Source organism: Telopea speciosissima, chromosome 8 (genome assembly GCF_018873765.1).
Source record: "Telopea speciosissima isolate NSW1024214 ecotype Mountain lineage chromosome 8, Tspe_v1, whole genome shotgun sequence".
In the NCBI taxonomy this organism is placed as follows: Eukaryota; Viridiplantae; Streptophyta; class Magnoliopsida; order Proteales; family Proteaceae; genus Telopea; species Telopea speciosissima.
The window spans coordinates 39,350,053-39,422,141 of NC_057923.1; the positions used below are offsets into that span (position 1 = coordinate 39,350,053).

Genomic DNA, 72,089 nt, shown 5'->3' on the forward strand with positions numbered 1-72,089 from the left:
TGCAGGTCCTATCGTCCCGAGAGGTATTCTGAGTGCATCAACATGCCATTCCATCTAGTACTCGGGTACCAGCATGACACGGCACATACAGATCAGGATGACATACAATAGTTTTCATAATTTAAATAAAGTGGGGTTCCGATACCGGCACACCCGGCACCGTAGCCCAATACAATGGTGAGCATGCTATCACATTCATAACAAATTGCATCTAAGATAATAAATGCAATGCGCTCCATGCTTATAAATATACATTGCATGCTTATTATTAACGATTATATAATATTCAAACTCAACAAATCACCCAGAACCCACTCACCTAACACAGGTGTCGCCGTGTGTGGTTGACATGAATCTCACCTGGGCATCACGCTCTCCATTGAGTTGGGTAGCCTAGGAATACAAAAACAATCATTAAATTATGTATAGAAGGGTCCCACACTGGGCCCATAAGGTTAAAATCAGATTTCAACCAAGACAACACGAGCAGACTCATGGGCGGTCTCAGCAGAGGTGAATCCGCCCCTGATTCCATTCAGGCCAAAAGGTAAAAGCAGAGCGAGCGGACCCACGAGCGGAACTTCTTACTTGAGTCCGGTGGTTGATCCGTTCGACACCTGAGACAGTCATAAAAGGGAGCGGATCCACGGGCGGAGGTGCTTCTTGGGTCCACCCCTGCATCTGTTTGATTCCTGAGACAGGACCCGAGAGCAACAGGCTTCGAACGGAGGTAAACAAAGTGAATCTGTGCCTTCGTCCGCTCAGGCCAACACACAGGATTTATACTGGGCGGACTGACGGGCGGTACCACGATAGATGGATCCAGTGGTTCATCCATCGACAGTCTCTTCCGAGATTGTAGAGGACTTCAGCTCCAGCTTGGAGCTTGGAGCTCCTTAGCACCTCAGGGTCAGGGGAGAGGTGTCTAAGCCTTCCTAGGGTCACTAGGTCCTAAGCTCACCTCAAGGATCCATGAGTCTACAAGGGTTTGATCACACATTGGTCCAAAGGGTTGGGATTCAAGGTTCAACCAAGGGTTCATTGGCAATGGCTGCAATTGCAACACTTAGAGGCCTAGGTCACCATCCATCAGAGCTCCCAACTAGGGCCGAGCTTCACCTTGAGTCCCAAATGGAACCCTAGGTTAGCCCTAGCTCAAGAAACCAACAAAATAAAAGGGAAATGAGGGAGAGCTAGGTTGAGGGAGCTTACCTTGGTGAGCTTCCTTCTTCCAGCCACTCTCTCCATCTCTTCTCCTCCTCTTTCTCTTCTCCCTTGGATCCAGCCAGCTGGGGAGGAGGTGTGGAGCTGCCAGCCACTTTGGCATGGCTTCCATCTTCTTCCCTTCCCCTCCTATTCCTTTTCTACTTCTCCTTCCTCTTCCTTCCTCTTCCTCCTTCTCTTTTCTCTTGTCTCTTCTCCTCCATGGTTTATGGGGGAGGGGGAGAGATAAGTGAATGAGAGGGGTTTAGGTTACCCTTTAAGGGGTTAGATGGGCCTTAGGGTGTGTTTGGTTTAGGGGCCTTAGAACGTAGTTGGCCCATAGGTCTTTAAATGGGTTTTAGATTAGGTCTTAGGGCTTGTTTGTTCTTGGTCCCAACCATTAGGTCTATTAAGTCTTGTTTGGGGTGCACCATAAGTCCATAGGACTCAATTGTCCACTAGGGTCTGTTTGGCTTAGGTTAGGGTGTTAAAACTCATTAATTACCTAAGTTAACCTTGTGGGCCCACTTTCATGGCCCACTCAACCAATCAATGGTGAGGGTAGGGGTCCATACGGTCCAATGGTTCAATTAAGGTGTCTGGGGCACAAGTATGTAGGTCCCATAGGAAAATAATCCAAAAAGGCTGATGATAGCACGAGTGGATCCTCGAGCAGATTCATCAAGAGTGAGTCTGTTCGTAACTCCGGTGCTGCTGTCATGGCCTAAACTTCAAGAAAAATTATGGGGCTTTGGCCCACACTTCTAGGGCTTCGAGGGGTTTCTTTCTATGGTATTTTTAGTTCAAGATCATCAGGGTTGACCAGTGCCACCATGGCATTGCCTCTAAGGTAAAGGTCCAAGCTGCCCCGGGTATAAGGGAATATCTGGGGTACGGGTGTAACACATGTAATATGGATTGGGGTTTGGCAGTACATATGTACATGCCCTAGATTCCATAATGATGGTGTTGATTAGTGGGGGGTTGTATATGATAAATTGTTATCATATAGAGAGTTATTTGGAATTTTCTATTTTAATTGGTTCTTTATTTAATTAATGGATATGGTGTTGTTTGTAATTATCCATAGATATTAAATAAAGTAATTAATTAATACTTTCCCTATTAGATTCTGCTTCTTCACCAAGCTAAGGACTTTGAGATAAACAGATAGAGCCTTTCTGAGATAAACAGATAGAGTAAATTAGGAGAGAGAGTGTTAGACTCTCACAGGGATTCTTCCCATCTGGGTTTTGGAAACCCATCTATAAATAGAACCCAAAACGCATGAGGGAGGTAGGCTTCCACGTTTTTCACAGCCACCCCCTCCCACGTTTTGGCTCTCCTGCTCTCTCTCTTTTGATTTGTTCTTCTTGCTCTCTAGTTTTGAGAGCTAGGGGTTTAGAAACCCAGATCTGGTTGGAGAAATATTCGGATTGGCTTGGAGAACCTTGGTAGCACAATTGGAGGATCAGATCTGTCTGCTTGGAGTGCTTCTTAGAGGAAGAACCACTGTCTATTGGAGGAGCAACACTTGAGGCTCACCAGGTTAGCAGTTTTTTATTAATTTCTTTTATTTTAATTATTTAATATTTATGGGATGCGAAAGAAACTCGAATCGATTTATTTCTGCTGTGCATTCGAGTATGGGATGGATCCCTCTTGTCATGTGATGACTAGAGATGTATTTTCTCTGTCTCTAATGTGTTCTATAATTGCGTGGGACACATGAGGGAAGGAGAAACCCTATTAGGGATGCGCCCATGGAAATCCCTAAAATTCAAATGGGGCACCCATGGGATACCATGGGATAACCCAGGGTGTGCAATATCCTAATTGGTTTATAATTGGTTTCCCTAGGGAATCATGGTTTGATCCCTGGACCATAGTTTTGCCTACAGTGTGGTATCAGAGCCACCTTTCCCACCCATGAATATTGAATAATTAATGGTTAATATGATATCATGAGAGGGATGCAAGTTGGTACATGAGAGGTTAAATTATGGTTGTTGTAACAACCTTCCCATGTGTACATGGGTAGTTACAAGGTTGTTAGTGTAACAACCTACCCATGTGATGATGGATTTGATTATTATTTTGTTATTTTCAATTATTGAAACATGTATCCATGTAAGATGTGATTAATTATTTTTTTTTAAATTAATTTTTAATTATGATTGTATGTGGGGGAGGGGCGCACGCTGCCAAGCCACTGCTCAACCCTTCCCCCCTTACCCTGCCTATGTGCGCATCCCCATTGCGGGCTGCTGCCTGCGGGCTGCAAGCTTGTGGGCTGCGGGCCTACAGGCTACTGTCTGTGGGCTGTAGCCTATGGCCTGCAGCCATGGGCTACTGCCCGTGGACCCTATGCCTATGGGCTGCGCAGGGAGTGTCTGTAGCCTGCGCATGTGGGCTGCATGCACCCCCCCTTGAATCCCCTCCAGTTTGAATAAAAGAAAGAAAAAAAAAAGGAATTTTTCAAAACAGAATTTTTTTCTATTTATTTTGTTTTGTTTTTGGAGGATGATAATGGGTAAAGGGATTCTCCTCTTCACCCACTTGTAATTAAAATGCGATTTTAATTTTATAGGCTTTGATACATGTTATCACATGTGATGTGGTGGTTCAATAATTGAAGGAATCCATGTTAATTTTTTTTGGTTTACTTACTTTAATGCCCATGCATGCAATTATATTATGAAGTGATTATGGGAATGACATTCTAATAAAATGGATGGATTGTTTGTGTATGTGATACATGGGGTTATAGGTGGTTGTGATGCTTCTCTCTCTTTCTCTCTCGCCCCCTATCTTTTTTATAAACAAATGTACTCCACCCCATGGGCAGTCCAAATGGTGGGTTGGTTTCTCCATGCGGGGTTTCTTTATTATTATGGAAAGGAAAGTGTATAAAATTTTTCCTAGGTTTCCATTATAAATTTAGAGGAGCTAGGACTCCCAGGGCATGTTGATGGTGATCCGCATGTGGTGCTCAAAGCTTATGGAGATGCAAATCACTTACTTTAAAGACGTGATCGGGCGAAGGAGATGATCGAGGCGTGGCATCCATGGCATGGTTGATGCACCCAAGTTATTAGTTTATTTTTATTAGGAGGGTTATTTAATTGCTTCTAATAAAAATGCCGCCACCCCATAATCACCTTTAATTAATGTTGATTAGTTATGAATGTTTAAATCTGTCCATGATATGTGAGAGTTGATTAGTCCCTCTTTATTCATAATACATGTATGATATGGACTAGTTTTAATCAGTAGACATGTCCATGGCCTCCTATTGAAGATAAATGTAGAAAGTGTGTGACATGACCCCGCATAAGCCGACAGGACATTGCCAGGACCTCTGTCACACATTTATCTATATTTACCTCTATCTAGATACGTTAGGGTATGGATAGTGAGAGGGCACTGCGACAGTGGGCCATCTTTCATGATTCCATGATTCTAACTAATGCAATAGATAAGTACATGACTTGGGTGTATGTCAACCGATAGGATCTGGACATGACACCCAGGTGGCCAAAAATATTAGAAACCCATGAGACGGACAGCTTAGTCCACACTACCACGGTGTGTATAATGACTCCCGACAGGGTAAGTTATGCATGCAAGGGTAGTAGGTATCCAATTCATCTTTTGATTTATGAGAAAAACCCAAATCATGAAAGACCATTGATGTGTGTGTGCTCAATTATTTTTCAATGGTTGTTAATTAACATGTGGTTTTTACTTGTACATGTGTAGATTATTATACGATGGTTGCCGTTAATTCCAATCTATTAACACTCATTAGAGAATACAAACTTAACGGTACAAATTATGTTGATTGGTACCGGAGCATTAAGTTGCTCCTGACTGCTGAAGGACTGTATACAGTTCTAGATGAACAAGTTCCTCCTCAACCTGACCCGAACAATTTTGAGGCAAATTTAGAGATGCAGGATTTCCTCATGAGGGATTCCAAGGCATCGTTTTATATCCTAGGATCGTTGGAAAAGTTAGTTCCGGACTCGGTCAAGGATATACGCACTGCTGGGGGTATAGTGGATAAGCTTGCTGAATTGTTCAACAGGCAATTGACACACGCCCATTCTGATGTGGTGAGTCAAATCCACAACACCAAGATGTCCCAAGGGACTCCAGTGATGGATCATACAATGAAGTTGATCAATCTGTTTAAAAAATTGGAATCCATGGGGACTGATTTCAGCCTGCGATACAAGATCGATGTGATCTTAGCGTCACTCACCCCTGCCTATGCAACCTTTAGGATGTCCTACAAGATGTCTGACAAGGAGATGGAGCTCACCAAGCTTGCCAATGCATTGGTAGAGGCTGAAGCGTCCTTGAAAAAGGACAAGGCTGAGGTCAATGTAACTGAGGCAAAGCTTTCTTCAAGTGGGAAGAAGAAGAAAAAGGGAAGTAAGGGTAAGACCCTGAAAACCAAGGGTGGGAAGTCTGGCAATAAAGGCAAAGGCAAGTGTTTCTATTGCAAGAAGGAGGGTCACTGGAAAAGAAATTATCGTGTTTACCTGACGACTTTGAAAGACAAGAAGCCGGATGAAACAGATGTTGCTAAAGAAGGTCCATGTGATGTTCACGTTCTTTATGAGTCTAATTTATCTTTTGAACTGATCAATTCTTGGTTGGTGGATAGTGGTTCCGCTATTCACATTTGCAATGATTTGCAGGGGTTCAAGGAGACAAGGAACCTGAAAAGAAATGAGGTGCATCTTCGGATGGGCACAGGAGCTGAGACCATGGCAATGGCTGTGGGAACTTTTATTTTCAATTTTAGTTCTGCTTGTTTAGTTTTAAAGGATTGCTATTATGTACCCTCTTTTAAGAAGAAAATTATTTCAGTTTCAAAACTTGTTTTGGATGGGTATAACTTTTCCTTTAATACTAAGTTAATTATTCGTTTTAATAATTCCTTTGTGGCATCTGGTTATATGCAAAGTGGTTTGTATTTTCTCGATTGCCCTATTAGAATGAATGTTGTTTCAAATGTTGATTTGAAACGGAAAGCAGCTCTAGTGAACTCAACATACCTGTGGCATCTAAGATTAGGTCACATTAATTTGGACCAAATCCGTAGATTGGTGAGGGATGGGCCCTTAGAGAGTCTGAGGGTGGAACCATTCCCCACCTGTGAGTCATGCCTTCAGGGCAAAATGACCAAGAAACCCTTTAGCAATAAAGGTGCTAGAGCCGCAGATCTGTTGGAGTTGATACACACTGACGTGTGTGGACCCATAAACATACAAGCAAGGTATGGGTATGAGTACTTTATCACATTCACCGATGATTACTCTAGATATGGTTACATATACTTAATGCGTAGGAAATCGAAAGCCTTTGATAAATTCAAAGAATTCTAAGCCGAGGTCGAAAGACAGTTCGATAAACGTGTCAAGTCCTTACGATCAGATCGTGGAGGGGAGTATCTATCGGATGAATTTAAAGAATATCTCATATCACAAGGGATAGTTAGTCAACTAACTAATCCAGGCACACCACAACAAAATGGTGTATCCGAACGACGTAATCGAACCCTATTGGATATGGTCCAAACGATGCTCACTTATCATGAGCTACCTCTTTCTTTTTAGGGGTATGCCTTAGAGACAGTGATTTATATCTTGAATACGGTCCCATCTAAGTCTGTAGCCAAGACACCCTTTGAGTTGTGGAAAGGGCGAAAGCCTAGTATTCAACACCTTAGAGTATGAGGTTGCATAGCACATGTGCGAAAGCAACAAACAAACAAGTTGGAATCTAGGACCTCAAGATGCTATTTCTTGGGCTACCCCAAAGGCACGATAGGCTATTATTTTCTATGACCCGGTTGACCAAAAGGTCATTGTAAGTAAACATGTCACATTTTTGGAGGAAGAAATGATGACCCAGAGGTCCGAACCAGTAGTCATTACAGAGTTATCAGATAGTTTAGAAACGTCACTTCCAGAAGTGAGATCAATTAACATCCCCGCTGAAATACCAACACCTGGAGAACCTCGACACAGTGGGAGGACTATCAGACCACCCACCAGGCTTACTCTTCTAACCGAAGAAGAAATAGTGGAAGAGTTTCACATGGTATCGATTGAATCGGATGATGATCCGATGACATACTCTGAGGCTCTAAAGGATGTTGATGCCACTAGGTGGCTGGAGGCAATGCGCTCTAAAATCGATTCGATGCATTCCAACAAGGTCTGGACTCTAGTCGATCCACTACTTGGCGTTAAGCCGATTGGATGTAAATGGATCTTTAAAAGGAAGAAGGCGCAGATGAAAAGGTCAAAAGATTCAAAGCGAGACTGGTGGCAAAGGGCTATACCCAGAAAGAGGGTATAGACTATGAGGAAACCTTTTCACCAGTAGTGATGATGAAATCCATCAGGATTTTATTGGCTATCGCTGCACACTTAGATTATGAGATCTGGCAGATGGATGTGCAGACTGCATTTTTGAATGGGTTCCTGCAAGAGGAAATCTATATGGAACAGCTAGAGGGGTTCTCTTCCTTGGAGGAAGAAAGAAAGGTGTACAAATTACAGAGGTCTATTTATGGACTGAAGCAGGCTTCCAGGAGCTGGAACATCAGGTTTGATCAATCAATCAAATCGTTTGGTTTTGATCAAAATATGGATGAACCATGCGTTTACAAGAAGATTAGTGGGAGGGCAGTATGTTTTCTTGTTCGATACGTAGATGACATATTGTTGATTGGTAACGATGTAGGTTTTCTTTCATCAGTAAAACAGTGGTTATCTACAATGTTTTCGATGAAAGACCTTGGTGAAGCTAGCTATATCATTGAGATCAAACTCGTAAGAGATCGCCAGAAAAGGATGCTAGGCTTGTCACAGGCTACCTATATAGACAAAGTCCTGGCCAGATTTAGCATGGAGAACTCCAAGAGGGGAAGTGTTTCCTTCCGACATGGAGTCAGTCTTTTCAGATCTCAATGTCCTCAGTCTCAGACGAACATTGAAGAGATGAAGAGGATTCCCTATGCCTCAGCAGTAGGGAGTCTTATGTACTCTATGTTGTGTACGAGACCAGACATTTGCTATGCAGTAGGTATGGTAAGTCGTTATCAATCTAACCCTGGACGCGAGCATTGGAGTGCTGTCAAGAATATCCTTAAGTACCTGAGAAGGACTAAGGAATATTTCTTGATTTTTGGATCTGATCAGTTGTCAGTATTGGGATACACAGATTCAGATTTCCAAACTGACAAGGATGACAGAAAATCCACGTCCATGATGGTATATCTAATGGGTGGAGGTGTCATTGTGTGGCGGAGTGCGAAACAAAACTCTACAGCCGATTCTACTACCGAAGCAGAATACCTTGCAGCTTGTGATGCAGTAAAAGAAGGTGTTTGGCTGAGGAAATTCCCATCAGATTTGGAGGTAGTCCCTGACCTTGTCAAGGGCCCCATTCCCCTGTTATGTGACAACAGAGGGGCCATTGCACAAGCTAAGGAACCTAGGGCTCATCAGAGGAACAAGCACGTGCAGTGGAAGTATCACCTCATCAAAGAGATTATCCAGCAGGGTGACGTGAGTTTCTCCAAAGTGGACACAACTGAAAATGTGTCTAATGCCATGACAAAGGGTTTGTCTCCAGGAGTGTTTGAGATACACATGGAGGGAATGGGTTTAAAATGTATGGGGAATTGGCTTTGATGTACAAGTGGGAGATTGTTGGACAAGTGTGTGTCCATTAAACCTGGTTCGGTCCGGTTCAACCCGATTCACCTTTGTATTGAACATTTATACATTTTAGTTTAATATTTTCACATGCGATATAAACTTTTTGAGCATTATGTGTCCGTAAGTTTTACTTAAAATGGTAGTCACGACTAGGGTTTGGGTTGGGCACCCTTATCATATGGTTGTCGAGTTGGGTATGCCTAGACATGTGATGTCAGGGTACGAATGCGAGTGGTCACATATTTGATGTGTGCATTGGTGAAGAATCTACTTTGTCGATTCCCTCATGTATTACCGCCAGATGCAAGAAGGGATAAACATGTGTCACAGACACTCTATGCCTAAAGGAACCCTGTAGCTGCAAAGTGTGACCGCATTCTTTTGTTCATCAATGATTGAGACTCAAGCGAGTCAAAGCCGGTGTTTTGGGAATGCGTGAATACTTTATGAGTGAAGGAGTTATCCAACATGGTCACCACTGTCCGATTGGGGAACACCAAGATTGAGACTGTTTGTGTATGGTCGGATCAGAATCTGGATCCAGTGCCGTTTTGAAAATGATTTTGCAAATATCTATTTTACATAAAATGATAGATTATTTATAATTATTTGAACAAAGTATTTTGTCGAGTATTTGCGGGAGCCGATCAGATGCACAGACACTCGTATATGGACATGTACTATGGATTGGGGTTTGGTAGTACATGTGCACATACCCTAGATTCTATAATGATGGTGTTGATTAGTGGGGGGGTTGTATATGATAAATTGTTATCATATAGGGAGTTATTTGGAATTTGCTATTTTAATTGGTTCTTTATTTAATTAATGGATATGGTGCTATTTGTAATTATCCATATATATATTAAATAAAGTAATTAATTAATACTTTCCCTATTAGATTCTGCTTCTTCACCAAGCTAAGGACTCTGAGATAAACTGATAAAGCCTATCTGAGATAAACAGATAGAGTAAATCAGGAGAGAGAGTGTCAGACCCTCACAGGGATTCTTCCCATCTGGGTTTTGGAAACCCATCTATAAATATAACCCAAAACGCAGGAGGGAGGCAGGCTTCCACGTTTTTCACAGCCACCCCCTCCCACGTTTTGGCTCTCCTTTTCTCTCTCTTTTGATTTCTTCTTCTTACTCTCTAGTTTTGGGAGCTAGGGCGTTAGAAACCCATATCTGGTTGGAGAAATATTCGGATTGGCTTGGAGAACATTGGTAGCACCATTGGAGGTTCAGATCTGTCTGCTTGGAGTGCTTCTTGGAGGAAGAACCACTGTCTATTGGAGGAGCAACACTTGAGGCTCACCAGGTTATCAGTTCTTAATTAATTCTTTTTGTTTTAATTATTTAATATTTATGGCATGCGAAAGAAACTCGAATCAATTTATTTCCGCTGCGCATTCGAGTATGGGATGGATCCCTCTTGCCATGTGATGACTAGAGATGTATTTTCTTTGTCCCTAATGTGTTCTATAATTGCGTGGGACACATGAGGGAAGGAGAAACCCTATTAGGGATGCACCAGGGTTCCCATGGGCAACCATGGGAAACCCTAAAATTCAAATGGGGCACCCCATGGGATAACCCAGGGCGTGCAATACCCTAATTGGTTTATAATTGGTTTCCCTAGGGAACCATAGTTTGATCCCTGGACCGTAGTTTTGATTACATTTGATTGGGGAAAACAAACAACTTCAAACTCTAGTGCCTACAGCTGCTTATAACATAACTACTGGCTTGGAGATGTCTGCTTTAGCACAATAGTAAAGGTTGATATTAGCGTTTTCTCAATATTGACTTGTAAAATTTAACATTTTTATTTCCCCACTGAAAGATTAAGGAACATTGTGACCTTTCTCCATATCTGGCTCTTTTTGAATTTCTCAGTTGATCAATCAAAGTGCTTTTTGTATCTGGTAATTATTCCCCCACCAAGAAAATCTCAAATCCAAATTTCTGGCTGCACCACTTACTTCTCAGATAATATCAATGTTATATATACCAAAGTAGAAATCAAGTGAAACAAAACTTCTTCCAATTTATCCTAGTTCCCAAGCTATTTTCATTTAGACTTCCAAGACCCAACATCAGCGGAAACTCATAAGGATGAAGTGCGCTGGGAAGAAAAAAAAAAACCAACTATGATTCCAGGAAAAGAGGAAAAAAACAGCAAATTTCTTCACTTCTCCAACCCCAACAAAACTATTTAAAATACTCTAGATGCCTTTCAAATGCTCAAGACATGCCATACACTATAGAGCTTCCTTCATTGTCTTATCCTATTCTTGGCAGTTTAGGTAGAATGGGTTCACCATTGATGTCATGCATTGTCAATTCTCTATCTTTGCTACATAAGATTTCAGGAGTTCTGTGAACCATAGAATGCACCCATTCATTATAATGAAAAATGTAGCTCCTTACTCTTTCAAGTCAAAGAGGCATTAGGACTAACAACAAAAAATACATGCCCATAACACTCTACAGACCAAATCACCACCAAATGGGAAATCATGCTGCACCTACATCGTGGTAAATTGATATCTTCTCATAATCCTATAAGAACGACACAGATTTGACAGCAAGGAACAAAGGGAAAGAAATATAATGTAATCTTAGAAAATAGGAAGCCATTCTAGTGAAATATGAGTAGCATGTAACTAGAAAATGTGCATTAAGAGATCTTAAACCATCTAGTTGTGAAGCTATAATAATGCAGCCCTTCAAAGCTCGTTCATGAGAGCTATGTACAAAATGGCTGAAAAAAAGAGAGTGAAATAACAAAATGTATAGACAGGCAACACAATTTTACAAGAATTCTTCGTTCATTATATTAAATTTTACATGCACTTTATTCAGCACAAAACATTAAAGCCTAAAGCAGTGGAATGGTGGGAAGGGCAATAAAAATTTTAACCCTAAAGCACAATTCAACTGGAAATTATTCACTCACTGTCTTGTATTTTCAATAATATACACGATAGAAAACAGAAAGCACAATTGAGAAATATAGAAGGACATGATCATGGCACCACAAATTTCTTCTTCCATTGAGAACTGTTTACATAGCTATAATTTGGTAAAGAGCAGGAAAAAAAAAAGTTGTGGGAAGAAACTATTATTGTCACTTGAATCTTTCATCATCACCTAAAACATCAGGATTCACAGACATATTCATTCTAGTATACGTCTGTTTAGCCCATCCACTAATTTTATAGATTCCCTAGCAACCATCTCTTTCTCCAATGCCTTCTTCAGCTTCTTTGGTTGGTCTTTCAATGAAAACATACTCGAATCCAACAAAACGTTAAAGTTCATTCCAGAATGAGAGAGAGAGAGAGAGAGAGAGAGGGTAAATGCAGAGTTTACCGCAAGAAATGGAGATGGATCCTTCCAATGTCTCCAATCTCACTAGCAATGGCATGATTCAGGAATTCTAAAACCCTAACCCCTGCCTTTCTTTTTTTGAAATAGTAACTACCCAAAGAAATACTTTTCTTCATAAGCATTCTTCAGCCATCGATGGCCACTTCAAGTAGAGCTTGAGCCCTACCGGAAACGAGAGAGAGAGAATTTGGTAGGAGACGGGAAAGATAGGTAGGTAAGAGAATCCTCGCAGTTACAACCATATGCATTGACAGAAATGCCACTTTACATTATTCATCATGGGATTCTATTAAAAATAAACAAGATGTGTATATTGCCCCCATTGGATAGATGTTTCAATGTCCTACTCTTCACATATTGGTCTTTTCACCGTTTTGTTACTTTTCCAAATGTAACCCACCCTTGTTACATGAATAACAACCCTAGATTATATATGATTATTTGAACAAAGTGTTTTATCGAGTTTTGCAGGACCCGATCAGATGCACAGACACTCTTATATGGACATGTACTATGGAATGGGGTTTGGCAGTACAAGTGTACATGCCTTAGATTCCATAATGATGGTGTTGATTAGTGGTGGGGGGTTGTACATGATAATTTATTATCATGTAGGGAGTTATTTGGAATTTACTATATTAATTGATTTTTTATTTAATTAATGGATATGGTGCTAATTGTAATTATCCATAAATTTAAATAAAGTAACTAATTAAATCATTCCCTATTAGATTATGCTTTTCACCTTTTAGAAGCACTTTGAGTTTAAACAGAACTGTCAAACAAAGAGAGAGAGAGAGAGTCAGATTCTCACAGGGATTTATTTAAATCCATCTAGGGATTAATTAAATCCCATTATTATAAATAGGACCAAAACGCAGAGGGGGAGCAGGCTTCCATGTTTTCTGGCTCCCCTGCTCTCGGAGTGTTTTGGTCCATCTCTCCCTCTTGTGATCTCTTCTTCTTCTTCTTGTTTCTCTCTTCTATGATTGAGAGTTAGGGTTTTAGAAACCCAAATCTGTGCTTGAAGAATTGAAGAGCATCTGGGATTGGCTTGAAGAACCTTGGCTGCACCATTGGAGGTTCAGATCTGTTTACTTGGAGTGCTCTTTGGAGGAAGAACCACTGTCTATTGGAGGAGCAACACTTGAGGCTCATCAGGTTAGTAGTTCTTTATGGATTCCTCTTGTTTTTAATTATTGATTATTCATGGGATGCGAAAGAAACCCGAATCGATTTATTTCCACTGTGCATTTGGGTGTGGGATGGATCCCTCTTTCCATGTGATGGATTAGAGATGAATTTTCTCCATCTATTTTGGGTTCCATAATTGCATGGGACACAAAAGAGAAGGATAGGGCATTGGTTTATCAGACCAAACCCTAATTGGGATGCACCAGGGTTCCCATGGGCGACCATGGGAAACCCTAAAATTTAAATAGGGCGCCCATGGGCGACCATGGGCTAACCCAGGACGTGCAATACCCTAGTTGCTTTATTATTGGTTTCCCATGGCAACCATGACTTGATCCTAGGACCGTAGTTTGACCTACATCATTGGGGGCAAAGATTCCAAGGCCAAACACCGTTGGAAGGGGTTGAAAAACTTGGAAAGCATTATGATTGTTGCATCAAATTTCCTAGAGATTTAGATTCCATAATCGAGCTTGAGCATCCCTCCAAAATTCCAGCCTCCAGTGGGTCTCTTTATTTCAAAAGTCCTGCAGCTACCAAAACAAAATTTCCTTCTAACAAAATGCAATAAGCACATGCTGAGGTGTTTAGGGCTGGGTTAGCAATTCCTACGCAAATTAAAATAAGATGATTACGATAACAAATGGGTTCACGGAGAGTAATAGGAGAATCAGTAGTAAGATGCTACGAAGATACATCATAATAGGTGGAGGTCGAGGGTCGAATATTAAGATCGCTAATCCATCTTGATACAAAAATAAGAACCAAATTCGGCTCAGGCTTAACTAACCCCTTAAGTACTTTGCTCTGAACATGCCAAATGAAAAACAACTTATGACAGACACTGGCAAGAACTATGAAAGAGATTGTTTGTCAAGAGATCTATCAGAGAGGAATGAGGCACATAGATTTGCCAATGAGGAGTGTGAGATACACTCATGTTGGATATGTATGTCCATCAAACCGGTTTGTTCCGGTTCATTCTGGTTTTATTGTCTATTGAACAGTTTATACATTTTGGTTTAATATTATCACATGCAATATAAACTTTTGAGCAATAATTGTCCATAAGTTTACACTTAAAATGGTAGTCACAACTGAGATTTGGGTTGGACACCTTTATCATATGGTCATCGCATTGGGTATGCCTAGACATGTTGATGTCAGGGTACGAATGCGAGTACACAATTTGATGTGTATTGATGAAAAATCTACTTGTGTCGATTCCCTTATGTATTACTGTCAGATGTAGGTTTGGGATAGACATGTGTCACCGAGACCCAGTACGTGAGAGGGCCTTGTCACTGTAAAAGGTGAACGCATTCTTTGGTCCATCAATGACTAAGGTTCAAGATAACCGAAGCCGGTGTTCTGGGAATGTGCGAATATTTTGTGAGTGAAAGAGTCACTCAACATGGTCTTCACTGTCCGATTGGGGAACATCAAAGATAGATTATTTGTGGATGGTTGGATGAGAATTAGGATCCTGTACCGTTTTAGAAATGGTTTTGCAAAACGTATTTTCACCTAAAATGATATATAATATGTATGTTATTGATTAAAGTATTTAATCATGTTTTGCGGATTCCGATCACGTACACAGACACTTTGATATGGATATGTACTATGAAATGGGGTTTGGCAGTATTGAGATACATGCCCTAGATTCCATAACAATGATCTTGATTAGTAGAGGGTTGGCGCGTAATAAGTTGTTATTATGCAAGGGTAATTCTTGGATTTACTAATTAATAATTGATTTATTTAATAGATGTGATGCAATTATTTAATTTTTCATTAATAATTAAATTAATTATTTATTTATATTCCCTTTTAGATTTTGCTTTTTCACCAATTAAAAGCCCATCAGGAAAGCCCAAGTTTTATTTCAAGTCAAATTTGAGGAGAGAGAGAGTCAGAGTCTCACAAGGACTGATTAAGAGCCCCACCTATTTATACTTAGGGGAGAGGAGTCGACCAGGCATGCTTGACCGAATCTCACTCTCTCTTCCCTCTACCTGAATTCTCTCTCCTCTCTCTTCCCTCTTCTCTCTTGCTCTCTTTGAGTGGTGAGGTCTTTTAGGGTTTTGGAAAACCTTGGTTTTCAAAAAAGATTGCATCTTTTTGGTGGAGAAGCTGGTGGTTTGGCTGCGGGATCTTCGGCTGCATCAAGAAGATTCATGAAAGGGCTTTCTTGAAGTGCTCATTGGGAGAAGAACCATTATCTGGAGGAGGAGCAACACGTGAGGCTCTCCAGGTTAGCAAATCTAGATGTTTTTATTATACATTAAGTTTTTTTTATGGGTCATTTACACATACCACCCTTGAGGTTTAATGAAAGTATAATTTTACCCCCCAGTTTTGGATAATTCTGTGTACCCCCCTGAGGTTTACAAACGTTAACAGATACACCCATTCCGTCAGTTCATGACTAACAATGTTCAAAATGTGATGTGAACTGACAGAATTACCCTTATAAGAAGGGGGGAAAAAAACAAACAAACCTGCAACTCATCTTCCCCAATCGATTTTGGGGAAGATGAGTTGCAGGTATGGGAACACGATGGAAACCGAGACAGTGAATTTCTAACTGATACAGAGAGATAATATACTGAGCGTGTCATATCACACCACATACACATTCCATAAGTTCTTAATGTTAACAAGTGCTCCAAACACCAAAATTAGCAGTTGGAATAACATCAATGGAGTTTGTTTTAGACCCCAATTTGCAGCTGCGTTAATGTTGCCTCCTCGCATTGATCAACAGCAGAAACTAGTTAGTATGCACAAGTCCCAGTGCTGCATCTTGTTCAATTTCATTTTCATGGCAGATTACTTAAAATATAAGTTTTTTCTCTCCTAAAAAAGATAATGAAAAGTGGGAAGGAACTATATGAGTTAAAATAATACCGCAAGCGTACGGGTCAATCACAGCTACAGGTCGAACATAAGGAGATATATGCCACTCTATTTAACTAACTTAAAAGTAATGCAAAGTGAACCAAATTAACTTGTTAAATTAAACTAATTAAACTAATGAAAATTAACGCATCCTAACTCACAAGCATCTAAGGGGTTAAATTGGCGTCCTAACACATGAGCATCTAACCTATCAAACTAACGCAAATTAGAAGGAATAAAAAAAAAAAAATGAAGCCACACTTCACAACCACATAAAAAAAATAAAAGAAAGAGAGGGAGAAGAAGAAGAAGAGAGAATGAGATAGAAGAGAGGGAGAATAAGTTTAAGAGTTAGAGAGTAAACCTGGATATGCTTGCATTAATGTAATTGAAGAGCTTGAATACTTGAACAAACTTTGCATGGCTTCCCCTTCTAAATCTTCAAGTCTTGTCATCAACTTCAGAACTTAGACTAGGAAGCTTAAAACCTAAACTAGAATTATTACAACCCTATTGAAGACATGAATTGAAATTAAAGCATAAATTAAACTTATTACAACCATTAAATAAAAATCATAAAAGCAAATTAGAACTTAGAAAAGCTAAAAATCATAAATTAGAAGGAGAAGAGGAGAACAAGAGAAGAAATTTCACTAAGTGAGTGAGCCAACTTTACAAGAGAAGTAGGGGGTATTTATAGGGGGAAGAGAGGAGAAGAGAGAAGAGGGAAGTGGTAGGAGAAATATTCCCTAAGAAAAGAGAATATTCTCTTCTCCTTCCTTTACAATAAAACTTGAACCCTAAGAAAAAAGAAAAAAAATAGAAAGAGGGAGAGAAAAGAATCCTAAATACATAAACCTTCTATTTATTAAAAAGTAACTTTCTAATTATAACTTGTGCTTCATTTTCTTTGTAGGTGTCTTCTCCAAGCAATGAGATCAAGGCATCTTTGACTTTTCAACCTTCCATAGATGAGAAAGTATCTTTCAAAAGAAATCTATCCCAAGTAGAATTCCAAAAGAGCCCTTGAAAAGTTGAGAGAGAGAGCAAAGGTGATGACTAAGATTCCACTCACAATTAATGAAATGTCAAATCTGTCCTTCAAAAAATGTGGAGCATGGGATGCTTATATGGGCCTCACTATTGTATTTCTTACGAAAAATCACCCAAAATAGACCCAAATTTCGTCCAATTTGGAGTTCGGGAGCCCAAGATATCTCAAGTTGAAGTTGGACTGCTCCAGAGCCTTCCAAATGGAATCTTTCGGTTGACAGAAAGATAACTTCTGATAATTGCGTTAAGGCCTCTGGAATCCGAACTTCTGCTTTACTTTGTCCCGGCCAACTATCAATAATTAAAAATAAACCCCTATCCACGAAAACAGCCGTAACTTCTTCGTTTCAACTCGGAATCAAGTGCCGTTTGAACCGTTCCGAAGCTGACTCGACGGGCTACGCATCCATACTATTAACACCTCAAAATTATGCTAAGGGGCCCACTGTAATCACATTCAAATTTGATTGATTGGCGTGATTCTTTCAGTGCTCAATCCAAACTTGAATTTCTCGACTCTTCCGACTATTCTTAGCATCTTTTGCTCTATTTTCACAAGAATTCACCTAAAACCAGAAAAACACAAGAAAGTACCGAAGTAACTCTGTCCAATGTGGTAAAATGTATGCTTTATGCCCTAAGATTTCACACATAAATGTGCTCATCAGGAACCTACCAAAGTTACCGCAATCTCTAGTAGCGTTTGAAGAGGTAGAGCATATGCAAAGCATCCCTTCCGTCTCTGTATCGAAGTCACAGGTGCCACCGGCGTGCTGGCACCGATCGCAGCCGACGTTGGGGATGGTGTAGGTGAGTGCCATCCCATAAGACCAGTCCAACGGCCCTACACCCTTGAGATTATCCGTGTCGTACACAGTCATATAATGCGTGCAGTCCAGAATGTTCATGCTCATAAGCTTCACTGTATTATAACCTGTGAAGCAACAGGGAGGAGGAGAAGAGAGGGAGATAGAAGGAGGAGGAGGAGGAGACGATGCGTTAGAGTAGAAAGGGTTGGGGGTGATAATAACAGGGTAAGGAGGGCTAAGTGAGTGAAACTGTTGGAAGATTTGGAAAGAAGGGCAGGCACTGTAGAGCTCATCGTAGGAATGGCCTGAGAAGTTAAAACAGAGTAAGCAATATTGGTTGAGAACAGGGGAGTCAATAGAGCAATTAAGGAGAGCAGAAACAGTATCGGACAAGGGTGGCATTACTACCAATTGGATCTTCGACATGACAAAGTCATGGTGGTGCTAAAGCATCATGCAGCCCCATACTTGCAACTCATCTTCCCCAAAATCGATTGAGGAAGATGAGTTGCAGGTTTTTTTTTTCTTTCCTTCTTGTAAGGGTAATTCTATCAGTTCACAACATATTTTTAACGTTGTTAGTTATGAACTGACGAAATGGGTGTATCTGTTAACATTTGTAAACCTCAGGGGGGTATGCAGAATTATCCAATACTAAGGGGTAATATTATACATTCATTAAACCTCAGGGATGGTATGTGTAAATTACCCAAATAATATTTGATATTCATGGGATGCGAAAGAACACCCGATCTTTACTACGCATTTGGGTATGGGATGGTTTCCTTTTCCCATGGGATGGAAAGAGATGTTCTTTCTCTTTTTGTTTTTACCTTAATTCTCATGGGACAAGAAAGAGATGAGTTTGATAAAATTTGTATACCAAACCATTAATGCTTTTTATTGGTTTCCCATGGGCAACCATGGAGATGATCCATAATTACCTAACAATGTGATATTAGAGCCACCTTTCCCGCCCATGGATATCAAATAATTTTTTGCCACTGGTTATAATTATGTGTGGCTATACCATTCTTTTCTCTATTTTCAAGATTTAGATTCTTTTGGAAAAGAATGGTTTTTTGGTTCTTGATATATTTTGGGGAGAGACCCCAAGAATTTTATGGATTCTTTCCCAAGGAATAGTATTAATTTTTATGAGACACTTTCCCATGTATTATAGAGATTAGATCACTGCAACTGTAATACCCTGATTTTGGACTAGGGGTACTTTGTTCTTTTTACCTAATACAGGATTAGGGCAAGCTGAAATGTAGGAACTTGGACTAGCTGGAAATGCACGCATGTATGCATGGTAAGTAGTGTGCCCTAGTGTAACATCCTCATTTTGAGTTTATTCCTTGCCTAAGTGTAGAATTAAGATTTTATTTAAAAGATATATAATTTGATTTGGAGAATACTTCAAAGTTAGTAACCTAGCCTGCTTAGACATTTATTTTAATTTGTTAGAGGTCTAAGGTTATATTCTTTAGAGGCGCAATTAAATATTTTATTTTTAAAATTTTATAGGGAAAAGGGGCTTCCACGATTTTAACTTGGGAGGTCTTAGATTTTAGCTAGGGAAGTATTATGGATTGATAAGGAAAGGTGAGGTGGCAATCTCCAATTGATTGAAAACTCAATCTTGGAGAAAGAATGTCTTCATAAAATAAAATCTCAACAAAAAAGGAATTTAGCTAAAATTAAACTTTCTATTCTAAAATTTGTAATTAAAAATCTTAAGGAATAAATTCTAATAACCAAATCCCAAACCCCATTCCCTTTATCATAAATTTGAGAGAGAGAGAGAGAGGGAGAAAGGAAAATTCGTGGACTATAGAGAAGAAGAGAAGAATGAGATTCAGACTATGCAGAACCAGCCACTTAATGTCCAATTTTGACCATTTTTTGAGTCGAATTTGAGAAAATCTTATTTCACGATAAAACGTAGCCCCATCTCTTATCTTCACAACCCAATTGAATCAGCCCAAACGAAGATTTGAGCAGAGAGATATCACTGATTTACTAAAGGTAGGTCTTTCTGTAAAAAATATTTGTTTCCCAAATCCGAGTTAAAGCAATACCTTGAAGTTGATTTCAACATTATCTTAATCATAGGCCTCCATTAAAGTGATTTTGAACTAGGAAGAGGTAGATCAATATCATTCAAGCATTGATTTGAGTTCACCTAAAGAAACCCTAGTCGCTTCACACAAGGTGAGTAGATCTTCAACCATTATACTAGATATTTTTCTTACATATAAAATTTATTTTGAAATATTGTTTAAAATCTAGAATTTAATTTTAGATTGAAATTTACCATGCCAAAAACACATTTTATTCATGCTTTTTACTCAATTAAATTGTTCACACATGATTGCTTGCAAGGAAAGATGAATTTTCTTATGATTTAATTCACATATGTGTGTGCAGAATTTTTTAATAATGTCATGTTTATAGACTAATGAATCCAATGCTTGATTGTTGATAATATAAGGAAGGTCTATGAATGATTCTTCATGATTATAAATTAATGCATGATATTTTTGGATGATGCATTTAAATCTGATTTTTATTTGATTTATCAATTTATATTCTATTGGAATTTAAGATGCTTGTTGACAATTTTGTGAGAAGATTTTGCCAAATCTTCTCGATTTATGTATTGCATTCTATGCCATGATATGTTGATGAAACTCAACTTATTTTTAAGTTTTTTTTTTCTTTTACAACTCTTGATTAAACGTTTTAGTATTTGGAATATAGGGAGTTGCAAACCCTAAGTTTTGACTTGTTATATACTTTATGTATAAGCATCTTTTCTGTTACCTTACCGACATGGGTTAAAGTATTGGGATAAGGATAAGTCGGCGGATTTTTGAGCTACGGACTTACCCTTATTGGAGCTATATGGACTACTAGAAAGAGGGAGATGATAAAAAAACTCTCCATGAGGGCATTGCTGGTAAAACTTTCGGGGGCTTTGACTAGGTCTGGTGCAAGTCTAGTCACTAGTTTCTTCATTAGTTTCTTGATGTTGAGAGGGGACAGTGGTGTTGTAGTTTATCATAGCTGGAGTTCATACGCCGCTATTATGAGGGCCTTGACCAGTGTATGGTAACTAGTTCACACTAGTCCATTAGGAGTGATGTGTTTATTTTTTTACATTCTTTCGATATATCTTTTGTTGATTGTTGTCATATATACTTTTCATTATGGTAGTGGTGATAAGCAAATATGGTTATGAATATTTTGTTTTATTTTTATTTTTTTAGATCTATATATACATATTATTGTATGTCTTTACATTTTGTATTACTTGTGCATGTTTTCACACCTGTATAATTATTGTGGATTTACTTGCTAAGCTTTTCCCGAAGCTTACGCTCACCACTTTTCAAATGAATAACTCTATGAATGCAAACCTAGATGTGAGGATGTACTAGAGGAGGAGGTCCAAGGGGACGAAGCGTTTGGATTAGAAGAGGACAGCTACTATTAGAAACTTTACACTTTCTTTAAGTTTTAGAAGAACTCATAGTTTGTTTGAGTTTAATTTAATTTTTAGAGATTGTAACATTTATTTAAGAATTCTAAGTTTAATTTGGAAGTTGTAATAGCTTAGTTTGACTACCCTACTTTAGTTGAAGTCTTAATCTATATGTTTTAGACTTATATTTGTGTTTTGGTTCTATTGCGGTTCATATCTCCTTGACATTAACGATCTTGTAGACTGTCAATGTCCCTAAACCGCTAGGGCGGTTTTGGGGGCGTTACAACAACTATTTTCCATAGAGATAGGTTAGATTTGCAACCATGGGTTCCAACCTCTGGACACCCCAAACATTGTCAAAAAAAAACCTTCCCCTTGACGTTAAGCAGTTAAGCACAATTAGCGCCCAAAGTTGAAATGTCCAGTTTAACTCCATATTAGTTATGTCACACTCAAACCACCCCCTGGGAGGATTAGGTAAGTGACCCGAATTGCACTGTAGCAATCCGCCAAACCCCAAAGATCTAGAAGCAGTTAATCCATTCACAGACACACACATCCACCATAATACATAATGTAAAAATCAGAGTGTTGCGGAAAGCTATATTTACATTAAACATTTAAAAAAAAAAGTAAAACAAGGAAAGAAAATATATACAACACAGAGTTTGTTCATTCTCGCTCTCACTCCCAAAGTAATAGTGGCGCCTAACTCTACCAGATACAGCTTTATTCAAAAGAATATAAACAGGGCAAGGTAACCCAAGCCCCAAAAACAAAGCTGTAAAACGAAAAGGGAAACTCCAACAAAAACAAAAGGAGTCCCAAGATTAAAATAGACTCAGCAGCACCCTTCATGGGTCATCCTCAACTACCACTGAAAATACTCGCACCAGCGGTATGACCTCCGTCCGAATCCATACCAATATCGTCATAACCACCATAGCTCGCCTCCGGGAGATAAGCCTCCCCGCCATAGTAACATCCACCTATAAGATCATCTAACAAAATATATATAATAGAGTGTGAGCTCCACCGATCCCGTGAATGAAACATCACCATGCATGCACATGCAATCACAATCATATGAGTCCTACATGAGGTGCAGTTCATTTTATTTATTAGCCACCTAACATCACAACTATGGTAGGTTAGTGCTACTACAATCCCCAATACATGTATCCCTGGTGCGGGCTTTTAACCCCTTCCTGTGATACACCCATTAAGTTGTTGGAGAGGACCGATCAGCTCCTGCATCAGTCACCAAGGTCAGCCTGACTAGCTCTCTAGGATTAACTTGTGAGGTATCCATCCTTTCTTTCACATATCACATTTCTTTTCTCTCGCTTATAGCCCATATCATTTCTCTTTTCTTTTCTCTTTCATATGGTCACTCTCACAGGCATCCGACACCTTAACTCCTGTTGGCAAGGGTGCGTAGCACGGGTGATGATACTCTAGCCCAATGCATTTATATGACATCGTATGAGTCGGGTGGTGTCAACCGTATCCCATTTTATGGGCTACCATAGGCCTCATTTTCAAGCCGGCTACGACATCTAGTCTAGCAATTCACATACAACATTCAATGTCCATTCACAGCATTCACCAGTCAATTATTTCATTATTCAATAGAATTCTCAGTAATTAAATTAAATGAACAATATATTAGTATTGATATAAATTGTGTTGATATATTAGCCTTGTCACATTTACATGCACGGTGTAATTTCACTCACCTTGTTCTGGTCCTACTGGTTTAGCTGTTGGTTTTGTTCTGGCTGGTGTCTGGCTGTGCACCGCGAGCACGTGATCAATTCCTAATTTATCGGATCATAAATGTGTGTCAATTAATATTCAAAGATGTATTAATATCCTAGTGTTGGTCTAGGCTTACTGGTCTGACTCTATGTTTATACTGATGTTACTTGGAATTCTCTGGGTCTTGCACTGGGCTTTCGGGTCTATCTCTCGGTGCATCATCCAGAGATGTGGAATTCAATCTGACTTGGTACCTAACAGTATGGTCAGCCAACACATGGTCCAGACAGTCATACAACCTAGTACCCAGGTCAGCAGTTCAGCTGAATCCATTCCTGGGCATGGCTACTTGGCCCCGTGGGGCCCACTTGGGTACCCAAGGCATGGAGGTCAGCAAACATTAGTGGTGAGGGGTATTTTGGTCATTTACCACCTCATCACACAGCCCTAATGTCACTGGTGAAGGTTCAAAAAGACAGGACATCAAATCAGTCCAAAATATATCTTTGGGCGTTTCATCGGGTGATTGGGCTAATCGCCCAGTGCATCGCCCAGAGCCTGTTTGAAACGAGTTTTGGGCAATTTTTTTGGATTTTGCAGCAGAGGCTACCATGGCATCGACCATGGATGCATGTGGGATGGTCATGGACCATATTTGGAGTATAATCCAATGGTTCCAATGGTTTTGGGTTTAGTTTACCCATTTGGAAGCCAGGAGCTATTCTGACAGCACAGAGAACAGCTGTCCAGGCTAAACTCAAGCTCAAGGATTCGGTTTGAGCTGCATACAAGGCCTCTTTTACATATAATATCATGTTAGGACACTAATCCTACACTAAACTAAGCAACAATCAGCTTGCATGCAAAGATCCATGCCCAGGCTGCCTATTCTGGGTGCAACAGGGCTGTGCAGTCAGGCACAGAGTCTCTGCAGTAAAACATCAGTAAAAACATATATGTTATGATCAGATCTTACATGCAATGGCTTTGCATGTTAGATCTGATGCATCCCAAGGCAACCCCAAGGTGTTCTGAGTATTACTAGCTAGATACACCACCGACAGAGCAGAGATCAAGCTACAAGCATAGAGAACAACAACATATAGAGGTCGAAATAATTACCTGGAGATGATAGGCAGCTAATTCAGTGTGCAGGTAAGCAGCAAAGATCCTTCTTCTCCTTCCCTCGTCCTTTCCTTCTCTTCCTCTCTTTCAGCTACAACAACCAAAATGAAATGAGGGGCTGCCCTCCTCCTATTTATAGATTTGGCCCCACTAAGGTCAATTTGGCCTTAGACTCCACTCTCCCAGAATGCATTTTTAACTAAATTCTAGGCCATTCTAGCTGCACAGGTGGGGTCCACATGGTTCCAGGGGTGGGTAATGGTTCCTAAAATTCCCATCTACCCCTAGAGGGTGTTTATGGTCTGTATGGGTGGTCCCCACATGTTTGGAGTCCAAAAAAACACATTTCAACCACTCTAGGCGATTCTCTGGGCCTTTGGGCCAATTGCCCAAAGAATACAGCATTGTTGTATAGGCCCTGGGCTTGGCCCAGGGCTTGGGCTTTGCACCAACACCTCATCTAGGGTTTGGCACACATCTGAACAGGTGTGGGCCCCACATTTATGGATAGGAGAGAGAGTACCTGGGGTTGATGCTGTACATCATGTTGTGATCAGTGCAATCCATCTTCTGATAGGTATATAGGAGAACATCCTCGGGAGTTCTCCACTAAATTCAACCACTGGAGTGATGCTCCACAGTGTGTTTGGGTGACTGGTCAGAGGTCCCTATCCTTCATCCAAAATTCCAGTCAGTCAGGGATGGGCTTGACAAGTTAACCTCTCATTCCATCTTCTTCCCTCTTCTTCCTTATTCTTCCCCCTGACATTAAGCACAGTAGGAACATCTTGCCTATAAATCATTCTCTAACCATGTTTTTTACGTTCTCTCCCAATCCCCCAACCCTTGTGTCTTACGATTTGAGTAGTGACTTTCAAATCCACAACTCCTGCTCCCCATCTCCCACCTCTCACCTCTCATCCCTTGTTCATGCTCCATCTCCCACCTCTCATCTTCCTTCAACACCGTTAGAGGAGAAACTTACCTAGTCATGACTACTATCTATAGGATATGGGAAGAAGTCTGGCATAGGAATGTTGGGTGGGGCCTGGAGATTGGAGATGCAGATTGGTTCTTTATAGTCAAGAATGTAGCCCTCCTTGTCCTTACTTTCCCTAGCCACATCTTATTCAACCGTTTTGTGTGGAGCTTCACTAAGCAGACTGATGCAACACTATTGCTTACAATGCCCCTTAACCTACCATCTGTGATAATGACAGATGTACTCAAGGTTAAGATATTGAGGATACTAGGGATGCTGTATTCCTTCGTACAGTATCTAATCTCAAGACAACACCATATTACGAGATTGAAGTATATTTAGTTGAGTTATATACTCTGTAAAATATTTTCAGAGCAAATTTTAACGTTAAGAGATGTAAGAGTTCAAAGTTTAAAAAAAAAAAAAAAAAGGCCATTAGAAAGAATAAATTTGATTTGAAGAATTGATTTCACTATCAGTTTAGTCTCATCCAAACCGATATACTGGGGACAGATAATATTCGTCATACTTCATTATTATGATAGACAAGTCTGCAACTTTATTCCATGTTCTCAATGTTTGAAAATCTGACATTACAGATCAGAGGAAGCACAAACATTCTTGTACATTGGAGATGGATGCGGGACAGGGGAGTAATGGAGATGAGAGGTGGGAGTTGGAGCGTGAACAAGGGATGAGAGGTGAGAGGTGAGAGGTGAGAGAGGGGAGCGGGAACAGAGGATGAGAGAGGTGGGAGATGGGGGCAGGAGTTGTGGATTCGAGGAAGATGAGAGGTGGGAGACGGATTGGATAAATGGGGATTGTGTGAGAGGTTAATAGGGAAGATAGGTAAATAAAATGGTGTTTGTATTTGGGATTTTACCTTAAGGGTATTATGGGGAGTTTATACTGTGGTAAAGGTAATTTTGCCATTTAAAAAGAGTTAATAGTCACTTAACTACACAGACCTAACGGAGTGGCTTAAGTTGAATTAAAGTCATAAAATAGGGGGTGTCTGTGATATTTTGATAATGTTTGAGGTGTCTGTAATATTTGATATACTTACAAGGGGTGTGTGAAATTTTTTATTATGGGTCTTTCACTAAAATTTTGCCACGTAGCACAAATGTGGCAAAATAGTCGGCGGTGGAAGACATTCCTCACTACACAGTAAGACGCGTACATTTCCGCTCTTTCCGCTCTGACGAAGGCTTTATAAACAAGCAACCTTGGTGCTACCAATTGGAGAAATATCCGATTGCTGCCGTCTCTGTCGACCCAAATTCCTTCGGCGATTGTTTAGATCGCTTGATAGAGGGTGTGAAGGTTAGTCGATTTACAATCGATTATCTGTCTGTTCCATCTTTTTATTGTTCATAATAACCTGAGTTACTTCAGTACTTTGGTCGACTTCGATTGACCGAGATCTTTTAGCTCTGTTTTTGCTGCAAATTTGTAGGTGTGTGGTGCAGTTGATTTTTCTTCTGCTGGACAAAATGTATTTTTCAGTGAAAATTGAGGGTGGGTTCGGATTTCTCAGTTTTTCTAGGGTTCTCTGACCTCATATATGCACGCTTAAGTTAAAGTTCAGGGTTTATTCACCCCCCCCCGCCCCCCAAAAAAAAAGTCAGGGCTTTTCTTTTGTGGTGCTTTTTCTTTTATCTTCCTCTAGGCTTTTACTTTGTTTTGCTGCTTACTAGTTCATGGTATACTCGATTTCCCTTCCGTGCAAGAATTTTAAGCTTATTTTGCTCTGCCCCCTCGGTTTTCTTCTAGTGTTGGTTTGCCGGATTGAACGTTCTTTTGTTTAATAATGGAACAGGGTGATCAGGAGAGAACAGCGTTGTAATCTTCCAAGCTTTGGCTTTGATTGGAGAATCTTATTTCGGCAAGGATAGTATGGGTTCAGAAGGAACCCAAAAGGATATGGTAGTTACCCAGGTTAGTTTTGGTGGGTTCGACAGAAGTATAAGTGCCAAAGGGCTCACAGACTTTCTGGAAAATGAGATTGGGTTGATTTGGAGGTGTAGATTGAAGGCCTCATGGACTCCACCGGAGTCCCACCCCAACTTCGAAATCACCAACATGGAGGATATCCAGATTACTCTTGATTATGATAAGGTTGAACCTCATGCGTTTGTACATTTTGCATCTCCTGACTCAGCAACTGCAGCGTTGAATGCTGTGGGACGCAGTGATCTCATGTTAAACAAGAAGTCTTTGAGGGTGAACTTGGGCCCAGAGAGCCCATTCCGCATTAACCAGAGGAGAAGGACGACAAACCCCTTTAAATTCTCTGATGTCCGTGTTGATGTAGGAACACTGGTCAGTCGGGATGAGTTTTTTGTTGGTTGGAAAGGACCTATTTATGGTGTGGACCTTCTGGTCGATCCCTTTGATGGGACCTGCAAGGTCTGTTTTACAAAGGAGACAGCTTTCTCATTCAAAGGGACAACAAATCATGCGGTGATAAAATGTGACTTTAAGGTGGAATTCATGGTGAGGGAGATCACCCACATCAAACAGTATGCAGATACATCATCTTTAATAATTCTGTTGCAGTTGATATCATCTCCGTGTGTTTATTACAGAACTGCAGATGATAACATTTATGAGTCAGTTCCATTTGATATGCTGGATGATGAGGATCCTTGGATTAGGACTACAGATTTTACACCTAGCGGGGTAATCGGTAGGTGCAATTCCTACAGATTCTCAATCTCACCTCGTTTTGGGCGGAAACTGAATGAGGCCGTTGATTATCTAAAAGGACAGAGGATACCATATGAGCATCCTAGACAGAGCTTAAGGATAAAAAAAGAACCTAATTTTGGAGTGCCCATGTCTGACTCTTTCTTCTGTATTCATCACAAAGACGGAGTAAGCTTTGAAACCATGTTCTTGGTGAATGCTATCATGCACAAAGGTGTTATGAACCAGCACCAGTTGTCGAATGAGTTCTTTGATTTGCTGAGAATGCAGACAAGAGAGGTGAATGTGACAGCATTGAAACATATCTGTTCCTATAAGCATCCTGTGTTTGATGCATATAAGAGTCTGAAACTAGTCCAAGCATGGCTGCTGAAGGACCCTAAACTACTACTACTAAAGAGTTTCAAGGGTTCAAATGATAATGCTGAAGTGAGGAGATTGGTGATAACCCCAACAAAATCCTATTGCCTTCCACCAGAGGTAGAACTTTCAAATAGGGTGCTAAGGAAGTACAAAGAAGTTGCGGATCGGTTTTTAAGGGTCACGTTTATGGATGAAGGGTTTCAGCAGCTAAATTCTAATGTTTTATCTTACTATGTTGCTCCTATTGTAAGGGATATCACCTCAAATTCTTTTCTTCAAAGAACGACTGTATTCAAAAGAGTGAAGGCCATTCTGACTGATGGTTTTAATCTGTGTGGTAGGAAGTATTCCTTTCTTGCATTTTCATCCAATCAATTAAGAGACCGATCAGCATGGTTCTTTGCTGAAGATAAAAGTATCCGTGTGGATGATATTAAGAGTTGGATGGGGAAGTTCACAAATAAGAATGTGGCAAAATGTGCAGCAAGGATGGGACTGTGTTTCTCATCCACATATGCCACGGTTGAGGTTCCAATAAAGCATGTCAACCCCGACCTTCCAGATATTGAAAGGAACGGGTATGTGTTTTCTGACGGGATTGGAATGTTAACGCCTGACCTTGCCATGGAAGTTGCGGAGAAATTGCAATTGACAGCATACCCTCCTTGTGCCTATCAGATAAGGTATGCTGGTTGCAAAGGGGTTATAGCTTGTTGGCCCGAAAAAGAGGACGGGATACGCCTCTCCGTGAGACCGAGCATGAACAAGTTTGAATCTACACATACAATACTTGAAGTTGTGTCATGGACTCGCTTCCAGCCAGGGTACTTGAACAGGCAATTTGTGACTTTGCTTTCGGCCTTGGGCGTTCCAGATAATGTATTCTCTAGGATGCAAGATTCAATGGTTTATAAGCTGAACCAGATGCTTGAGAACACTGATGTGGCTTTTGATGTTCTTACCTCATCATGTGCTGAGCAAGGAAATACTGCAGCAATGATGCTGAGTGCAGGTTTCAAGCCTCAAACAGAACCTCATCTAAAAGGGATGCTCTCTTGCATACGAGCTGCCCAGCTGGGGGACCTTCTTGCAAAAGCAAGGATATTTGTTCCTTCAGGAAGATGGTTGATGGGTTGCTTGGATGAAATAGGGGTTCTTGAACAAGGTCAATGCTTTATCCAAGTTTCAACCCCTTCATTGGAAAACTGTTTCTTGAAACATGGTTCTAGATTTTCTGAGACAAAGAGGAATTTGGAAGTAATCAAGGGAACTGTTGCAATAGCTAAGAATCCCTGCCTACACCCTGGAGATGTTCGAATTCTGGAAGCTGTAGATGTGCCTGTCTTGCATCATCTTTTTGATTGTCTGGTCTTTCCTCAAAAGGGAGACAGACCTCATACAAATGAAGCATCTGGAAGTGACCTTGATGGGGATTTATACTTCGTGACTTGGGATGAAAATCTTCTACCTCCAAGCAAGACAAGTTGGCTTCCAATGGATTATTTCCCAGTTGAGACAAAAAAATTGCCACGCGCAGTCAATCATACGGTACTCACCTTCCCTATTTGAATATTTTCTTCTAATGTCTGTTATATTAATATGCATTCCACGATGTATAATATTCTAATAATAATTTGTTTATGCTCTATAGATAGCTCTTTCTTGGTCTTAGTTGACAGTTCATGCAACCACAGTTATTATTACTTTCTTTAATAAAAGGGCGTACCCAGTGCACAAGGCTCCCGCCACTGCGGGGTCTGTGGAGAGTTATAATGTACGCAGCCTTACCTCTTTTTTCGCGGAGAGGCTGTTTCCAGAATCGAACCCCTGACCACTTGGTCACAATGGAGCAACCTTACCGTTGCTCCAAGGTCCGCCCTCATTATTACTTTCTTTAATGAAAGCCTTATTTTTGTTCCTGATATTGAATAAAACATTTGATTGGCACTGTTAATTTTAATTTTCATTGGCCTGGTTGTTCTAGTTTAAGAAGTTGTAACATATGTGATTCAATACTTCTTTTCTTGCTTTTAAGTTGCTTGGTCATTATATCATTTCTAGCAACTGAATTAGTTTTTGCATTCTTTGTTTTTAAGTTTTTTTTGGTAATACAATAATTTATTGATGAAAGCCTCTCGGCAAGGAGGTGTTACAAGTGTCAAAATAAAGCCAATCAGAAATCAAACTTGGAAAAGAGTCGACCCACACAAAATCCGTTTGAACTGATGCACCAAAACCTGCAAGAGAGTTTGCCACAAAATTAATTCCCGAAGGATGTGATGGAAGGAAAGTCGAGCAAATCTTGTTGCAAAGATGAAGCAGTCCCTAATGATAGGTTTGATCCTCCAAGGTATCGATTGACCTCGTCCCGAAAGGATGTTGATGACCATTAGTTTGTTGTTCTCAATGCTTAAGTTTTGGAAGCCATAGGATAAAGCTAACTGCAAAGCCTTAAGAATTGCTATTGCTTCAGCAACACTTGCGTGTTTAGAACCAATACCTTTAGAAAAGCAATGTATTGGTCAGCTAGAGTGCCTACATATTCCACCAATGCCTGCCAGTCCTGGGTTACCTTGCTCCATCTACGTTAAATTTGATGCATCCTACGGGAGGACTCCAGGATATAGATTTGTTAGCACGAGATTCCTTGGCACCAATGTATGTAGGATCGGATAAACTCATCAGTGAAGCAAACAGCCTTGCGAATTAAGCAATTGGGAGCCTCAGTCTTCTAGCGAAAAGTCAAATCTAAGTAAGAGGACCATAAATTGCAGAAGAGACTTAGCATGAACATGCCCATTTGAGAACCTGTAATAGTAGGACAGAGTTGCTTCGTCATTTGGATTGCAGCCTCCTTGATATCCACTGAGTTGGAGATATATGATAGCCCTGTATAGGTCCATACTTCTTGCGCTAAAGGGCAGAAGGTGATTTATATCCGCTAAGGAGGGGGGGGGGGAGCATCTTAAACAAACAGGCGATCAATTAACCCCTTTCCGGACGAGCAGGACTGGTGTGGGAATATGTCCATGTAATAATTTCCATGTGAATATCTGCACCTTAGGAGCCATTGGAGCGTGCTAGAGTTTGTGCCAATATGATTGTGTGGAAGAACAGTCTTCTTGAATAGCCAACCGGAAAGCCGAAGCTACCCTAAGTCTACCATTTGATGTTGGTAGCTAGACATATCTGTCAGCTTGTGGGTGGAAGGGCAATGGGATCACCGGTATAGGTTTAAACAGCAGAAAAATAGACGAGGAAGAAGAAGAAGAAGAAGAATGAGAGGAAAGCTGTGCTCTCTTACATTGGAGAGGTCAGCTATATTCATAAATATAAAGGAGACTTTACAGGGGTAAAATAGGAAATGAAAAAGCATAAAACAAACCTAAACAAACCTAGCGTTATATAGGCTGATGCTATTACCGAGACCCAGCATTCCCATTTTACCCTCTATAATTCTAACACTCCCCCTCAAGCTGGAGCTAATATATCAATTATGCTCAGCTTGTTACAAATGTAATCACCCCTCCCACTAACTAGAGACTTAGTAAAAATATCAGCAAGTTTTTCTCCAGTCTTCACATACTTTGTAGAGATGACACCTTGTTGGAGTTTCTCTCTTATAAATTGACAATCCACCTCAATGTGTTTGGTTCTCTTATGGAATTCGGGGTTTGAGGCAATATGTATAGTCGCCTTGTTGTCACACCACAATTGCATTGGTGTAGAGCTCTCAAACCCTAGTTCAGTCAACATCTTCAGCCAAACCATCTCACAAGTAGCATGTGTCATGGCTCGATACTCGGATTCTGCACTCGATCTAACCAGAACACTCTGTTTCTTACTTTTCCTCCAACAAATATACAATAGCCTGTAGTTGACCTCCGATCAATTGGAGATCCAGCCCAATCTACATCAGAAAATCCCTCGACTCGAGTATGACCATGATCAGTGTACACTAACCCTTGTCCAGGAGCCTTCTTGAGATATCTTAAAATCCGAATGACAGCATCCTAATGAGGTGTCCTAGGAGATGACATGAATTGACTTACAACACTCACCGGAAATGAAATATCAGGTCGAGTGAATGTCAAGTAATTCAGCTTTCCATCCAACTTTTTGTATCTTTTTGGATCATCAAGGGGATCCCCTTCATTTGCAACAAGTTTTATATTGGAATCCATTGGGTTCTCAAGAGGTTTACACCCTAGCATCCCACTCTCCATAAGCAAGACAAGGGTATACTTCCGCTGTGAGAGAGATATGCCCTTCTTGGATTGAGCCACTTCGACTCCTAAGAAATAATTTAGCTTTCCCAAATCTTTAGTTTGAAATCTCTGTTGAAGATGAGCTTTCAAACTATCGATTCCTGTAGAGTCATCACTAGTAATCACAATGTCATCAATATATACAATCAGAAAGATACTTCCAGCACTTGTCCGACAGTAGAAGAAAGAGTAGTCACTATTGCATCGTGACAAACCAAACTCAAGAACCACCTCTGTAAATCGGCCAAACCAGGCCCATGGAGACTATTTCAGTCCATACAGAGATTCCTTCAATCTACAAAGTAAGCCACACTCCCCCTGAGCAACAAACCTCGGAGGTTGCTCCATATATACTTCCTCTTGGAGATCTCCATAGAGGAAGACATTTTTGACATCGAGCTGATGCAAGGGCCACCCATGGGAGGCGGCAAGAGAGATCAAAACTCGAACAGAGGAGAGCTTGGTAACTGGAGAAAAGGTATCCAAGTAATCGACACCATACACCTGTGCATAGCCGTTGGCTACCAATCGGGCTTTCAGGCGAGTAAGAGAACCATCAGTATGAACCTTGACCACATAAACCCACCGACAACTAAGGGCAGACTTCCCAGGTGGCAGTGGAACAAGATCCCAAGTGTGGTTATGTGCCAAAGCCTGAAGCTCTTCCTCCATAGCTGTCCCCTAGCCAGGAACAGATAATGCCTCTTTAATGTTCTTAGGAATAGGATGAGATGCAACAGTGGAAAGACAGGTTTGATTGTTTGAAAGCTAGATGACAAACCAGAATAGGAAACATGAAAAGAAATGGGGTGTGTAACACACCGATGGGTACTTTCCGATGAGCAATGGGCTGATCCAAATCAGAAAAGGGAGGATCAAGGGTAGGATCCACAGACGGCAAAGACGTGGCAGCAGGCAGAGCATCAATAGGGGCAGCAACATCTTCTCTCCGATGAGGTTCATGGTGATACACACGAATGATGGGAGGCCGAACAAGGGGCTGCATAGGAGATGGGGCAACAAGAAGCTGAATAACACAAAGAGGAAGATCCTCATCCAAGGAAGGATCCTCAACAGGCTCAGGCACATAAGATTGAGATTCAAAGAAAGAAACATCAGCAGGAACAAAATACTTGCGAAGTACAGGAGAATAACAACGATACCCTTTCTGAACACAAGAATAACCCGCAAAAATACATTTGATGGCTCTGGGGTCTAACTTCGATAACCCAGGAGTATGGTCACGAATAAAGCAGACACACCCAAAGACATGTGGGAGCAATGGGAATAAAGACTCAGAAGGAAAGAGTAAAGCATGAGGAATGCCCCCACCTAGAATAGAGGGGGCTTTCGATTGATAGATAACAAGCAGTCAATACTGTATCAGCCCAGAAAGTTTTGTCCACCTTCATTTCAAAGAGAAGGGATCGAGTCACTTCCATGAAGTAATGGTTCTTCCGTTCAACCGCACCATTTTGTTGGGGTGTGTTGGAACATGAAGACTGATGGATGATCCCACGAGTGGTCATAAAGTCTAAAAAAGGAGCAGAAAAGTACTCACATGCATTATCACTGCGCAACACCTTAATATAAAATCCAAATTGATTCTTAATTTCAGCAACAAAGGAGGAAAAGACAGAAAACAACTCAGAACGAGTTTTCATTAAGTATAACCATGTCACACGAGAGTAGTCATCAACAAAAGTAATAAAATATGCAAAACCCAACTTAGAAGACACACGACAAGGACCCCATACATTTGAGTGAACTAAAGAAAAAGGTTGTAAAGCCCGTTTATTGACACGAGGGGGATAACTCACACGGTGGAGTTTCCCAAACTGACACGATTCACAATCTAAAACCGAAAGAGAATGCAAACTAGGAAATAGTTTTTGTAAACTCTGTAATGACGGATGACCAAGGCGACAATGAAGCTGATCTGGGGTGGCTGTGCTTGAACAAGCAATAGAAGATGTGTCCTCAAGAAGATAGAGCCCCCCCGAGACCCTGCCTCTACTAATCGTCCTCTTCGTCTGCAAATCCTGAAAGACACAAGAATCAAGAAAGAATGTTATGAAACAGTTGTAGGCATTGGTAAGTTGATGAACAGACAAGAGATTAAAATGAAATTTAGGTCAATATAAAACAGAGGATAGGGACAAGGAAGAAGTGGGCCTAACAGTACCAGTGCCTCTGACGGTTGCATAGGAACCATTAGCCAAAGTGACACTCGAATGAGAAGGTTGTAAAGAGGAAAAGATACTTGAGATGCCAGACATATGATCTGAGGCCCTTGAATCAATGATCCAAGGCCTAGAAGTGGACAGACACGCAGTGGCATTACCTTTTTGGACAGAAGTAGTAGTGGAGGAAATGTCCTGAGCAGCCTTGCCTTGGCTGTAGCGAGCATACTCCTCCTCTGTCATAGTCAAGGTCACATGGCGCTTTTCAACCGGTACAAATGGGGTTGCAGGATCGACACTGGCCGTGTTAGCCAACTTGGCTGCAGGCTTGCCATGTAACTTCCAACAATAATGCTGAATGTGACTAGATCTGCCACAATGATGACAAGTCCTTGAAGGACCAGATCTCTCAGACTTCTCAGACAAGTCATGGGTACTAGCAGAAGGTGCAGCTGGGGGAGTCTTGGTGTATTGACGACCCCCACTGTGGCCACTACTCACAAGAGCTGAACTTTCACCAGAAGAGACTCGAGTAGTGTCACGAGGTACATGAAGAACTCGAGAAAAAGTGTCTGCAAAAGATGGAACTGTAATACCCCCAAGGATCTGAGATCGGACTGAGTCAAAGTTAGGGGGCCTAGATTGCCCAAGAAGCTCATAACTGCTAGTTGCTCACGTTGTTGCTGCATTTGAGTAACATCAGAGGTAATGGGCAGCAAAGCATTCAACTCCTCATACATCCTCTTGAAATCAGCAAAGTGTTGAGTCAATGGTTGATCCTTTCTATGAACTCAATAAAACTCTTGAGAGAGTTCATAAATCCTGGAGAGGTTGTTGTGTCCAGAGTACAATACGGCCAGATACTCCCATGGATCCTTAATAGTGTCAATATGGGTCACATGATCTACAATATTGCTATCCATAGAGTTGAGCATCTGACCCAAGATGCGAGCATCAACAACCTCCCAAGCATTAGCAGTCATAGTGGCAGGTTTCGTGCCAGTTAGATGATACTTCTCACCCCTTCTTGTGAGAACTACAGTCACAATCTTGTGCCATTGTTGATAATTCTGACTACCCTCTAGCTTTTTAGAGGTCAAAAAATTAGGTGAAGAGGATACAACCTCAGTCACAGCCTTGGTGTCCGTCGATGTCACATTCTCTCCCATAATGACCACAAAGAAGAACACCAGCAAGTAATAACAGGTCTGAACTCAAACCAACAACAGTGGCAGCACAAATGACCCACAATCTTTACCAAAGAAGCATTCAAAAATGCATTCCAGAATAGGCAGCAAACAATAGCTAGCAACAGCAGCTCAATGAACAAGTATAATCACCAAAGAACACAGACAAAAGGCTCACAGCAAGCAAACCAGTAGCTGAACAGCATTAGAATAACCAAAATACAGCCCCATAAACCTTGATTCAAACATCGAGTCCCAGCCTAAGGCCACTCTAACAGCAAACTAATCCAAAAGAAGGATTGCAACAATGAAAAGATAAGAAGTATATACCATAAATGCATCCCACAACACTCTTAAACCATTGTAAGAATCACCGAACCTGATTGGAGTAAGAGATGATGCCTTCAAACCATTGCTGCAATCTATCAAACTACCCCCTACGGCAGAGAGGATCCCTAAGAGGTCTGCAAAATCTGATAGGGTTTTATTCCACCCTCTTCTTTGAGTTGGAGAAGTAAGAAAAAGGATGATGAGGGAGATGGAAGCTTTCCCTGATCAGACCTGCTCTGATACCATGTAAACAGCAGGAAAATAGAAGAGGAAGAAGAAGAAGAATGAGAGGAAAGCTGTGCTCTCTTACGTTGGAGAGGCCAGCTATATTCATAAATATAAAGGAGACTTTACAGGGGTAAAATAGGAAATGAAAAAGCATAAAACAAACCTAAACAAACCTAGCGCCATATAGGCTGATGCTATTACCGAGACCCGTCATTCCCATTTTACCCGCTATAGTTCTAACATGCCTTATCAGGTGGCAGTGAAAGACCAACTTCATGTTCCGAGTTTGTAAATGCGAATCGATAAAATGTGCCAAACTTCGGGGAGCATTTCTGGGGAGCTGAAAAGGAGCAGTAGAGGGAGGGAAGTTGGGGATCCAATTGTCCACCCAAGGATTTATCAACATACCATCTCCGACCTGAAGGAATATACCTGTGCGGAGGAGTGGAATAGCACCCACAATTAATTTCCATCCCCAGGATGCCTTTGGAGAAGAAGAAGAAGCATGTAAAATATCTGTCCTTGGGAAGTGTTTCTGCTCAATCACCCCACAAGGATGTATCTGGAAATAAGAGCTCCCATGCTTTTTTTTGCCAATAAAGCCTGATTCATAGGATCAGATCTCTTGAGGTTTAGGCCACCACATCGTTTAGGTTGCTTAGCCATTATATCACTTCTGGCAACTGAATACCAGTGTCTTGTTTATCAATCAATTGGTACTCATGGGAATATTATGCATCTTGAGGTACCAATCGATTTGGCATTTTGTTATTGGGTAGAGGTTCCACTGAAATCCCAAGAAATTTAAAATACAAGAAATAAAAAAGGAAGACTTTTCTTCAGGATCAATTAGTAATGTAGTCCTAGGTTTGAAAAGTCAAAACTAGGAGCCAATTAACCATGATCTGATCTGAATAGGTGGTTCTGTTAGGTCAAAATAGAGTTTTTGACCAAACTAGGGTTAGGGTTTGATTTGTGGGTTATGTCAAGTTGGTGTAGGGAAGTCTATCAGTGAAGGTCCTGAGATGTTTTGAATTTTTGATGGAGGGAAGTGTGTAAACTTGACAGGGCAGCAATTTAGGTTTAGGGTTTTGGGTTTTTTAAAAAGTGGAAATTGAGGGGAACTAGGGTTTAGGGTGAGGGGATTGGAACCAAGTTTGGATCGAGTGTTCCCTAGGGGGAATAGAGCACTCAGCCAGCTTTTGGTGAAATTCTGATGGTTAGGTTGGACTGTGGGGGATTTAGGTTAGGGGAAAATTGAAAACAAAAGGGGGAAAGCTAGGATTGGGATGGGAAAGGATTAGAAGAAGAGTAATGGGGTTGGGGATCATTTCCAACTTACTGTTGTTGCAGAAATTCTCTGGCAGCTTGTTGGAAGTTGAAACTTGAATAAAAATCAGATCTTGGATAGAAAACTTAAATGGAGCTTCAATAGAACCACCTGGGCTTCACACCACAAGGTGTCGATTGGATCAAACACCAATCCCACCAGCCTTGATCAGACACAAAGCAGTTCTTCAAAGAAAAAACAAAGTTGTAGAGCAGCTTGAGCATAAATTTTATTTTATTTTTTTAATGTTGAATGTTCTGTGCTCTCTCTCTCTCTCTCTAATGGTCATTTTTGCTCGGAAAGAAGTCAGGCGAGATCAGGGCTTCCGGTGGGTTCCTCGCTCACTTTGATGGCCCACAACACTACTGTTCACCTTCGATTATCCCACCAGCAGGTTCTAGCCAGGTCTACGAAGCCTGGGTTTATGCTGAAAACCTTCTACGAAGGTCCTACCCAGGTCTAGGAAACTGCCAGACCAGCTTTCGTGAACCTCCCCTGCCTACTCACGGCTCTGGAGAACACGCAGAAAAACAGAGATCGAAGGTGCTGAATCCTTCGATTATATTGTTATCCTTCGAAAGTGCAGAAAAAAACAGGGGGGGGGGTTACCAAACTCATTGAAGCACAAACGGTAACAGGAGAGCGGCTGCAACCCCTTGTCGTCTTCATGGAAGATCTCAGGTACGCATCCCCGAGCACCCGATCCCCACTTCCCAGGCTCTCCCACCCCAAAATCAGACCTGTATCCCTAACACCTATCCTCAATTACTGTAGCCACGAATCAGCCTTTCCCTCTCAAGCCTGTCTCTCCAAACCCTACCCTCTACGTTCTTCTACCTGAACTAAACCCTCTCACCAGGACCAAACCCTCTAGCCCCAGAACCAAACCCTCTCACCTCCCCGACAACCAACACGACTAGCCAACACCAATCCACCACCTACCTTCTAAGTCACCTACACCTCCAGCCCCAAGTTACCACTACTCTCCTGCAAGAGTGGCTGTGGTCTGACTTGTACAGCTCAACGGTAAATTACTCAAACATACTAGTCAGCTCCACCTTGCCACTCCGGTAAATCACACTTGACTTGAACTCTGGTAACTGCTGGCCCTGTTACAGCTGTGAAGGGTCCCTGTTTTGCTGCCGTGTATTGCTCTATTATACTGTTTTGCTGTTTTTTGTTCTAATATACTGTGTATTCTATTACCCTGCTGCCTTGCCCCTTCCCTCCTTGCTTGCTGCCTATGGTTCTATCACCCTATTTTACTGCATATTGTTCTATACTTCTATTACACTGCTGCACCCTTGTACTACCTCATCACTGCTTACCTTATATTACTTATTGTTAGAGCATTATTATCGACTTATTATGCATTGCTCTATTATCACTGCTTGACCCGTATATTGCCTCATCATTGCTTGCTTTTATTGTGTTTGGCTGCCATACATTGCTCTAATATCACTGCCTGGCCCTGTTTTATTGCGTATTGTTAGTGCATTATATTACTTTTTTAGTATTAGCGCAGTACTGCTTTCATTTGATTCATTTTGTTGTGCTTGACCTACTGTAGGTCTGATTGCATTATATATTTCATCTGTTTTATTTCTTGCATCCATTTGTTTCATTTGTCATTTTTCTGGGCTGTTCCATTAGCTGCTTTCTGAGTTACTTGCCTGGAAGTTTTGATATATCCTTCGGTTTTTGTACTATGTGCGTGGCTTCCATTATCTGATGCCTAAGTGATTCTCTGTCTTGGTTTTAGTCTTATCCCTTTATTTAATGCTGGGAAACTCATTGTTTATACTTTTCTGTTAAATAACCTATTTTCCTATAGTGGTGTGTCAGATCGGCAGCCGACACTGTAGTATATCCGGCCAACGACGTTTGTATGGATCCTTTTGTTTTTTGATCTTTTTCTTGATCTCATGTCTTGCCGGCCTCTTTCTTCTATGGCGTCCCCCATACGCGACGCGTCGCATCTTCGCCCAGATGCGTGATAAGTAGGCAAGAGCAAGTGAGAGGAACTTTGCCAGCCCAGAATCGTAGGATTATTTTAGCTTCCTGAAACATTGGATCCTTAACGGGTAAGAGCCTGAAGTTGATAGATGTTATAAGGAGACGAAGGATTAATATAGCTTGTATCCAAGAGACAAGATGGAAGGGTAACAAAGCTAAAGTGTCAGACGACTTCATATTTTGGTATGCGGGAGACCAAAGTAATAGAAACAGAGTGGGGATTGTTGAAAACTAGGGGTATTTTAGTCGTATATTTTGGGTTTTTGGGGTTTTTTGTTATTTTACATCAGTTCTGTCCTTAGTTTGTAAGGTTGTAATAAGTAAGGGGTTAGGGGTAATTTCATATATCCCTAACTACCTTACTTTCTATTTTGTCTAAATTTATTATATATTGAGAGGCAGCCTGCGTGAAGGTATTCTAATTTACCTATCGCAGGCTGCTCTCCTCTCTTGCGGCAACTTCTTCTCCCTCTCTTTCTTCTTCTTCTTTCATCTTTCTTCCTTCACCCCTGATGTAATTAGTTTAATTCTGATTTGCAACATGGTATCAGAGCTATACTAATCAATCAAGGGTTCTTCAATCCCTTTCTTCTGGTTTTCTCCTTCGGTTTCCCATTTTTTTTTTTTTGGTGTGCAGCCACTGATTGCTGCTCTGGTTTGCTATGGATTAAAGCCTCCTTATTAATGAATGGAGGGCTGTTTTTGATCTCTCTCGATGGAGTTTGGTTACTGATGGGAAGACAACCTTGAAGAATCGATCAGAAATTGTTCTTGCTGAATGTTTTTTTGTCTCTCTCGATGGTGATGGTTCCTACTATCACTGGGTGCTAATGGAAAATTAAAATTCTGAAATTCTAGGGTTAGGGTTTCGGGTTTTAGAATCTACATTGAAATTAGGGTTTAGAGTGGTATTTTTGGGCTGGACTTGGGACTGAGTTTCCCAAACAGTGAGGGGAAGGCTCGACTGAAGTTTGAAGGGGAATGGATGGCTGGAAGTATGGTTTCTGAATTTTAGGGTTTTTTGAGTTTTATGTGAGTGAGGGGATTAGGGTTTTTGATGGACAGTTGAGGCTGCCGGTTAGCTTGAGTGGAAGGAGGGCAGTAAGGGATCTGTGGTTAAATTTTCGATGAAGACTGATGAAGGATGAAGGCTGGACAGGTTCTAGATGAGTTAGGGTTTAAGGGATTTCAAATAAAATTAAAAAAAGGAATGATGGGATGAGCTGTAGGGGGCTAGGAGAAGAAGGGAATGACTGTAATGAATAATTAACTTACTAGATTGAGCAGGTCTTCAATGGAGGCAGCAGCTATGTGATAGAAGGATAGAACCACCTTCCAGCTGAAGAAGATCCTCCCAGCCGTCACGGCGTAAGGAGTCAATTGGTTTCCACCAATCCCTTTCCACCTTGAGATCCACAAGGATGCACACTCACAAAGGAGCAAGGAGCAGCAACAATGGCAGCCAGCAAGCAAAGCTCGATTTTTTTTTAAATCAAATAAACTGTGAGGAGCCTCCCACATTTTCTAATTTTATAATAGAGGGCCAATAGCTAAATCCTAGTACAAAATAACGCCTCCCTTGATAAATTGTGGAAGAGAAGGAATTAAAATTAAAGCTAATAACTTAAAGCAGTAAAATATGTACCCCTAATAACTTAAATTTAAAGACACTTAGCTAAATAACTTAAATTGACCCAATTGAACAACCGGTTCAATTTAACTAGCAGAAAATAAACCAAGTATGGAATGGAAATACTAGAATGTAAACCTAAGCTATGCTTCCCTAACTAAGCTCTCTGTCAGGACTTCTTCTTCTTCTTCCTACTTGGTGCTGCATCAAGGAGTTGGGGTTACGACGACAGAAAACATGAAGAGAAGTAGAGGCGGTAGGGAGGGGAAGCCGGGTAGAATTAATGGTTGAGTGACAGGAGGGGACTGGCCCATTAGGACCAGATGGGCTAGTGAAAGTGGAACAAGGGGTGGGCTGGGTCGGAGAGGAAAATGATAAAGGAGAGGTGGCTGGCCCATTAGAACCAGATGGGCTAGCCAAAGGGGGACTAGAGTTGGGCTGGGCTACAGAGGGAATCAATAGAGTGGGGACTGCAACAGTGGAAGGGAGAGTCGAGGAGAGAGAAGGCGAAAGGGGGGAAAATCATTTAGAAGTCGATTTGAGAAAAGAAGAAATCCCAAGGTGAAGGGGAAGCGACTTTGGGGAAGTTTGCAAAGGGGTGACTGGGTCAAGGTCATCAGGCTTCGCAGATCCGACAGGAGTAGGGACAAAGGAGAAAGGCTCAGGGAGAAGACCAGAGGCCAGCTCATCGAGGCTTGGGAAAGCTACATCATTGTAGAGGCAGGCGCCTGGAGAGAGAAATGGTTGAACTTGCCATGGCAGGGGGACCATTTGCTCAGAGGGGGTAGGGCGACGGGGAGAGGTCGAAGCCAAGAAATCTTTTCGGCAATTTTTCCAATGGCGGCTTCTTCTCCGGCCACGACTAGGGGTGCGCTGCTCAGAGGTTGCCGGAAGAGAGGTAGAGGCAGAGGCTTCAACTGAGATGCATTGCTCAGAGGCCGCTAGAAGAGAGACTAGGGATGCGCCTCTGACTCCACGACTAGGGATGCACTGCTCAGAGGCTGCCGGAAGAGAGGTAGAGGCTTCGACTGGGTTGCGATTCTCAGAAGCTGCTGGAAGAGAAGCAATGTCTTCAGCTGGAGGATTTCTTAGCTCTAAGGTGGGGTTCGGTCCTTTGAAAGAAAAAGGCAGAGCAGGAGAAGCTTCAGCGATGGTTTCACTTCCAGCATTAGGGTATTTTCTCATCGAATGACCAAAAACCAGTCATAGTGGACAGCCTGGTTGAAGGAGAACCCTTCGTCATCAACAAGGATGGAGGCTGGCAAGGAAGAGTTCGACGGAACTTCCACACAGATTCTGGCGAAGGCGAGGCGATCCTGGAGTTTAGTTCTGCCATTTGAGTAGAGAGGATTTCCAAGGACCAAGGTAATTACTCTAAGACACTTCTCACACTAGAAATGCAAAGGGAGCCCAGGGAGAGAGATCCAGAGCGGAAGAGAACTGAGATTGAGATGATGTAGCTGAAGATAGTGGTTCCATTGCCGGAGAAAGAGGGGTTTTCTTCCAACGTTCCAGGGACCTCCAGCCATAACTCTGCTTTTGACTTCTACTTTAGCAAACTTGAAGATGAAACCATTATCGAGCAGGCATGTATCAAAATGACCCTTTGTGGGATCAAACCATTAGAAGTAACTATCTGTCCATATAAGGACCATTTGGTTTAGTTATTTGTTTGGTATGTACAATACAATTAATTTTTTTAAGGTATTCTTGTCACTTGTGTTACTAAATCCATGTGTGACCTCAACGTAGACTCGCCTCTTAGGCTGTGACATAGAAGTGAGTGGGTTCCTATGGGCCTCATCTGATGAGGATTTATTTAGGTTACCGGGGATGAAATTGGATGTGGCTGAGTTTCCTTTGGAATTGTCACCATACCTTTTTCTGAAAGCCTTAAAGAATGTGATATATCTGGCAGATAAGATCATTGGGGTGTCTACTCATGGCCTAGGTGAGATCTATGTAAATCTTATGTTAACCGTCTGTCACTATAGGCAAGGTTCAAAAACTCGGGTCTCGGAGCCATCTCGGCCCAGCCCAAAACCGAGTCGAGTCGAGATCTCGGCGAGTTTTTGTAATTTTTTTTCCCGACTCGGAAGCCCATCTCGGTGGGTTTTAGACCTCTTTTGGGTCTGGAAGTTGGTATTCAGCCTATTTTAGGCTATTTAAACACAATAGCATTATCAGATTTTGCAAAAACAAAGTCCAAATAGGAGTTTCAGTTAGTGGGAAAGCAGGACAGACACTTACTAAATGCTTTTGTATTTGTATTTCATTTACTTAAGATATTATTCATAAATAAGCAAATACCCCCTAGTTGAATCCAATAAAAATAGTTAAAAAATCAAATTCCAAAAGGAAAAAAAGTCAACCCCCCAGTTCAAGAACAAAAACTGGATTTTCGGCGGTAGGTGCAATTTTCAACTTTCTAATGCTGGGGCTTTTCTCAAATAAAAGAATTCCATAAATCTTAATATGGTAAAACATTGCTAAAAATCATAAGTGCGGTAAAATATTCATTTGTTTTGATGTCCAAAAATATGTTTTCATTCAGAGCGATTTTGACAGCATTCGCACACACCGAATTAAGTTTGACCGGTACATAACTCCTTCAATATAAATCAGATTTAAGCAATCTTGGACTTGTTGGAAAGCTTTCAGATTTATGGAATTTTTAGATTTGGGAAAAACCCCAGCATTAGAAAGTTGAAAATTGCACTTATCGCCGAAAATCCAGTTTTTGTTCTTGATCTGGGGGGTTGACTTTTTTTCCTTTTGGAATTTGATTTTTTAACTATTTTTTTTGGATTCAAATAGGGGGTATTTGCTTATTTATGAATAATATCTTAAGTAAATGTAATACTAGGCATAAATAAGTGTCTGTCTTGGTTCTTGGCATAGATAGGTGTCTGTATACCAAGAATTTCCAGCAAGATCTCGAGATCTGTCTTGGTTCCTGGCATAGATAGGTGTCTGTATACCAAGAATTTCCAGCAAGATCTCGAGATCTGGCACTCATATAAAGGACCTAGATGGGCATTTTCCTATGTCAAACCGAGATCTCGACCGAGATCCGAGATCTCGACCGAGATCCGAGATCTCGGTGAGATATTGTACTTTTGTGACTCGACCCCCATCTCGTCTCGGATTTTTGAAATACCGAGAAACTCGGCGAGATCGAGTTCTCGAACTATGACTATAGGTGGGATTGAACTGTGTATTCCTTCTATTTATGTTGTTGAATTGTGGAATCTAATGTATTCTGTCATCTATCTTGTCTTCTAGTTTCATGTTATGAGTCTTAGACTTCAGCCTTGCCCCTCAGAAAACTGTCCAGTTATTCTATATTTTCTTGCTATTCACTTCTAGAAGACAGAAGCATGTTTAATTGCATCTGTGAAACAATTACAGAAATCTCTAATGTTTATATCTATTTTTGGTTGAACAGGACATAATAGATTTCTTCTTAAAGAACATGGTAACTGAGAACCTTGGTGTTATCTGCAATGCTCACGTGGTTCATGCTGACCAGAGTGAATATGGGGCCTTAGATGAGAAATGCTTACGACTGGCTGAACTTGCAGCCACAGCTGTTGACTTCCCAAAAACTGGCAAACTTGTTACGATGCCCCCAGCGCTTAAACCGAAAATGTACCCTGATTTTATGGGCAAGATTGAATCCCAGTCATACAAGTCAACCAAAATCTTGGGCAAACTCTATCGCAAGATTAAAGATGCATCTGAAGAAGTGCCAATATCCATGGAGCTGATCTGTGCTACTGAAGAAATTCCTTATGATGCTGATCTCGAGATCCCAGGGTCAGCAGATTTCCTTGAAGATGCCTGGAGTCATAAATTAACATATGATGGGCAGCTGAGTGCTCTTTTGCGGCAGTACAAAGTGAACAGGGAGGAAGAGGTGGTGACAGGGCACATATGGTCCATGCCAAAACACAGTAGCAAGAAACAAGGAGACCTGAAAGAGAGGCTTAAACATGCTTACAACGCATTAAAGAAGGAGTTCAGGCAAATTTTTGAGAATATGGGTCCAGATTCACAGAAACTCACGGATGATGAAAAGAACACTGCTTATGAACAGAAGGCATCAGCATGGTACCAAGTGACATATCACCCTCGATGGGTGAAAGAAGCACCGCAGCTGAGGGAGTGTGAGGGTGAAAACCTATCATCAATGCTTAGCTTTGCTTGGATCCCAGCTAACTACTTGGTCTGTATTAAGATTAGGCGGCGTGGAGTGAAAAATGTTGATGCCACCAAACCAATAAACAGTCTTGCTAAATACCTGGTGGAGCGAATGTGACTGCCGTTCTTTTTTTTCTCGTCGACACTCAATATTTGGCTGCAGTTCTTTATTAAGTGCTCAAGTGAAAGAGGTCAACCTTGTAGATATATATGCTCATTCTTTTTTGTTTGCATTAAGTGAATGTAAGGACCACAAGCTCCATTGAGATCTGTTATTAATTATGAAATGATTGTAGCGCTTTTGGTAATTTATTTTTTTAAACTATTGATAATCCTTTTGGTAATTTTTAAAAACCTTAGAAACAATTTAGAGTCTCAGGCTGTGTTTGGAAGCCATGAGAGAAAAAAAAAATTTACTGTATTGTTTTCTTTTCTCCATGGTTTTCTCATTGTTTGGTGTGTACATCAACATGGGAAGATGCTGTGCTTCAAATTTAAAAATCATGATTTTAGTGAAATTTTCATTCGTTGCCAAAATTTTTTTCTTGCCCTGAAGACGAGAAAGCTTCAACAAGACGAGAACATTTTCTGTTTTGGCCCCGCGAGAGATTACTTGTTTTTAAGTTTTCCTCCTACCACAGCCAAGCAAGACAGGCTTCATTGCATTAGTCGCAGGTTCGTCAATTTCACTTTTCTCTTTCTATCCCGCTTGCTCACTCTGATTTCTCGCCTTGCTATGATGTATTCGAACTAATGAGATTTTCTTGACGCTTCTCCTGTTGAATGCATAGTTTGCACTTTGTTGTTTCTGGTTACAATGTTGCTCTTGGATTTATTATTATTTGTAGAGTGACTTGATACAATGGATAGTGTCCTACTCCTAATTTGTGCTATTTCCAGGTACAGTTTAAGTTTCATTCCTATTGCTCGTAGAATGGTGTCAAACCCTGCTCCTGACCGGCTGGAATTTTCATTGAAGGGCAGGAATCCCTGACTAGGCAACCAGAAACACTGTGGAGTATCACTTCAGTGATTTGGATTGATGAGGAAACCCTATGTGGATCATCCTATATACCTGTCAGAAGATGGACAGTGGACCCCTGCTCTTGCACAACTCATAGCATGATGTATGGCCTAGACCCTAGGTAATCTCTCTCCTCCCCAAACAGTGGGACCCACCTCTCAAAAAGTGTGTAAAATCTCCTATAAGGCATGTGGGGACAATTCCCTGACCAAGGGTTAAACCCTGTGCAAGCCCCACTGAATTTCAGCTTGCTGGAATTCTCTGGACGATGGCACTGGGTGATGTGGCAATGCCCAGAGACATCGCCCAGTGAGTGAAACAATATATTTTAATGGTTTTTAATTATGGAGACCACCCATCATGGACATGGGCACCCTCCATGGATAGAGGGGAGTCTGAGGGACCACCTCATACCCTTAGTTTATTGTGGACCCCACCAGTGTGCCCAGAATCACTCAGAATTAGTCTAAAAACCTATTTTCAAAAGAGGCCTTCACAGCCAAACAAGCCTCAGTGAGGACTGGGACTATAAATAGGAATGCCTTGGGCTCATTTAGAGCCCTTAGCACTGTTGGAACCGTGAGGAGAGAAAGGAGAGAAAGAAGAGAGAAAGAAGAGAGGAAGGAAGAAAGGAAGAAAGAAGGGAGAGCTGCTCTCAGCCCCTAGGCCTAGATTTTCGTGCCTCCTCTGCACTGTTTAGGTATGAATACATATGTGTATACCTGCTGCCTCCATCCTATCTTTGTGGTTGATGTGTTTCTGCTCCTTGGGCAGCCTTGAATAGCTAGGGTTTGCCCTGGACAGCTCTAGATCTGCCATGCAAGGCTTGAGCAAGGGAGATCTGTGATTTATATTGAATTTTATAAGGCTGTTACGCTATTCTTGTGAGCCGAATTTGGCTGTGCACAGCTGCACTGCCACATGCTCTGTCGCTTTTAGATTTGGAACCCTAGATGCAAGCTAAGGCTGCACAGACCTAACCCTAGGTGGTAGCAGCCCCAGAACCATGTTGCATGTGTAAATCCAGCCTTGCATGTGGCTGAAATCGAATTCCAAGTTTGGAAAAAATCCCGTGACACTATTCACTAGGTTGTTTGGGCAGCCTTTGGCAGCCAAATGGTGACCCTGATGGAAGATCCATTTGGATCAAAAGGTAGATCATCCCAGGGGCTACCTGACCCCCTAACATGCAAAGGAATCAGATTTGAGCATAGTCTAAAAAGCCCAACCTTGGGAACTCAGCCCAATGTCGATTTGAGGGCACTGGGCGATGCACCCAACGCCCAGTGAAGGAAATGCTACTGTTTTTGCAATCAGACCTGGGGGATCTCACCCAATGGCTGTGGGACAGTGTGGGAAGGTGGGAAATGACATAAATGCCCTTCCCCACATCTGTCCATATGAAAGGAATGCTTTGAAATCCTAGTGGGCCCCGCAGGTGAAGGAAACCCTGCTGTGCTTGGTCCTACAGCACAGACAAGATGTGGACAACACCGTGAACCTAATCTGACCTAGGGTCAGGTACAGCCATTGTTAATGACCATTTTACCCCTGTGCCACTGACTCTGGATGATGCATCGGGTCATGAGCCTAAAGCCCAGTGCAAGGCCCAGTGTTTCCAAATGAGTACCAACCAAGCACCGGGTCAACCCAGTAAGCTTAGGTTAACTCTAGGACTACCAGAGACAGCTTGGAAACCTAACATGACAACTTTTGATTTATATCTAGGATTTGATCCTGCGCTCGAGGTCAACAACCAGACTGCTGTTGGAACTGAGTTTGCAACCGAGTTTCTAGAACCAAACTCAGGTGAGTGAATAATATTATCATATGTGCATGTGTAATTATGATGTTATGCCGGCAATTAAGAATTTTAATTATAAATGCTGTGTTACTTACTTCTGTTTCAAATTACTCAAATCACTGCATAATGACTGTCTGTTGATCAACACTGCGAATTCTTATATGATGATTGTGAATGTTAGACTAGATGCCATAGTCGGCTTAAAAATGAGGCCTGTGGTAGCCCGTAGTATGGGATGCGGTTGACACCACTTGACTCATACGAAGACGAGACCTGTGGAGCATCACTCCAGTAGCTGAACCACAGAGAATGACCTCCTACAGACCTGCCAGAAGGTGGATTGCAACTCCATGCAATTGCACTGCACACTGCATGATGTACAACATAAATCCTAGGTATTCTCTCTCCTATCCAAAAATGTGGGGCCCACACCTGGAAAGATGTGTATTGGGCCCTGGATGAGATATTGGTGCAAGGCCCAAGCCCTGGGCCAAGCCCCTGTACAAGCATAGTGGAATTACAACTTTGCTGTATTCTCTGGGTGATGCTCTGGGTGATTGGGCCTATCACCCAGTGAATCTCCCAGAGTGGCTGAATTGGCTATTTTGGACTCCAGACATGTGGGGACCACCCCTACAGGCCATGCACACCCTCTAGGGGTAGCTGGGAATTTTGGGAACCATTACCTACCCTTGAACCCCTGTGATCGTTTGGGCTTTGTGGGAGGCATTTCTGTACTTTTTTGGGTTAGGGCTTTTCTATAAAATGTCTTTATCTTTTATGAGACATGCTGATGAGATGTTGAGGGTCGAGACCTTCGAATTGACACGTATTTCAACATATGTTTAGTTTCGTTCTGAACCAAATCAGGTGGATCGTTTAGGCTTTTTGGGGGGGGGGGGGCATTTCTATATTTTTTGGGTTAGGACTTCTCTATAAAGTGTCCTTATCTCTTATGAGATGTATGGATGAGACATTCGAATCAATACGTATTTCGACATATATTCAGTTTTGGTCCTACCAGATCGTGTGGGTCGTTTGGGGTTATTTGGGGGCATTTCTATACTTTTTTGGTTTATGACTTTCTTATAAAGTGTCCTTATATCTTATGAGATGTGTGGATGAGAAGTGGAGGGTCGAGACGTTCGAATCGATACGTAATTTGACATATGTTCCATTCTGGTACGAACCAGACCGGGTGGGTCGTTTGGGGTTATTGGGGGCCATTTCTATATTTTTTTTGGGTTAGGGCTTTTCTATAAGGTGTCCTTATCTCTTATGAGATGTGTGGATGAGATAGTGACGCTCAAGACCTTCAAATCGATACGTATTTTGACATATGTTCTGTTCTAGTCTGAACAAGACCGGGTAGATCATTTGGGGTTATTGGGGGGCATTTTTGTACTTTTTTAGGTTTGGACTTTTCTATAAAGTGTCTTTATCTCTTATGAGACGTATGGATGAGATGTTGAAGGTCGAAACCTTCGAACTGATACATATTTTGACATATGTTCATTTCAGGTACGAACCAGACCGGGTGGGTCATTTGGAGTTATTAGGGGCATTTCTGCACTTTTTGGGGCTAGGGCTTTCCTATAAAGTATCCTTATCTCCTATGAGAGGTGTGGATGAGATGGGGTGGGTCGAGACGTTCGAATCGATACATAATTCAACATATGTTTAGTTCTGGTCCGAACCAGACCAGGAGGGTCGTTTAGGCTTATTCTGGGCCATTTCTATACTTTTTTGGGTTAGGGCTTTTCTATAAAGTGTCCCTACCTCTTATGAGAGGTATGGATGAGATGTTGTGGGTCGAGACCTTCAAATCGATACGTATTTCAACATATGTTCAGTTCCGGCCTGAACAAGACCGGGTCGATCGTTTGGGGTTATTGGGGGGCATTTCTATACTTTTTTAGATTAGGGCTTTTCTATAAACTGTCCATATTTCTTACGAGATGTGTGGATGAGATGTTGAAGGTCGATGCCTTCGAATTAATACGTATTTCAACATATGTTCATTTTAGTTTTGAACAAGACAAGGTGGGTCGTTTGGGATTTTTGGGGGGCATTCCGGTACTTTTTTGGTTTAGGGATTTTTTTCTATAAAGTGTATTTATCTATTATGAGACATGTGGATGAGATGTTTAGGGTCGAGACCTTCGAATCGATACGTACTTCGACATATGTTCAGTTTCGGTCCGAACCAAAACGAGTGGGTCATTTGGGCTTTTTGACGGGCATTTCTATACTTTTTTGGGTGAGAGCTTTCCTTTAAAATGTCCTTATCTCTTATGAGATGAGTGTATGAGATGTTGAGGGTCGAGACCTTCAAATAGATATGTATTTTGACATATGTTTAGTTTCGGTCTGAACCATACCGGGTGGGTCGTTTGGGGTTTTGGGGGGGCATTTCGGAACCTTTTTGGGTTAGGGCTTTTCTATAAAGTGACTTTATCTCTTATAAGACATGTGGGAGAGATGTTTAGCGTAGAGACCTTCGAATCAATACGTATTTCAACATATGTTCATTTCTGGTCCGAATGAATCCGGGTGGGTCGTTTGGGCTTTTTGGGGGGGGGGTTTCTGTACTTTTTTGGGTTATGGTTTTTCTATAAAGTGTCCTTTTTTCTTATGAGACATGTGGATGAGATGTTGAGGATTGTGACCTTCGAATCGATACATATTTTGACATATGTTCAGTTCTGGTCCAATCAGACTATGTGGGTTGTTTAGGGTTATTTGGGGGCATTTCGATACTTTTTTGGGTTAGGGATTTTCTACATAGTGTCCTTATTGCTTATAAGAGGTGTAAATGAGATGTGGAGGGTTGAGACGTTCGGATCGATACGTAATTCAACATATGTATAGTTCTGGTTTGAACTAGACCAGGAGGGTTGTTTGGGCCTATTGGGTGGCATTTTTGTACTTTTTTGGGTTAGGGCTTTTCTATAAAGTGTCCTTACCGCTTATGAGAGGTTTGGATGAGATGTTGAGGGTCGAGACCTTTGAATCGATACATATTTAGACATATGTTCAGTTTCAGTCCCAACCAGACCAGGTGGGTGGTTTGGCTTTATTGGGGGGCATTTATGTACTTTTTTGGGTTAGGGCTTTTGTATAAAATGTACTCATCTCTTATGAGACGTGTGGATGAGATATTGAGGGTTGAGACCTTCGAATCGATACGTATTTCGACATATGTTCATTTTTGGTCCGAACCAGATCGGATGGGTCGTTTGGGGTTATTAGGGGGCATTTCTGTACTTTTTTGGATTAGAGCTTTTCTAAAAAGTGTCCTTATCTCTTATGAGACATGTGGATAAGATATTGAGGGTCGAGACCTTCGAATGGATACGTATTTTGACATATGTTCAGTTCTAGACCGAACCAAATCGGGTGGGTCGTTTGGGCTTTTTGGGAGGCATTTCTGTACTTTTTTTGGGTTAGGGCTATTCTATAAAGTGTCTTTATCTCTTATGAGACATGTTGGTGAGATGTTGAGGATCGAGACCTTCAAATCGATACGTATTTCGACATATGTTCAGTTCCGATCTGAACCAAACCCGGTGGGTCATTTGGATTTTTTGGGGGGCATTTCAGTATTTTTTTGGGTTTGGACTTCTCTATAAAGTATCCTTATCTCTTATGAGACGTGTGAATGAGATGTTGAGTGTTGAGACATTCGAATCAATACGTGTTTCAACATATGTTTTGTTCCGGTCCGACCAAGCCATGTGGGTCATTTGGGGTTATTTGGGGGCATTTCTGTACTTTTTTGGGTTATGGCTTTCGTATAAAGTGTCCTTATCTCTTATGAGATGTGTGGATTAGATGTACAGGGTCGAGATGATTGAATCGATACGTAATTCGACATATGTTTTGTTCTGGTCTGAACCAAACCAGGTGTGTCATTTGGGGTTATTGGGGGGCATTTCTATATTTTTTAGGTTAGGGCTTTTCTATAAAGTGTCCTTATCTCTTATGAGACGTGTGGATGAGATATTGAGGCTCGAGAGCTTCGAATCGATACGTATTTCAACATATGTTCTATTTCGATCTGAACAAGACTGGGTTGCTCATTAGGGGTTATTGGGGGGCATTTCTGTACTTTTTTTGGGTTTGGGCTTTTCTATAATGTGTCCTTATCTCTTATGAGATGTATTGATGAGATGTTGAAGGTCGAGACCTTTGAATTGATACGTATTTCGACATATGTTCATTTCAAGTACGAACCAGACCGGGTGGGTCATTTAGGGTATTTGGGAGGCATTTATGCACTTTTTTGTGTTAGGGCTTTTCTATAAAGTGTGCTTATCTCTTATGACACATGTGGATGAGATGTTGAAGGTCGAGACCTTTAAATAGATACGTATTTCGACATATGTTTAGTTTTGGTCAAACCGAACCGTGTGGGTCGTTTAGGTTGTTTGGGGGGCATTTCGGTACTTTTTTGGGTTAGGGCTTTTCTATAAAGTGTCCTTATCTCTTATGAGACATGTGGATGAGTCATTTACGGTTGGGACCTTCGAATCGATACATATTTCGACATATGTTCAGTTCCGGTCTAAACCAAATCGGGTGGGTAGTTTGGGCTTTTTGGGGGGGGCATTTTTATACTTTTTGGGGTTGGGGCTTTTCTATAAAGTTTTCTTACTTCTTATGAGAGGGGTGGATGAGAAGCAGAGGGTCGAGACCTTCGAATTGATACGTATTTCAACATATGTTCAGTTTCGGTCCGAACCAGACCAGGTGGGTTGTTTGGGGTTCTTGTGGACATTTCTCTACTTTTTTGGGTTAGGGATTTTCTATAAAGTGTCCTTATCTCTTATGAGACATGTGGATCAGATGTTGAGTGTCGAGACCTTCGAATCGATACGTATTTTGACATATGTTCAGTTCTGCTGTGAACAAAATTGGGTGGGTCGTTTGGGCTTATTCGGGGGCATTTTTGTACTTTTTTGGGTTAGGTGTTTTTCATAAAGTGTTCTTACCTCTTATGAGAGGTGTGGATGAGATGTTGAGGGTCGAGACCTTCGAATTGATATGTATTTTGACGTATATTCGGTTCCAGTTTGAAAAAGGCCGGGTTGGTAGTTTGGGGTTATTGGGGGGGGGGGGGGCATTTCTGTAATTCTTTGGGTTTTGGCTTTTCTATAAGGTGCCCTTTTCTTTTATGAGACGTGTGGATGAGATGTTGTGGGTCGAGTCCTTCAAATCGTTCGTATTTCGACATATGTACATTTTCGGTCCGAACCAGATTAGGTGGGTTATTGAGGGCATTTCTGTACTTTATTGAGTTAGGGCTTTTCTATAAAGTGTCATTGTCTATTATGAGACATGTGGATGGGATGTGGAGGATCGAAACCTTCAAATTGATATGTATTTCGATATATGTTCAGTTTCGATTCGAGCCAAATCGGGAGGGTCGTTTGGCCTTTTTGGGGGGGCATATCTGTACTTTTTTGGGTTAGGGATTTTCTATAAAGTGTCCTTATCTCTTATGAGACGGGTGGATGAGATGTTGAGGGTTGAGACCTTCGAATTGATATGTATTTTGACATATGTTTAGTTCTAGTTTGAACAAGATCGGGTCGGTCGTTTGGGGTTATTGGGGGGCATTTCTGTATGTTTTTAGGTTAGGTCTTTTCTATGAGTGTTCATATCTCTTATGAGACGTGTGAATGAGATGTTGAAGGTCGAGACCTTCGATTTGATACGTATTTTGACATATGTTCGTTACAAGTCCGTACCTGACCGGGTGGGTGGTTTGGGGTTGTTGGGGGGCATTTCTGTACTTTTTTGGTTAGGGCTTTTCTATGAAGTGTCCTTATCTCTTATGAGCCATGTGGATGAGATGTTGAGGGTCGAGACCTTCAAATAGATACATATTTTGACATATGTTCAGTTTCGGTCCGAACCAAATCGGGTGGGTCGTTTGGGGTTTTGGGGAGTATTTTGGAACTTTTTTGGGTTAGGGCTTTTCTATTAAGTGAATTTTTCTGTTAGGAGACATGTGGATGAGATGTTTTGGGTAAAGACCTTCGAATCGATACGTATTTCGACATATGTTCAGTTCCGGTCCAAATGAAACCAAGTGGGTTGTTTGAGCTTTTTGGAGGGCGTTTCTATACTTTTTTGGGTTAGGGTTTTTCTATAAAGTGTCCTTTTCTCTTATGAGATGTGTGGATGAGATGTTGAGGATCGAGACCTTTGAATCGATATGTATTTCGACATATGTTCAGTTCTGGTCCGACCAGACCATGTGGGTTGTTTGGGGTTATTTAGGGGGCATTTCTGTACTTTTTTGGGTTAGGGCTTTTCTATAATGCGTCCTTATTGCTTATGGGAGGTGTGGATGAGATGTAGAGGGTTGAGACACTCGAATCTATACGTAATTCGACATATGTACAGTTGTGGTCTGAACCAGACCAGGAGGGTCGTTTGGGCCTATTGGGTGGCATTTCTTTACTTTTTTGGGTTAGGGCTTTTCTATAAAGTTTCCTTACTGCTTATGAGAGGTTTGGATGAGATGTTGAGTGTCGGGACCTTTGAATCGATACATATTTCGACATATGTTCAGTTTCGGTCCAAACCAGATCGGGTGGGTGTTTGGGGTTATTGGGGGGCATTTTCATAATTTTTTAGGTTAGGGCTTTTCTGTAAAATATCCTTATCTCTTATGAGACGTGTGGATTAGATATTGAGGGTTGAAACCTTTGAATCGATACGTATTTCGATATATGTTCATTTTGGTACGAACCATACCGGGTGGGTCATTTGGGGTTATTGGGGGGCATTTCTATACTTTGTTGGGTTAGGGTTTTTTTTTTTGTTTTTTTGATAGGTAAGTACGATTATATAAAGATAGAAAAAAGGATGAATATACAAAGGATGGCAGCCCTTACCTCCTCCCCTTAGACAGGCCTAAGGGGAGAGGGAGGGCTCTAGAGAAACCCCAAGGATAGGCCCTCGGTGATGCAGCCCAAAGAAAAGGGCAACTACTCAATGCCAAGGGTCCTATGTAGGTTTTTTGGTCTGCATCGTCCTTGATCAACCCCCCCAATTCCGGGGGGCAATTCGAGGGATGGAAAACTGACTCCCCATCCCGAGTATCAATGGCTGCAACAAAATCTACCGGTTGATTCAGCTCCCTCCAAACATGCTAAATCTCTTTGCGTTGCAGTTGCTCAAATAGAGAAGTGATACAGTCCTTCAAGACCTACATCCTCCAAGGGCAGCTCACTGTACCGTTCAAGATATTCACTGCTAGCTTAGAGTCGGATCTAATAGATACATGGTGGAGATCATTTTGAATGCACAAAGTAATCCCCCTAAGGATAGCAAGGAGTTCCATGCCAAGAACCGATTCATCCTCTCCCTTTCCAGTATAGGTCATAATAGTAACCCCTGTGTCATCTCAAATGAGCCCACCATAAGATGCTCTGTTAGCTGTCAAGGACCCATCACAATGAAGGGCTGTCATGTGAGCAGGGGTCTAAACCAAGCACATGGTTATTGTGTAATAACCTTCCAATCTACCCTAATCCCCCAACTATCACCAAGGAACTGATTTCTAGGGTTTTGGATAACCGAAATAGGGAAGGCAGCGCACTTGGTAACAACATCAAGCCTAATAGCCTTAATAATCTGATCATAAGACCTGACTTTGTTTCTAAACAGTCTTTGGTTTCTTTCCCACCAAATATGATGCACTGTAGCACAAAACGCCAACTTGGGAATAATGTCCATCTTGTCATTTGCATAGCCAACATAGGAAAGCCAAACAACCACATCCTTGAGGCTGGTAGGCCCCCCACCTCTTTATGAGCAAAGAGAGCTTATCTTCCCCAAAATACTTCTGGAGAAGGGGCAGTTAAAGAAAAGGTGTTCATGCTTTTTTGTTCCTACCCAACAGAAAATGCTGTTCGGCCCAACAAGAATGTTCCTCTTGATTAGCTGGTCTTTGGTGGGGAGGGCACCCATAAGACATCTCTAAGTAGTACAAGATTGCCTAGCGAAATTCTCAGCAAACCAAATGTATTTATTCCAGCCATCCTAATAGTATCCCAAGCTGATTTGGTAGTGAACAAGCCATTAGGGGTTTTCTTCCAAACAATGAGATCATCCCCTCCATTCAAGAGGGGCACATGGTGCAGATCTCCCCAGACACTAATCAGGTCAAAAGAACCATAGGAATTGGGGTGCCAGACACCTTGTCTAATTATATACGAAACCAAAGCCAGGCGGTGGGAACCCGCATCATATTTGATACGGTCCCCAAATTTTTTGGTCAGAACGCCTTGAGGATGCCATTTATCCAGCCAAAGCCTTGTTGAATGACGAGACCCAATAATGTGGTGGATGTGGGGTTCAACCAAGTCTCTATACTTAAGCACTTTACGTCAAACCCAAGAGCAGTTTTGGGGGATTTTCACAGTCCAAATGGAGTCATTCTTTAAATAACGGGTATAGACCCATCTAACCCAGAGGCTATCCTTTTTAGAAGCAATCCACCAAATTTGCTTTAGGATACCTACAGAATTCATATAAAAAATTCTACGGATTCCTAACCCCCCTTCATCCTTAGGTTTGCAAATATTATCCCAAGAAACATAGTGTACCTTACGTTCTAGAGAAGGCTTTGTCCAAAGGAAGTTCGAGAAAATGGATTCTAGCTTCTGTTTAACTCCACCTCGAAGGGCAAAGATACCCAACCAATAAATGTAGCAACCTTGGAGGACCGAACTGTGGAGCTGCAATCGGGCCAGCAAAGGATAAGAATCAAGCTTTCCATCCATCAAGTCTTCGTCTCACTCGATCAAGGATTGCGGAGCAATCTGCCATAGAAAGCTTGTGAGAAATTAGGGGGACACCAAGGTACCATATGGGCAATTTAGTGTCCATGAAATTCATTAATTTCCAAAGTTGCAGTCTGGCCGTTTGGGTAAGGGCCCCTAAGATAATAGAGGACTTAGCTCTGTTGAGTTTCAACCCAGAGTAGGTGTGAAAATCATCCAAAGCCCCCAAACAGGCCAAAATAGAGTCCGAGGCAGCCTTTACAAATATCATCAAGTCATCTACGAAAATGAGGTGAGAAAGATGGGGGCTTTTGCACCTTGGGAGCAGGCTGATTCGATCTTCAACTTCCAACTTCCTCATCAAGGCAGAGAAGCCTTCCATGGCAATGGTAAAAAGGTCCTGGGAGAGGGGATCTCCCTGTCTTATCCCCCTTCTACCTTTAAAGTAACCTGTAGGGCTCCCATTGAGGAGAATCGAGAAGCAGGGGGTGTCGACACAAGCTTTCACCCAGCTAATGAATTTTTTGGGGAATCCCATCCTTTCCATGATCTCAAAGAGGAATTTCCCTGCTTAGGGAGTCATAGGCTTTATGTAGGTCAATCTTCAGCACTGCCATCGGAGTTGTCCCTTTCTGATAATGTCCCTTACCACATCATGACATACAAGGATATTATCCACAATGGTGCGCCCTTTGATAAAAGCAGACTGGTTGTCGCTAACCACTTTCCCAACAACCCCTTGAAACCTATTAGATAAATTTTTTGTAATGATTTTATAGAATAGGTTGCAAAGGGCTATTGGTCGATAGCTGGCAAAAGAGGTAACATCTTCGGTCTTCGGAATAAGGCTGATGAAAGTAGCATTAATAGAGCTGGGCAGAACAGACTTGGAAAAAAACCACTTTACAGCCAAAGTGAGATCCTCCCCAACAACCTCCCAAAAGTGCTTAAAGAATGCCGCTCCAAACCCATCCGGCCCCAGGGCTTTGGAATTCTTTATAGCAAACACCACCTCCCTGATTTCCTTGTTTGAAACCTTTCCAATTAGGTTATTTTGCTGTGCATGATTCGGTCCATATTGCAGTGGGACAGAATCGGGAAAGAAGCCTCTATCATCTGCATTAGCTCCAAATAGGTTCATGTAGAAAGAGACCGCCTCCTTTTTGATAAGGTTGGGCTCTTTGATAACATCATTCCCTTCATTGTGCACCTCCAAAATATGATTTCTATTTTGCCTGCACACCATAGACTTATGGAAAAAACTGTTATTTTCGTCCCCCAATTGAATATTCTTTACTCTTGACTTTTCTTTGAGGAATTTCTCTTCAGTGCTAAGAGCTTCCCATAACTTCTTTTTAGCTTATGACTCCAGGGTAACTAGTTCGGAATCATTTGGATGGACAGCAAGGTTCACCTAAATTTGATTCAACTTTGATTCAGCATTCTTAACTGCAAGGAAAACATCTCCGATGCTATCTCTGTTCCACTTCTTAAGTTCAGCCTTGACATTCTTGAGATAGGCAGCAAACTGAAGAATAGGATTGAGGTTCAAATTAACCGGACAGTCCTAGCCTTTCACCACCACTTCATCGAATCCTTCTCTTCCAATCCAAGCCTCAAAGAACTGGAAGGGTTTTGGGCCAAAGTTGACACCTTCAAGGATCGAAATCACTGTTGGAGAATGATCCGATAACCTCGGGGGAAGGAAAGCAGCCTCGGAAGACCTAAGAGCATCCATCCAACTCAAGTTAACCAAGGCCCTATCCAATTTACAACAAACCCTAGAGCTGCCTCCTACCTGTTATTCCATGTAAACAATTCTCCCTTCCACTTTAAGTCAATTAGCTTAGTGTAAAAAATGAAAGAGTTGAAGTCATCGACAGCTTCTTAACGGATAGGGTACCCTCCAGCCTTCTCACTATGATGCCAAACAACATTAAAATCCCCTAAAGCAGCCCAAGGAACTGAAATATTGCTGGCAAAAGTACTAACATCCCTCCAAAGCTCCCTCCATTCCCCCATCGAGTTCGGCATAAACAACAGTACACAAGAAAATGAGGGAGGTCCCAATGGTGGTCACTTTAACATGGATGAATTGATTGGTTATTTGGATCTCCTAACCTTAAACACAGTAGTATCCCAGCCCAGCCAGATACGGATAGTAGAATTAGCTACACAATTGTGTATGTACTTCCAGTTTGAAAGAAAAGGATAAAAAATCGCAGCACAATTCTCCACTTTAACCTTAGTCTCAAGAAGGATGGCCAATTTGACATTATTGTCTTGAATCACCTTTTTAATTCCACGTCTCTTTGTAGGGGCATTCATACCCCTAACATTCCAAGAGATGCAATTCATCTAGAATGCTGGGTTGAAGGTTCGCCCCCCCTTACTGGGTCCTTCCATTCTCATACCCACACCTTCCTTCACAGGAACCCGTTGAGGTAGAAATTTAGTCCCTCTTCCACTGGGCTGGCCCAATAAAGAAGAACTGAAAGAATTAGTAAAGCCCATTACCTTTATCCAATGACCCCTGGTTGGACCGGTTCTCTGCTGCCTGCCGTTTCAACCTTTCAAAATTTGCTGAGGGTTTATTAGTTAAGCCTGATCCTTTCCCTTCCATAACGGTTCCTTCCTTTTTCGTAGCCGGTTCATCAGTTTTCCTACCCAAGGGAGAAAAATTTGAATTCGTTCCCAAAGAATTAGCTATGGCCAGCTCATCCATGGTTTGTAGAGAATCTGCCCCAACAACTTCTCCTTTTCCCAAGCAAGATGCACTAGGAATCTTCTCATTATGGCATGAATTTGAAATTGAATTCAAATTATGGGCAACATCTCTTGAACGTGGATTCCCCTAAAAAATCTCTCCATCAGATCTGCCTAAATGTAGATCCCTATGTCCAGTAAAGGAAGGCCCATCATCTCCCTCCTTTTCCAAACTAGGAAGGATAGCTAACGGCTGGGGGAAGAATCTTCTTCCTCATTTTCTGCTCCCTCAAATAATTCATTACCTAATAAGATAGCACAAGAATCTGAATCCAGCATCATATCTTTCGCATCATAATGCACCTCCTCTGTTAGATTCTCCAACAAGGCAACAGCGTTGGAATGGGTAGTTTCCTTGCCTTTAGTCTGTCCTCCAAAGATTGACGCAGATTTCCTGTGAATCTTCTTGCCAAAAATGGTATCTTGCCCCAAGGATTGGGGATCCCCTTTCCCTTTATTGTTGCGAGAATTTAAGGAAACAGAATTTGAATTTGAATCTCCCATTCCAGCTTGTTTGGCCAGCTGCCCATTCTCATTTCCGGCCAAAGAACCACCATCATTTCCGGCTGCTCCCTTCACCCGCCACTCTTGCTTGGATCTCGAGCTTTTCTAGTTTGAATTGCGGCTTCCAAACTTGCACGTTTCAACAAGATGATCGAATACTCTACAGTGCTTGCATAGGGGTGGTTTCCAATCATAAACAACCCGTTGATTGAAGGCAAGGCCTTCATCTCCATAAACTGGAATAGAAGAAGGGGGTCTTTAGTTGCAGAAACTTCCACACACAATCGAGCATAGGATAACCTCTCCATTGATCTTGTCATTTTATCAGTCACAATGGGCTTCCCAATGACACTCCCAATCTAACTAAGGGCTTCGGATGACCAGAAATGAAAAGGAAGGTTGGGAAGAGAAACCCAAACCGGGATTGAACATAAATCAACCCTTTCTAAGCAAGCCTTTGGGCTCCAGGGATGCAGAATCATCGGCCTTCTCTGAACATACCATGGCCCCCCTTCAAGAACTTTAGTTTTATCCTCCTCAAGATTAAAGCAAAAATTGAAGATTCCGCTTTCTAATAAGTTAACATCAACATGGCCTGAGATTTTCCATTGCTTCAATAACATATCCCGGGCAAAAATGAAATTGCACCTGCCACCAATAAAATGCCCCATAAGAGTGTTCCATTTTTCCAGGCCATTCTTGATCATCGAATCGGGGCATTTAGCAGCCAAAGCCCCATCTATCTCTGTAGGTTCAACATAAGAAAGTTTCAGCCCATCTCAATACATTGAAGAAAATGTAGAGGAGAATAGGGCTGACCAAGGAACCCCAATCCTCTTCTTTATCGACCCATTATAACCACTTAAAGTACCTTCATTTTGCTGTAGCAGACCTCCAAAACCAGTATGCTCCACCATCGGATCACCCAATGCATGAGCAACTTTCCCCACATCCGAAGTATCTCCTAAATGTATCAGTCGATCCCCATTGCCACCACCTTCCACATCCGGAGCACCCAAGCCCACTCCATCAGCACCACCTACCGAACCACTAAGAGCAGCCCAAGCACCACCCCCCGAACCACCAAGGGCAGCCCCTACAGCACCACCCTCACTCGAGCCTCTCCCTCTCCCCCTTACTTCCCTCTCTCGGACTGAGAAGAGGAGGAAAACCATTAGCCGAAGCTAATGGCCTGTTGGCCATCACCAAGAAGAAACACCTGGTTCCCTACTCTCAAAATCGCTAGAGCTTCTCTCTCCTCAACACCGTAAAGGCTTGTGTTGACACCCCTTGTCACTCGATTGGGTTAAGGCTTTTCGATAAAGTGTCCTTATCTCTTATGAGATATGTTGATGAGATGTTGAGGGTCGAGACCTTTGAATGGATATGTATTTCGACATATGTTCAGTTCTAGACCGAACCAAATCGGGTGGGTCATTTGGGCTTTTGGGAGGCATTTTTGTACTTTTTTGGGTTAGGGCTTTTTTATAAAGTATCTTTATCTCTTATGAGACATGTTGATGAGATGTTGAGGGTCGAGACCTTCGAATCGATATGTATTTTAACATATGTTCAGTTCCAGTCTGAACCAAACCGGGTGGGTCGTTTGGGCTTTTAGGGGCGCATTTCTATACTTTTTTGGGTTATAACTTCTCTATAAAGTGTCCTTATCTCTTATGAGACATGCGGATGAGACGTTGAGTGTCGAGACATTTGAATCCATATGTATTTTGACATATGTTCAGTTCCGATCCGACCAGACCATGTGGATCGTTTGGGGTTATTTGGGGGCATTTTTGTACTTTTTTGGGTTATGGTTTTCCTATAAAGTGTCCTTATCTATTATGAGATGTGTGGATGAGAGGTGGAGGGTTGAGACGTTAAAATCGATACATCCGAACCAGACTGGGTGAGTCGTTTGGGATTATTGGGGGGCATTTCTGTATTTTTTTTGGGTTAGGACATTTATATAAAGTGTCCTTATCTCTTATGAGACGTGTGGATGAGATATTGAGGCTCAAGACCTTCGAATCAATAGGTATTTCAACATATGTTCTGTTTCGGTTTGAGCAAGACCGGGTCGGTCATTTGGGATTATTGGGGGGCATTTCTATATTTTTTTTTTGGGTTTGGGCTTTTTTTATAAAGTGTCCTTATCTCTTATGAGACGTATGGATGTGATGTTGGTCAAGACCTTCGAATTGATATATATTTCGACATACGTTCATTTCAGGTATGAACTAGATCGAGTGGGTTGTTTGGGGTTATTAGGGGGCATTTCTGCACTTTTTTGGGTAAGGGCTTTTCTAGAAAGTATCCTTATCTCTTATGACACATGTGGATGAGATGTTGAGGGTCGAGACCTTTAAATAGATACGTATTTCAACATATCTTAAGTTTTGGTCATTACCAAATCGGGTAGGTCGTTTGGGCTATTTGGGGGGCATTTCGGTACTTTTTTGGATTAGGGCTTTTTTATAAATTGTCCTTATCTCTTGTGAGACATGTGGATGAATTGTTTATGGTCAAGAACTTTGGATCGATACGAATTTTGATATATGTTTAGTTCTGGTCTGAACCAAACCGGGTGGGTAGTTTGGGCTTTTTGGGAGGCATTTCTATACTTTTTTAGGTTGGGGCTTTCCTATAAAGTGTTCTTACCTCTTATAATAGGGGGTGGATGAGATGTTAAGGGTCGAGACCTTTGAATCGATACATATTTTGACATATATTCAGTTTCGATCCAAACCAGACCAGGTGTGTTGTTTGGGGTTCTTGGGGGGCATTTCTCTACTTTTTTGGGTTAGGGCTTTTTTATAAAGTGTCCTTATCTCTTATGAGATATGTGGATGAGATGTTGAGGGTTGAGAGCTTCGAATGGATACGTATTTTGACATATGTTCAGTTCTAGTGCGAACAAAATCGGGTGGGTCGTTTAGGCTTATTTAGGGGCATTTCTGTACTTTTTTTGGGTTAGGGCTTTTCTATAAAGTACCCTTACCTCTTATGACAGGTGTGGATGAGATGTTGAGGGTCGAGACCTTCGAATCGATATATATTTTCACAAATGTTCAGTTTCAATCTGAAAAAGACCAGGTCGGTCGTTTGGGGTTATTGGGGGGGCATTTCTGTAACTCTTTGGGTTTTTGCTTTTCTATAAAGTGTCCTTATCTTTTATGGGACGTGTGGATGAGATGTTGAGGGTCGAGTCCTTCAAATCGATACTTATTTTGACATATGTTCATTTTCAGTCCGAACCAAACCAGGCGGGTCCCTTGGGGTTATTTGGGGCACTTCTGTACTTTATTGAGTTAGGGCTTTTCTATATAGTATCATTGTCTATTATGGGACATGTGTATGGGATGTGCAGGGTCAAGACCTTTGAATTGATACGTATTTTGACATATGTTTAGTTCCGGTCCAAACCAAACCAGGAGGATCATTTGGGCTTTTTGGGGGGTATATTTGTACTTTTTTGGGTTAGAGACTTTCTAAAAAGTGTCATTATCCCTTATGAGAGTGGTGGATGAGATGTTGAGGATCGAGACTTTTGAATCGATACGTATTACAACATATGTTCAGTTCTGGTCTGAACCAGACCGGGTGGGTCGTTTGGGGTTATTTGGGAGCATTTCTATACCTTTTTAAGTTAGGGATTTTCTATATAGTGTCCTTGTCTCTTATGAGACATGTGGAGTAGATGTTGAGGCTCGAGACCTTCGAATCATTTCGACATATGTTTAGTTCTGGTCCAACTAGACTGTGTGGGTTGTTTAGGGTTATTTGGGGGTGTTTCTGTACTTTTTTGGGTTATGGCTTGTCTATAAAGTGTCCTTATCGCTTATAAGAGGTGTGGATGAGATGTGGAGGGTCGAGATGTTCGAATCGATATATAATTTGACATATGTTTAGTTCTGGTCCGAACATGACTAGGAGGGTTGTTTTGGTTTATTGGGTGGCATTTCTGTACCTTTTTGGGTTAGGGCTTTTCTATAAAGTGTCCTTACCTCTTTGAATTAATACATATTTCAACATATGTTTAGTTCCGGTCCCGACTAGACCGAGAGGATTGTTTGGGGTTATTGGGGGACATTTCTATACTTTCTTGGGTTAAGGATTTTCTATAAAGTGTACTTATCTCTTATGAGACACGTGCATGAGAAGTTGAGGGTCGAGACCTTCGAATTGATACGTATTTTAACTTATGTTCAGTTCCAGTCAGAACCAAATCGGGTGGGTCATTTGGGCTTTTTGGGAGGCATTTCTGTACTTTTTTGGGTTAGGACTTTTCTATATATTATCCTTATCACTTATGAGACATGTGGATGAGATGTTGAGGGTCGACACCTTTGAATCGATACGTATTTTGATATATGTTCAATTCTTGTTTGAATAAAATTGGTTGGGTCGTTTGGGCTTTTTCGGGGGCATTTCTATATTTTTTTGGGTTAGGGCTTTTCTATAAAGTGTCCTTATCTCTTATGAGACGTGTGTATGAGAGGTTGAGGGTTGAGACCTTTGAATCGATAAGTATTTGAACATATGTTCTGTTTTGGTGTGAATCAGATTGGGTGGGTTGTTTGGGTTTATTGTGGGGTATTTCTATACTTTTTTGGGTTATGGCTTTTCTATAAAGTGTCCTCTTCTCTTATGAGAGGTGTGGATGAGATATCGAGGGTCGAGACATTCGAATCAATATGTAGTTAGACATATGTTCAATTCTTATATGAACAAGACCAGGAGGGCCGTTAGGGCTTATTGGGGGAAATTTCCATACTTTTTTGGGTTAGGGTTTTTCTATAAAGTGTCCTTACCTCTTATGAGAGGTGTGGATGAGTTGTTGAGGATTAAGATCTTTGAATCGATATGTAATTCAACATTTGTTTAGTTCTGAACCGAACCAGACTAGGAGGCTCATTTTGATTTATTCGGGGACATTTCTGTACTTTTTTGGGTTAGGGCTTTTCTATACCTTGTGCTCACATCTTATGAAAGGTGTGGATGAGATGTTGATGGTCGACACCTTCGAATCCATACATATTTCGACATATGTTCATTTTCGGTCTGAACCAAATTCGGTGCGTTGTTTGGGCTTTTGGGGAGGCATTTCTGTACTTTTTTGGGTTAGGGATTTTCTATAAAGTGTCTTTATCTTTTATGAGACATGTGGATGAGATGTTGAGGGTCGAGACCTTCGAATCGATACGTATTTCAATATATGTTCAATTTCGGGCAAAACCAAATCGGGTGGGTCGTTTGGCTTTTTGGGAGGCATTTCTATACATTTTTGGGTTAGGGCTTTTCTTTAAAGTGTCTTGATCTCTTATGAGACACATGGATGAGATGTTGAGGGTCGAGACCCTCAAATTGATACGTATTTTGACATTTGTTCAGTTCCGGTCTGAACCAAACTAGGTGGGTCGTTTGGGCTTTTTGGGGGGCATCTGTCTACTTTTTTGGGTTAGGGCTTCTCTATAAAGTGTCCTTATCTCTTATGAGACGTGTGGATGAGACGTTGAGTGTCGAGACATTCAAATCGATAGGTATTTTAACATATGTTCAGTTCTAGTCTGACCAAATCGTGTGGGTCGTTTGGGGTTATTTTGGGGCATTTCTGTACTTTTTTGGGTTAGGGCTTTTCTATAAAGTGTCCTTATCTCTTATGAGACGTGTGGATGAGATGTTGAAGGTCGAGGCCTTCGAATTGATACGTATTTTGACATATGTTCATTTCAGGTCCAGACCAGACCAAGTGGGTCATTTGGGGTTATTGGGGGGCATTTTTGTAATTTTTGAGTTAGGGATTTTCAATAAAGTGCCCTTATCACTTATGACACATGTGGATGAGATGTTGAGGGTCGAGACCTTCAAACAGATACGTATTTTGACATATGTTCAGTTTTGGTCCGAACCAAACTGGGTAGGTCGTTTAGGCTTTTTGGGGAGGGCATTTCTATAATTTTTTGGGTTAGGGCTTTTCTATAAAGTGCCTTTATTTTATGGTCGAGACCTTTGAATCGATACGTATTTCGATATATGTTCAGTTTCGGTCCGAACCAAACCAGGTGGGTCGTTTGGGGTTATTGGGGGCATTTCTCTACTTTTTTGGGTTAGGGCTTTTCTATGAAGTGTCCTTATCTCTTATGAGATATGTGGATGAGAAGTTGAGGATTGAGACCTTCGAATCGATACGAATTTTTTCATATGTTTAGTTCCGGTGCGAACATAACCGGGTGGGACGTTTGGGCTTATTCGGGGGCAATTCTATACTTTTTTGGGTTTGGGCTTTTCTATAAAGTGCCCATACCTCTTATGAGAGGTGTGGATGAGATGTTGAGGGTCGAGACCTTGGAATCGATACGTATTTCGAGATATGTTCAATTTCAGTCCGAGCCAAATCAGGTGGGTCATTTGGGATTTTTGGGGGCATATATGTACTTTTTTGGGTTACGGGTTTTCTGTAAAGTGTCCTTATCTCTGGTGAGGCAGTCTGGATGAGATGTTGAGGGTTGAGATCTTCGAATTGATACGTATTTCGACATATGTTTAGTTTTGGTTGAAACCAAATTTGGTGGGTTGTTTGGGATTATTGGGGGCATTTCTGTACTTTTTTTGGTTAGGGCTTTTCTATAAAGTGTCCTTATCTTTTATGAGAGGTGTGGATAAGATGTGGATGTTGAGACCTTTGTATCGATACGTAATTAGACATATGTTTAGTTCTGCCCCGAACCAGACCAAAAGGGTCGTTTGGGCTTATTGGGGGCATTTTAGTAATTTTTTGGGTTAGGGCTTTTCTATAAAGTGTCGTTACCACTTATGAGAGGCATGGATAAGATGTTAGTGGTCTAGACCTTCGAATTGATGCGTATTTTGACATATGTTCAGTTCTGGTCCGAACCAGACCAGACCAGGTGGTCTGTTTAGTGTTATTGGGACATTTCTCTACTTTGTTTGGGTTAGGGCTTTTTTGTAAAGTGTCCTTATCTCTTATGAGACATGTGGATTAGATGTTAAGGGTCAAGACCTTCGAATCAATACGTATTTCAACATATGTTCAGTTCCGGTTTGAACCAAACCAAGTGGATAGTTTGGCCTTTTAGAGGGCATATCTATACTTTTTTGGGTTAGGGGTTTTCTGTAAAGTATCCTTATCTCTTATGAGGTAGTGTGGATGATATGTTGAGGGTTGAGACCTTCGAATTGATATGTATTTTGACATATGTTCAATTTTGGTAAAAAACAGACCGGGTTGGTTGTTTGGGTATATTGGGGGGCATTTCTATACTTTTTTGGGTTAGAGCTTTTCTATAAACTATCCTTATCTCTTATAAGAGGTGTGGATGAGATGTGGAGGGTCGAGAATTTTGAATCGATACGTAATTCACTATATGTTCAGTTCTAGTCCATACCAGACCAAAAGGGTCGTTTGGCTTTATTGGGGGGTATCTCTGTACTTTTTTGGGTTAGGGCCTTTCTATAAAGTGCCGTTATCTCTTAAGATACGGAAGTATGAGAGGTTGAGGGTCGAGACCTTGGAATCGATAAATATTTCAACATATGTTCTGTTTTGGTTTGAACTAGACTGGGTAGTTTGTTTGGGCTTACTGGTGGCATTTCTGTACTTTTGTGGGTTATGGCTTTTCTATAAAGTGTCCTTATCTCTTATGAGAGGTATGGATGAGATGTGGAGGGTCGAGACGTTCGAATCAATACGTAATTTGACTTATGTTCAGTTCTGGTCCGAACCAGACCAGGAGGGTCGTTTGGGCTTATTGGGTGGCATTTCTGTACTTTTTTGGATTAGGGCTTTTCTATAAAGTGTCCTTACGTCTTATGAGAGGTTTGGATGAGCTGTTGAGGGTGGAGACCTTTGAATCAATACATATTTTAACATATGTTCAATTCTGGTCCCAACTGGATCGGGAGGGTCGTTTGGGGTTATTGGGGGAATTTTTATACTTTTTTGGGTTAGCAATTTTCTATGGTGTCCTTATCTCTTATGAGAAATGTGGATGAGATGTTAAGGGTCGAGACCTTCCAATTGATACGTATTTTGACATATGTTCAGTTTCGGTCCGAACCAAATTGGGTGGGTCATTTGGGCTTTTTGGGAGGCATTTTTGTACTTTTTTGGGTTTGGGCTTTTCTATAAAGTATCCATTTTGCTTATGAGACATGTGGATGTGATGTTGAGGGTCGAGACCTTCGAATCGATGCGTATTTTGACATATGTTCAGTTCTGGTCCGAATCAAACTGGGTGGGACGTTTGGGCTTTTTGGGGGGTATTTCTAAAATTTTTTTGGTTAGGGCTTTTAGATAAAGTGTCCTTATCACTTTTGAGATGAGTGGATTAGATTTTGAGGGTCGAGACCTTCGAATCCATACATATTTTGACATATGTTCTGTTCTGGTCCGTACCAGACTGGGTGGGTTGTTTGGGCTTTTTGGGGGGCATTGCATACTTTTTTGTGTTAGGGCTTTTCTTTAAAGTGTCCTTATCTCTTATGGGATGTGTGTTATACCCGCACCCCAGATATCCCCTTATACCCGGGGCAGTCCAGACCTTACCTAAGGGGCAATGCCTAAGTGGCACTGGCCAACACCTGTAACCTTAGACTTAGCATATTACTAAAAGAACCCCCTCGAAGCCTTGGAAGTGTGAGCCAAAGCCCCACAAATTTCCTTGAAGTTTTGACCATGACAGCAGCACCGGAGTCACGAATGAAGTAACTTTTACAGAATCCGCTCGAGGATCCGCCCATGCTGTCATCAGCCTTTTTGGATTATTTTCCTATGGGACCCACACCCTCGTGTCCCGGACACCCTAATTGAACCCTTGGACCATGTAGACCCCTGCCCTCACCATTGATTGGTTGAGTGGGCCATGAAAGTGGGCCCACAAGGCTTAACTTGAGTGAATAATGGGTTTTATATACCCTAACCTTAGCCAAATAGACCCTAGTGGACAATTGAGTCCTATGGACTTAGGGAGCACCCCAAAAATGACCTAATGGACCTAATGGTTATACCTAAGACCAAACAAGCCCTAAGACCTAACTAGAACCTATTTAAAGACCTAAGGGCCACTAAGTGATTGGGGGTACCTAAACCAAACACACCGTAAGGCCCATCTAACCCCTTAAAGGATACCTAAACCCCTCTCATTCGCTTATCTCTCCCCCTCCCCCATAAACCATGGAGGACAAGAGACAAGAGAAAGAGGAGGAAGAGGAAGGAAGAAGAAGGAGAAGTAGAAGGGGAATAGGAGGGGAAGGCAAGAGGATGGAAGCCATGGCAAGGTGGCTGGCATCCCCACACCTCCTCCCAAGCTGGCCGGACCCAAGGGAGAAGAGAAAGAGGAGAAGAGATGGAGAGAGTGGCTGGAAGAAGGAAGCTCACCAAGGTAAGCTCCCCAAACCTAGCTCTCCCTCATTTCTCTTTAATTTTAATGGTTTCTTGAGCTAGGGCTAACCTAGGGTTCCAATTGGGACTCAAGGTGGAGCTCGGCCCTAGTTGGGAGCTCTAATGGATGCTAACCTAGGCCTCTAAGTGCTGCATTTGCAGCCATGGCCAATGAATCCCTGGTTTGAATCTTGAAACCCAACCCTTGGACCAATGTGAGACATAACCCTTGTAGGATCTTGGATCCTTGAGGTGAACCTAGGACCTAGTGACCCTAGGAGGGCTTAGACACCTCTCCCTTATCCCTGAGAGCTTAGGCCACTCCAAGCTTCAAGCTGGAGTTGAAGCCCTCTGCAATCTTAGAAGAGAGTGCCAGTGGACGGATGATCGGATCCATCTATCGTGGTATCTCCTGTCAGTCCACCCAGTTTAAACCCTACGTGTTAGCCTGAGCAAACGAAGGCATGGATTCACTCTGTTTGCCTCCGCCTGGGGCCTGATGCTCTCGGGTTTGTCTCAGAAAATCAAACGGATGCAGAGGCGGACCCAAGAAGCACATCTGCTCCGTTTTAAGTATGTCTCAGGTGTCGAATGGATGCACCACCGGACTCAAGTAAGAAGTTTCGCTCGTGGGTCCACTCATTCTGATTTTACCTTTTGGCCTGAACGGAGTCAGGGACGGACTCACCTCTGCTGAGACCGCCCGTGAGTCCGCTTGTGCTGTCTTGGCTGAAATCTGATTTTAACCTTAAGGGCCTAGCATGGGACCCTTGTATACATACTTTAATGATTGTTTTTGGTATTCCTAGGCTACTCAACTCGATGGAGAGCGGGAAGCCCAGGTGAGATTCATGTCAACCACACATGGCGATGCCTGTGTTTGGTGAGTGGGTTCTGGGTGATTTTGTTGGGTTTGATTATTATATAACTATTAATATTAAGCATGCTATGATATATTTATAAGCATGGTGCGCATTGCATTTTATTCAATTGTGAATTGTTATGAATGTGATAGTATAATGCTCACCAACGTATCGGACTATGGTGCCGGGTGTGCCGGTACCGGAACCCCAATTTATTTAATTATGAAAACTGTTGTATGTGCCATGCGGTGCTGGTACCCTGGTACTAGATGGAATGGGTCGTTGATGCTCCCGGAATACATCTCAGGACGATAGGACCTGCATATAGTATATCTGCGATTAGGATGCTTGTTCCCTTATGCTATGACCCTTGCCAACAGGGGTTTATGTGTTGGATAGTCTGAGCACCTGTGGTCTATGGAGGTGGGAGAGGCCAGGACAGGGTAGTGATGGCTATCGGGGTTTGCCACTGGGTGGTCATGATGGCTTTTACCGCCGTAGGTCCTCTCATGATAATTGAGGTTTCATTGGGGTGATAGGATATGTGACCCTCAGTGTATCCCGAGTTATCACAGTAGCATATACTTGACCGATAGAATTGTGTGCTTGGTGGAAAATGAATCTAACATTAGCATGCATCATTCTGTTTGATATTGATTGTCTGATGTGTGCGCATTCCCCTTTGCTCCCTCACTAGCTAGTTTTAGCTAACCCCGTTGCGCAACCCCATTTTAGTTGATTATGCAAGAGGTACTACTTGAATGAGCACCGTTGGATGCGCATCAAGTGGAGCCGGTGGCTGTGACTTGG

The 72,089-nt window shown here is 41.6% G+C and overlaps 2 protein-coding genes and 1 long non-coding RNA gene across 3 annotated transcripts; 2 read left to right on the forward strand and 1 right to left on the reverse strand.

Moving 5' to 3' along the window:
• Window positions 1-16,118: 16,118 nt before the first annotated feature.
• LOC122672289 lies at window positions 16,119-19,148 on the reverse strand. The gene is made up of 3 exons (XM_043869784.1): window positions 19,137-19,148; window positions 18,167-18,747; window positions 16,119-16,290 (listed from the first exon to the last, which is right to left on the reverse strand). The coding sequence occupies exons 1-3, from the start codon at window positions 19,146-19,148 to the stop codon at window positions 16,278-16,280; spliced, it is 606 nt and encodes a 201-aa protein (XP_043725719.1). The 3' UTR covers window positions 16,119-16,277.
• A 7,804-nt stretch (window positions 19,149-26,952) lies between these two features.
• Window positions 26,953-46,261, forward strand: LOC122671028 (RNA-dependent RNA polymerase 6). Its single transcript, XM_043868115.1, has 3 exons — window positions 26,953-26,990; window positions 27,487-30,287; window positions 45,360-46,261. The coding sequence occupies exons 2-3, from the start codon at window positions 27,564-27,566 to the stop codon at window positions 46,230-46,232; spliced, it is 3,597 nt and encodes a 1,198-aa protein (XP_043724050.1). The 5' UTR covers window positions 26,953-26,990; window positions 27,487-27,563; the 3' UTR covers window positions 46,233-46,261.
• On the forward strand, window positions 30,627-37,780 carry LOC122671029. Its single transcript, XR_006334304.1, has 2 exons — window positions 30,627-30,834; window positions 37,589-37,780. It is a non-coding gene; the product is annotated as an uncharacterized LOC122671029 (long non-coding RNA).
• Window positions 46,262-72,089: the final 25,828 nt, after the last annotated feature.

Bases quoted from the DNA above. Each gene is read 5' to 3' on its own strand.
- LOC122671028 (XM_043868115.1), top strand. From the start codon at position 27,564: ATGGGTTCAGAAGGAACCCAAAAGGATATGGTAGTTACCCAGGTTAGT. The intron at 30,288-45,359 runs GTACTCACCTTC...TTGGTTGAACAG, and splicing joins CACGCGCAGTCAATCATACG to GACATAATAGATTTCTTCTT.